The sequence below is a fragment of the Eschscholzia californica genome, unplaced genomic scaffold, assembly GCF_041429995.1.
Source record: "Eschscholzia californica isolate CP2 unplaced genomic scaffold, dmEscCali1.0.p SCAF_4, whole genome shotgun sequence".
NCBI classification, from domain to species: Eukaryota; Viridiplantae; Streptophyta; class Magnoliopsida; order Ranunculales; family Papaveraceae; genus Eschscholzia; species Eschscholzia californica.
Genome location: NW_028238461.1, coordinates 24775258 through 24836205, shown reverse-complemented (window position 1 = coordinate 24836205; position 60948 = coordinate 24775258). Strand labels below are relative to the sequence as shown.

Genomic DNA, 60948 nt, shown 5'->3' with positions numbered 1-60948 from the left:
CCCTATACATTGGAGTTGCTCTAAGGGATTCACCCTCATTTTGAATCTCTGCACAAAACTAGTTAGGAAAAATCACTCAACGATTTTTCAATTTTCTTTTTGTGTTTTTACTCCCAGAAACAATTCGATAACCTGACAAAACTAAGAGCGAAGTAGAATAATTGGAATTAAACTATCTTCTTCATCGAATCGGAGATTTGTAATTGGTGAATATTTTCTTACATTAATCTCTTAGAGCATCTCCAATCCCAGCCTGTCTTAGGCCGAAAAAACCACTTTTTCACCTAAAATTATTGGCCTCAGCTCAGCCTCTAAAATTCAGCTCCAGCCCCAGCCTCTCTTGAGGCCGAAAATTTGAATTTGAATTTCCCTCTTTTCTACCATATTAAATATTATTAACTATCCAACCACCATATTAAATATCTCATATTTCTCTATAAATACATCTCCCTTTCTCTACAAACTCATCAAACTTCATCTTCTTCTTTCTCTACCATGGATCCTATGAATATTATGAATCCATAAATCCTTTGAATCCCATGAGTTCCAATTTTACTTTATTAATGTTGATGTGTGAAGAAGATGAATGGGCTCGACAAAGAGATGACGATGATCGTAGAATGTTAGAAGAAATGGAAAATAACGCTACACGAAAACGTTCTCGTCATGTTGGTTCTGTTTTTGGTCGCCAAACTATAGATCGTAATAGACAACTCGGTCATGAAAACATCATGAGAGACTATTTCAATGAAACTCGAACTTATGATGACACATTGTTTCGCACACGCTACAGGATGAATCGTAGTTTATTTTTGCGTATTCTCAATGTTGTTGGGGGGTACAACCCCAGATTTACTGAAAGAGTTGATGCATTTGGGCAAAAGGGATGCTCACCTCATCAAAAAATAACAGCTGTAATGAGGATGCTTGCATATGGATGTGCGGCCGACTCACATGACGAATATTGTCGAATTGGTAAGTATACTGTCATTGAATCTTTAAGAGAATTTCTAATCGGAGTCATCCATGTGTTCGGCCCTAGATACTTGAGAGATTTGAATGAGTTAGATAAATCTAGACTCCTAGCACTTGGTGAATCGCAAGGATTTCCTGGAATGCTAGGGAGTATTGATTGTATGCATTGGGAATGGAGTAAATGTCCCGCCTCATGACACGGATCCTACATTGGCCATGTCAAAGCCCCAACTATCACCCTAGAAGCAGTTGCATCGTCAGACCTCCATATATGGCATGCATTTTTTGGGATTGCCTGGATCCTGCAATGATATTAATGTTCTTGAACGTTCACCTGTTTTTTATCAACTGTTTAGCAATGAGAGTCCCCCAGTTAATTATGTAGTTAATGGCACACAATATAATATGGGTTATTATCTTGCTGATGGGATATACCCTCCATGGGGTACTTTAGTTAAAACTATTGCTAATCCACATGGTCCAAAAGAAGCATATTATGCCAAAAGACAAGAGTCGGTTCGAAAAGACGTTGAACGAGCTTTTGGTGTACTGCAAGCTCGTTGGAGAATTATTCGCGGACCGTCACGTTGGTGGGACGTAAAGACCATGAGTGACATTATTAAGGCATGTATCATAATGCATAACATGATTATTGAAGACGAAGGTCCAAATGCTACAACCAATATTGAGGGATGTGAAATGGGTCCGATAGAGCGTGGAGAAGACTTATCGGACGAAGTGCTTGAACGTGTAGGTCGAATTAGAAGCCAAAATACTCATTCTCGGTTGAAGGCAGATCTTATCGAACACTTATGGAATACGAGATCAAACGATGACAATGAATAACTTTTGGTCGTTGGATTATTAGTAATGTGTTTTCTATCGTCGGATTATTAGTTTTGTGTTTTGGATCGTCGGATTATTAATGTAAAAGTCGGTATTAATTAATATAATTTCATTATTAAAAGTTTTTTTGATTTTTGTTATTTTTTTAACTTTTTTGTAATTTTATATTTAATTATTTAATGTTTTTATTTTTATTTTTTATTTTTTATTTTTTTAAAAAAGGTAGATCTGGCCGTTAGATAAACCAACGGCCAGATCTGTCCCCAATGTGATCGTTGGGGACCCCAACGGTCACATGGGGACCCCCTTCAGTCGCCCCTAATGTTAGGGGCGACTGAAGAAGGAGCCCCAGCCTCCGCTCCAAGCTGCTGGGCTTGGAGCGGCTGGCTGAGGCCATAATTTCAAAATTATGGCCTCAGCCGGGCTGGGGCTGGAGATGCTCTTAGAACTCAAAATTCCAAATGAATGAAGAGAGAAATTACTGACTTGGGTTTTTTTTTTGTTCTTTTACTTTTCTGTTTAAACAAGTCGACAAGTTACTCGCTTTTGTGGTGGGAAACCAGAATTGTGGTTAACAGATTAGGGGCCAGTGCCAAATTTCAATCACGGACTTGTAGTACGAAAAAAATCATGCCTAAATTTTATTTTTAAAACGAAATAATAAACAAAAACTTGAAAATTTATAAGTACAAAAAATATATTAGATCATTGATGAATGAATCCAAGTTTATATGATTGACTTAACATTTTTCATAGTATAAAACTTTTCTTATTATAGATTTTTTTTCTAAAAAACTTATAATTTTGGAGCTCGAGAGAAGAAAAATCTCGGATAAAATATTTTTTCGGCCACACGAAAAAATTAGATATAAAACCCGATTTTTTCATGAAAACAAAATTTTTGATGAGATAGCGAATTATCAATATTTGGTGAATTGCTAGGAAAATTAACTCCTTTATTTGCAACTACAAAAAGAACTAAAATTTTGACACACGAGAGAAAGGGAGAGAGAGAGACAGAAAGAGGAATTTTAATACACCATAATAACTAAGTTATTAGATAGTCAAAATACTAGTATTTCAATTGACTTATTAGACTAATACGCGCTTTGGGGAAAGCAAAATAGTTTTCGGGGTGTGAAGACTTGGTAAAAAATTGGTCAATTTGATTTGACCAATTTCTTTTGTGAGCTTTCATAGGGAAATAAGTTTAGGGATTAAAAAAAATACAAATTTTGGATGGACTCCAATAAACAAACAAAACCTACAAAATTTTCCTAGGGATCAAACAAAAAGGCAAGTTACGTTTTAAAACTTCTAGCCCCATTAAACCTCAATTAATGTTCTTCAAGTTCTTCATATCCATGATTTTTCTTCATCTTTTATTCATAACTACTCTTCATCTTCATCTTTGAACCATTAAACAACTTTAGTTTTCTTCAAAAATCTCAGATTAGTTACCCTCTCTAAAACCCTAAAAATGGAGAAAAACCCTAAAAAAATTGATAATGTTGATGGAAGTATAGCTAAAGATAACATCAATCAAGAAAACCAAGAATAATGGTTGGGTTTAGATGACATTGAAGAGGTAATGATTTTTTTACTTTATTTATTACGATTTTTTTTTAACCCTTAAACCCCAACTGGCTCATGAGAAACAGAAAAATATTGTTCAATGCACTTTTTTCGTCCTCTAGATTTTTTATGTACTTATTTCCGTTTCATTTTTTTTCAGTCTTTTAAACATGATTCAAATGCTTCTTCAATGTCCGGAGATGCAGCACCTATTCCAGTGTTTGTCGATGTATCACATTTATTTCCAAAAGGCATGGTATGTAATTTGTGGTACACCTTGTTATTGTGATTACCGATGTTATTGATTCATTCTTGTAAAACACATAATGTATTTTTTATATGTCGCAGTTGTTTGATTCGAGGAATGATGCAATAGTTTGGTGCACCGAAACTACTATAGAAGCTCGATTTGTTATTGTGAAAAAAGGAGTGTGGTCAGTAAACAATGAAAGAAAGGGGTCGTATACCTTGTTTCGGTGTAGTCGAAGCGGTGTTTTTGGTAGCCACAAAGGGAAAAATTGGGTTTCTAATACGAACCCAAGTAAAAGGAGGCGTACGGGTTCTTCTAAATGTGATTGCCCATTTGGTATAAAGCTAAAATATAGCGTACCTCACGACAAGTGGATCGTTGAATTACTCGATGGATACCACAACCACCCGTTGGAGAAGTGCCTCACGGGTCATGCATATGCAGCTAGATTTAAAGAAGATGAGCTAGAATTAGTTACTGCATTAACTAAAAGTGGATCACGCCCCAAAGATATATTGTTGCATACAATGAGGACTGTGTACAATGCTCAACGAAAGGTCAAGTGTGAGGAAAGTGAAGGTAGGTCAGTAATACAACAGTTTATGAAGTTGTGCATGGATTACCACTATGTAGTCGAACATAGATGCTATGAAAATTCCGAAGAGGTAAAGAACTTGTTTTTTGCACACCCTAGGAGTGTTCAGCTTGCGTTGTGTTTCCCTCAGTTTGTTGTCATTGATTGCACTTATAAAACCAACAAGGTCAAACACCCTTTGTTCCAGGTAGTCTCAGCCACTTCGACTGGGAAGACCTTCGTAGTGACAAACACATTTATAAGCAACGAAAAGACGGAACATTATACTTGGGTTATGGAATGTTTGCGAGAGTTATATAGTGTTGGTGACTCTCCTACTGTATTCATTACTGACAGAGAACTCGCATTGATGAATGCAATTGAGATCATATTTCCAGATGCGAAAAATATACTTTGTATATGGCATATAAACAAGAATGTCCAGGCCAAGGCTGAAAAATACTTAGAGATTGCAAATAAGGATAAGAAGATGGATGCAAGTGAGAAGAAACTTGAGAAAGATAAAATGGTTAATGAATTTTTCAATGAATGGCAGCTTGTCACGTAGGCAGATACCGAGGAACTATACAAAACTCGGGTTAATAAGCTTGTAGAGAAATGGAGAAAAGTCTCCCTAGAATTAGTAAGTTATTGTCAAGATATATGGTTGTCACTCTACAAAGAGAGATTTGTCAATTTTTGGACAAACCAGATACAACATTACGACACCACATCAACAAGTAGAGCTGAGGGAGAACACAGGAGGCTCAAGTGTTTCTTGAATAATTCGTTAGGAAATTTTATTTCATGTTGGGAAGCTGCTCGTAAGTGCTTAGATGTTCGGTTTATTGGCCTCACAGACAGACTCACTTGAGAATAATTTGAGAAAGGTGTTGCATGCCCATCAAATTAAGCTTTTCGACAAATTAAGGAATGTGGTTGCAGACCGTGCGATGGATATGATGTTGAAAGAGATGAGTCGAGTTGATTATGGTAGTGGGAATGTTTACCTTTGTATACTTAGGCGTACGCATAGTTTACTCTGTAAACATGAGTTGATGAAGCAACTTGCCAGTAATGTTCCTATACCACTTAATGCGATCGATAAATATTGGAGACAATTGTCATATGACGTCTTGATTGAGGTCGAGCAAACAAAATATGATGACCTACCTGAACATATGATCGTCAGAGAAAGGTAGTGGAAAGCCTCACAACCAGAGAAGGAGCAAATGAGAATTTACCTACGGTTAATCGGTGTTCCTAAAATGACAAACATGTGAGAACCTCAACAACCGATTGTGGGAAAAGGTCGGCCTGCAACAAAGCAAAGTCAGAATGATAGGTCGACTAAAAGGAATCCATCTAGCTTTGAGATTTTACAATAACAGAAAGCGTTAACAGAGAAATTAGAGAAGAAATTAGAAAAAGAAAAAGCATTAAAGGAGAGATTAGATAAAAAGACAGCAAAGGATAAAGCCAAAAAAGAAACGGCGGATATGCAAAAGGGAGAAGAAGTGAAGGATAAACCCTAAACCCTAAACAACAAAAATTAAAACAATATAGAAAATTTTGAAGCAACCTAGGAAGTGAGTGCTTTTAATCTTTTCAAGGGTTATGAGTGTCGCTTGCCGCTGAACTACTTTAAGTTTCTTTGTGTACATTTCAATTTTTGAGAATTGCCTTTATTGTATTTGATAATACATGTAAAAGCAGTGCTTGAAAATCAAAGGTCATCCAATGTCGATCAATAGATGAAAGTGAATGGATGGCACTTTTGTGGGCAGTTCGATGGACCATCGATTAAGGACAACGAAAGGTGTTTTTTGTGGAGACTCCAAGAATGTTATTAGCATGTTGAACCAAAATGATCGAGGAAAATAACGTCTATACTAGGCAACGGTTCATGTTTTGGATAATACTAAGAGTCTTATTAATATTTTTGTTAATGTAAAATTTATGTATGTAAATTGTTTCGTTAATGTAGAAGCGGGCGAACTAGCTAAGTGGTCATGAACGCATAAAACGTCTAGATCATGGTTTTTAAAGCAAGTCATTTCCAGCTGCAACAATCTCATATGTAACTTTGTTGATGTTTAATATTTTTGCAATTTATTTCAATTTTTTTAATAATCTACATTAATACGGGGCCATGGGTTGAAAGTCCAAAAGTTAGGGAAAATTCGGTCCAAGGTCCACCCATAAAGATCTATAAGTTTTTAGTCCTTTGTCTATAATGCCAAAAATACCCCCAGTCAACAGATTTGATGCATTGGGTAGTTTGTACAATGCATCTGGTAGTTTGTATATTGCATCCAGCAGTTTGTACAATACATTTTTTAAATGTGTTATCCATTTTAGTCTATTGTGTAAGACATTATATTATCATTCTTTAGACATTCTGAAAAATATACATATTGTAATTCATCAGACAATTAGAGCATACATTCTAAAAGATGTACAACTATCTGAATAATGTATCATAATTCTGAAAAATGTATGCAGAATTATTATCATTCCTTCGACATTCTGAAAAATGTAGAAATTGTAATTCATTAGACAATTTGAGTATACATTCTTAAAAATGTACAACTATCTGAATAATGTACCATAAATCTGAAAAATGTATGCAGAGTTATATATATATAGAGGGGTAAAGTTGGAAAAGGAAAAATTTTATTTCCCTAGTGATGGGATTTAGTGCATTAGGATCCGTTTTTAGACTAGATGTGAGTTTATAATTTGTTTTCGGGCTTTTTCTGGTTTTTGGGAGATGAGTGGACTATTGGTCCTATTTGGGCCTTATTTTTGGACCTATGCCCCATTTTTTCATTTATTTATCATTAACAATTCCGGGGATAGTTACCCCGACTGTTTATTTAAACCACACCAGCGTGTGCCAAATGACGCCTTAAAAAGCTACTCTCTTATTACTCTTATTTTCAAGGGTAATATACCAAAAGGCCCCTTACTTTGTGACTAGCTTCCCGCGTAACCCCCACTTTATCAAAAATATCCAGATGACCCCGTCTTCTTTTTTTCGTTACCGTTAAATGTCAGTTAACTCTTTCTCCTCCATCTTAGCACTTCTCTCTGCCACGTCATCTCTCTGGCCACCTCATCATCTTCTCCGATAAGGTCGTCGACCGGTTACATTTTTCGACTACCTTCATACTTAAAAAGAAAAAGTATATATATATATTTTTCTTTCTCTCTCTCTCCACTAAGGTTTGGGAAATCACAAATCCTAGATCTGTTGAAGCTTCACGTTGAAGCTTCAATCCCGTGAAGCTTCACTATTGAAGTTTCAACAAATCGGGTTTGGGTTTTCCCCAAACCAGATCTAGGGTTTGGGTTTTCCCAAACCCTATGGAGAGAGGAAAAAAAAAGTTTTTTTTTTAAGTATGAAGGTTGTTGGTCGGTCGCCAGAAATTTTGACTGGTCTGCGACCTCAGAAAAGATGATGAGGTGGCGAGAGAGATGACGTGGCGAGAGAGGTGATGAGATGGAGGTGAGAGACTTAACAGACTTTTAGGGGTAAACGAAAAAGGGAGTCATCTGGGTATTTTTGATAAAGTAGGGTCACAAAGTAGGGGCCCTTTTGGGAAATAACCTTTATTCGTAATACCAAAATCTGTGTTTAACTATGTAAAAACTTGCATTTGATAGCCAGAGTCTAGAAACTAAAGCAATAATCAATAATATTTCACTTTGGTTTTTCATATAATCACCCATTTTTTAATTTCTACTTTAAGAGGAAAAGTTATCTCTGGCATTTATTTAAATTGTCTATTTTAAAAACGAAAACTCAAAATTTTAAAAAGCAAAACCACCTAACACCATGATCTAAACATGTAGAATCATTTCTAGGAAGCTATCTAAAAGAGGAAAATGAGGTTATTGGGCCCAATGAGAATATGATGGAACAAGAACTATTCTTAGTGGTCCAAGAATAGCACCAAATTGAATAAAGGGTAAAAGAAGGATGATGAAAGGGATGATCATTGTGGGTAGCTGGAATTGAAGTTGAAATGTGCCTAACCCACATAAATAAGAATTAGTGGCAAGGAATTAGTGGCCTTGAAAAGGAATTTGTTCATTTTTTGAACTCCTAAAGGGGAACAATCAGCATCTTAGTTTGTGAAAGGTAGCTTTTACACAAGAGTAGTGTTGTAGTGGAGTTGAACTCCTTATTCCTTTACCCCATTTTGTATCTAGACCTCATCTTGATCCCTATATTAGAGCATTAATTATCATCATTCTATTCGAGGTACGAAGAAAGAACTATTTTTTATCCAAAATTATGTGGCTTTGGTGAAGATTACTTTTACTTACCTAAGAGAGCAGTCACATAGTTCAACAAAAAAAAGAAAGCAGTAACATGCTCTTTGCCAAGTTCCATTATCAAACTTAGGTGGAGATGAGAGGTGCAACATCTCCAATCCAAGCCTAAAAATCTTCTAATTATCATACGTTTACTTAACTAGAGCGAAGATTTGAGTTATCATCTCCTCTGCAACGCTTAAAACTTATATTTAATCAGGGGCAGAATCAGAATTTCACGGTAGACGGGACTAGTTTAAAGTATCTTTGGTATTATGTTTTTCTCACTTATCTTAGTTTTCTAACTAAATTTTGTAAAAGAATAGTAATTTGACATTGACTCCCAATTATTTAGTGATATTAGGACTTCACCCTCAAAATCAAAAGTGTTCTGGCGTTAACCCCTAATTGATTTTTTTCCGTCATTTTTTCGTTAAATGTTCGGCGTGTGAAACACACGCGTGATTCGTGACAAAAATACCCCCATCTAATCCAACGGTGAACACTCTCTCTCGTGATCATTGGTTGTGAAATAACCCTTCACCCCAAAATGAAAAGTGTTCTGTCTCAACCTTGTTGTATCCCTCCTATGAACATTCATGTGACCACCAAGAGCTTGAGCAGATCTGAATTCTCTTTTACAAAAATTACATGTATAAGGTCTTGGAGGCCATGAAAACATACTAAAATCTTTACCCTAGTAACTTTTGTTGTAATCTAATGGATCTTTGATAATCTTTGTGGTATAGTTGTTTTCCCCACCATTATCTTTCTTGTTGTTCAAATTTAACATTTTCTCCATTTATGCTTTTGATTCAAGACCTACATCGTATGGTCAAAAGGAGTGTTGAGAATCTTAAATCATCATGTAAAGTAATATGATAGCACAAAACCTTAAATAAAAAATAAAGAAAGAACAAACAAAATCTACCTAGATTAGATCATCTAAATTGAATTTAAGAAAAAAAAAAAAACCATGATTTCAAGTCAAGTTTTAACAATATTAAAACCCTAACAAAATCAGAAAGACAAAGAGAAAAGAAGAAGCAGAGGAGAACAACCCTTACTTTAAAAGCACTAATTAATCAAAAGTAGTTAACAAAAATCTAGTTGAAAATAATTTCTCTTCGTACATGCCGAGTAAAGAAAGTGACAATTTAAAGCTACATGAGTCTTCATCTCACAAATTTGACACAAGACTTCCTGTAAACGAATATAACACAAACTATTTGAGATAACACCCCACTGTAAATATATTAATTAAAGAAGGACCCCCAATCGAAAATAGAAGAGGACCAAGTTTACCTCATTTGATGAATTAGACTTAGCTCCTCCCCCCATCGTTTTGGCAAAAATGAAATCACTTCCTTGGCTCAACCCTCCCAAAACCTCAGCATCAATTGATCCAAACTCTTGCTTTTTATAGAGCTTTAGGGTTCCAACCATATGAGCTTCAAGGGTATTTGGGGGTAATATTTTCCCAGCAACTTTGGAGGGTTACTTCACAACCGTTGATCACGAGAGAGAGTGTTCACCGTTGGATTAGATGGGGGTATTTTTGTCACGAATCACGCGTGTGCTTCACACGCCAACCATTTTAACGAGAAACTGACGGAAAGTAGTCAATTGGGGTTAACGCCAGAACACTTTTGATTTTGGGGGTGAAGTCCTAATATCACTAAATAAATGGGGGTCCACGTCAAATTAACCTTTTTTTTTGCTTAAGTTTATAAAATAACCAAACACTAGGAAACTTGACTACGAGAATAGTGATTGACTTTTTTGTAAATGAGAGATGCTAAAATGCCCAGTTCGGTGCCCACTAAAATGGCCAGCTGATGTAGATTCACTAAAAGACAAGGTTTTTTTCAAAGTTTGACTACGGTGGAGACCGCTTTTATTTCTAAATGAGAAAATTTAGACATTTTAGTGGCCATTCTAGCTGGGCTTTCTATCATTTTCCTATGTAAGTTAACATAATTTATTTTTGCTCAAGTTTATATAAAATAATAACGAAACACTAGGAAACTTGACTACGAGAATATTGATCGACTTTTTGTAAATTACCATCATTTTTTGGATATTTTTTAAGATCATTCTCAAATTCTTTTTCTATAACCTTTCAATTTGAATTGCTTGGAAACGTTTAAAGTAGAAAAGTAAAGTATTGCGTGGTCAGAAGTATGACGGAACAACAAAGTAGGTAATTTTATGCAATTATTGTTATCCTTGCGGAAGTTTGAAAAACATTGAAAGAGTATAACCGGGCAAGAGAACCATTTTTGTTAGAATTAATTGTTAGATAAACCACGTAATTTGGAATAAATCGAAGTAAGAAGAACAAAATTAATAACTAGGGGATTCGATCCTTGACTATTATTGTGGGTAGAAGGATTGAGATTATATTGTAGTGCCTTTTGTGTATCTCAAACAAAATATTTGGAGTCCAACCGAGACCGTAGTCTAGGCTAGTCTCCACATAGGTCTCCCCTGGTACTTAACTTGGTACATTATTTAAGTTCTAAGTAACTATCTCACATTAATTTGGACCCGATCTCCAACGCAAAACTCTTAAATGTAGACGCAATGGAATACCTAATGTCCTAATCCATAACGCAACTGGAAAGTAACAAAAGGAGAAGGGTAAATGTGCAACCAAGGTGATTATTTTCTTGTTCAATTAATAAAAAGACAAAGTCCGCCTTGTTTAAGCTTCAACTAGCCTTGTTAGGTTAATTTACAAATCTGGCTCAAATTGTAATTTCTAATTGAAGTTTATCTTAAAAGTGCAAGATCAATAAGAATAAGGGATCCTAATTCTTCTGCTCTTGGTTGCTACTAAATATAATAATACCTAAAATAAATTAGAAGGTGCCCTTAGAATTAGATGGAGGCATGGAGCCCTATATCGGCTGCATCAGATTGCCCCACTTGGGATAACTTCGCGCCCAAGATGTGCCCTTAGAATGATGGTCAACTTAAAGAGAAGGTGCCCTTAGAATTAGATGGAGTCCAATATGCTCTGAAGACAAGTAGCCCTTGACATACTTATAGGTAGGGGTGGGAATCGGGCGGGTTCAGACGGGCTCGGATGGGCTCGGGCAACTATGAGCCGGACTCGGGCGGATCGGGCTCGGATAAGCCGAGCCCGCGATAAGTAGTCGGGCGGATCGGGCCGGACCAAACACTCAGTATAGGAGCCCGTAGCCCGTCCGAGCCCGGCAACCCGAGCCGTTTCCAACGGGCTCGGGCCGGACGGGCTCGAGTAATTTTGAGAAAAAATTTACTAACAACTAATCAACCATTTCATTTATAGTTTTTTAAATCGCTTTTTTTTTGCCATTATCCCCTCATTAGTTGCTTTTTTTAGCCATTATCCACTCATATATAAATTGTTGTCTATTTTCTAAGTACTTTATAGAACATCTTTCAACAAAAAAAAAAAATATATATATATATATACTCCCTCCGTCCCAAATTAAGAGTCCCATATTGGTAATCCAACTTATTTTCATATTTTTTCTTCTTCCAAGTTTACCCTTATTTATTTGACAACTTTTCTTGAAGTAATTCAAGGATTATAATTTTCATTCTAGAAATACATGTAACTTTGCTTAACGTAATTAACTTTTCTTGAAGTAATTGAAAGATTACAAAGAAAAACCAAACTTTTGTATTGGAAAATGTCAAATAATCTTATTTAGCTCAACTAATGCACAACATATTGAAAATATCAAAGAAAGGGTATTCATGGAAAAGTAAGAGATTTTATATGATATATTAAGAATGAGACTCTTAATTTGGGACATCCAAAAAAGGAATAGGGGACTCTTAATTTGGGACGGAGGGAGTATATAACATGGGACGTATCCACGTAGTTAACTTAGAATCCCTAACACAAATCTAAAAAGAGTTTCATTTCCGGGCCCATGTGTACAAGTCATTTTCTTCCTTCACCAAACCCTAACAACAAGATCATGGCCACTGTTGGAGTCTCCTCACTTTTTTTATACCCAACTTCACCCTAGATTAGGATTCCAACTAGTCAAAACTCCAAGGACAATTCATCACTTTATGTTGCCTTTGGGAGTGTTGAGTTCTTGCGACTTTAATGTACCAAGTCTTCCCAGCCTCAAGGTAATGAGCAAAAAGATCATTTAATGCTGCCATTAGAAACATCACACACAACAAAAAACATCCTCTGTTAGTTCTTCTCAATCATGTTGATTGTAATATTCTGCAAAAAGGCAGAGTAAAGGAGATAATGCCAAGACAAATGACAACAATGAACGGCAGATAAACATGATTGATAGAACCTTATTTACCCAAAGGCTTGAGCACAAGAGGTCAGACAAGTGACTGATACCCATGCGATCCATTGGCTATATCGAAAAGGAGTTTGTGATAACCTTACTAAACAACACCAACTAAACTAAACATACTAAACAAAATTACAACAAAATAATAACCAAACCCATCTCAAATGTTTGGTTTATCAAACAAGAACACATAATTATCTCATAAAAAAAAAAAACAAGAACACATAAAGAAAATAACAAAATTACAACATTATGATAAAACCTAGATCTATTATAAAACAGATCTGACTCGTAAGAGTCAAGATCTATCATAAAACCTTCAAAAAAACCAACTACATAATAGATATATTTTTAATTATTTTCAAAGATGAGTTGAAAGGCTCAACCGCGTCATTTGACCGTTAGATCATCTGCGTATACCCATTAACGACCTTTTCATCTTATCTTCAACCCACATGTAGAGATCATAGTTGAAGACAGTAGACTAGAATCACTAAATCATAAAAATAACACCACAAATCGAAATAAGGCTTCGTTTTCATCTTACCTTCAACCCACATATAGAGATCATGGTTTAAAGGAGATTTGTTAACACGGTTTGATCATTGATGGAGGCAGGGAAAGATATTGAGGCGCACAGAGAGAGAGGTAGATTCGTGGAGAGAGAGAGGTAGATTCGTGGAGAGAGAGAGGCGGAGGTTTAGGTTTAGGGTTTCTTTGAGGGAATGAGGGCTTTTACAAGAGTTGAAGGGGAAACTATTATAATCTAACGGCTGAGAACGAATTCGAAGGGACGCCCTATCTCGGCCGTTGGATAAAAGTGACACGCGGATCTCGTCGGGCTCTCCATCGGGCTCGGACGTCGGACCGACCAAACGGGCCGGGACTCGGAATTGAGGGCCTATCCGAGTCCCGGCCCAATAAGCCTGAGCCATCGGGCAGGGTCTGCCCGGCTCGGGTAGGACTCGGACTGCGGGTCAAAATGGTCCGGGTCGGACCCCGGGTTGCCGGACCGTTTTCTCAGCCCTACTTATAGGGAACAAGATTAAGTTGTCCTTTGGCAAAAAAAATGTAGAAGGATTTTTTACTTTAAAATAGTTAAAAGATATCTACAACATATTTTTTTTTTCTTGAAAGAAGATACATCAATTTCTTAGCACCTACAAAAATTAAGATCTTGGAGATTGTTCCACCTTTGCTTCTGCCTGTTTTTCCTACTCCATCTAGCTATTGCGTCCGCCTTTTTGTTGTTATGTCTTGTCATGTAAATGAAGATGATATTGGTGAAGTTATCTTTAAGTTGGATGATTTCTGTATTGTGCTTGCCCGCTTGCCATAGGATAGAAGTCTCGGGTTGTGGAGATGTCAGATCACATTGATATTATAACTTTCAATATAGAGATGTTCAATTCTTAACTCGATTGCCCAAATCATTGCATAGCGTATAGCTACGCATTCGCATTCTTTTGGATTTTGTTCTCGAACTGCGTCTGAAAAAGCTGCAATGAAATTTTCTTTTTCATCATGCATAATACAACCAATTCCTACCATTTACGTTATTTTAGTGAATGATGCATCAACATTAATTTTGAGAAATGGTACTTCAGGTGGAGTCCATTTGGATTGTAGATTCTTTTTGTCTACTTTAGGGGTTGCTTTTATAATCTTTGTTGGTGTTGCTTTGATTTTTGTAATGATCTTCATAGAAGTTTGGGACTGTACAGAGAAACATTTTTCACATCTCGCTTTGCAAATAAACCATAAAATTCTGGCATAAAGATTAGTTAGATCATCATCAAGGTCTTTCTAAGTGAGTATCCATTTCAGTGACATTGGTTATTTTATCTTTCACAATTTGGAAGTAAAACCAAATTGGTCTGGCATAACAATAATGTATCAGAGCATTATTAATCGTTTCGTTTTGATTGCAGTAGGGATAAGTGTAAAAGTTACCAATATATTTACCGATCTTTCCTTGAACTGGTAGGCTATTTGTTCAGCATTTCCATAAAAAAAAGTTTAATTCTCGGAGTCGTATTGACGTTCCATATGAAATTCTGGTTGACCCTTTCGTATTGGTTAGCATTACCAGTTATTCTGAGATTATGGTACATCGAGCTGATAGTGTAAATTCCTGATTTTGTAAGTGGCCATTTTGCCGAATCTTCTTTATGTTCCTGCAGGTTAATACTTAAAATAGCATTAACAATATCGATCGTAAAACACTGATTAATTAAATTTGTGTTTTATGTGTTATTGTGTTTCATGTGTTATTGTGGATAAGTTGGGCCACCTGATTTAGGCTAATGTTCTTGATGTTAAGTGTCGGTAGGGGGGGGGGGTGCTCTGGGATCCAATAGTCATGCCAGATATTGATGTTAGTCACTTTATTAACATCCCAAAAGGTTAAGCCTGAGACCTGGTTAAAGTGTTTGCTAATGGGTTTCCAAATTCAAGAGTGATTAGTTTTAGGAGGGGGGTTTAGACTCCCTCAGATATTATTTGGCTTTAAGCAATCTAACCCAGAATGCCTGAGGGTTGGTAATCATGCGCCAGGCCAGCTTGCAAAGGAAGCCCTGGTTGTCAAGATGAGGAAGGCAGAAACCTAATCCCCACAATTTACGGGGAAGGCAAACGGAGGACCAGTTAATAGTATAGATGGTTTTTGCTTTTCCCCACCGAAAAGACCTTTGGAGGGTCTAAATGCAATTTCTTTTTCCTTTGGGGAGGGCGGAGCATTGCATTTAGTATCGGGGAACGACCGTTACTATTGTGGAGATGACCACAGAGCGACCAGCTTGGGACAAAAGATTGGGTTTGCCACTTGGAAAGTTTATTTTGAATTTGAGAGAGGAGATAGGAGAAAACTTGTTTTTTGTTGGCTCCAATGAGGAGGTTGGTGCCTAGGTACTTGTCGAGAGAAACAGATTGTCTAACTTTGAAGTTACAAATGATCATCCTCTTGAATTTAGGGTAGGGTTTTTGGAGAAAAGATGGTAGATTTATTGTAGTTGATCATTTGTCCTGAAGCATCACAAAAAGGTTTGAGGATCCGTTTGAGGTTACAGATGTTTTCAAGTGTGTTTTGGCCAAATATGATGCAGCCATCTGCAAAAAGAAGCTGTTTAATGGTAATGTAGGAGTTGGGAATAGGTAGACCTATGAACTGGTTGGAATTGTTATTGTTTTTTAGAAGTTTGCTCAGACCTTCCATGGCTATGTTGAATAAGAAGGGAGAGAGTGGGTTTCCTTGACGAATACCTCTGCGGACATTGAAAGTGGGACCAGGTCGACCATTGAATAAGACCGCCATAAGGGAAGTGTTAAGGCAAGTGTGAATGAGGCGGATCCAATGGTTAGAGAAGCCCAGCCTGATCATAATACTCTGTAGGAAGTCCCATTCAATCGGATCAAAGGCTCTGGACATATCAAGTTTAAGATCAAAATAGCTTTTAGAACCATGAAATTTCTTAAAAGAATGGACCAGTTCTTCACTAATGATAATATTATCAGTGATTTGCCTTGCCGGGGATGTAAGTTGCTTGATAGGGGGAGGTGACATCAGGAAGCAGCTTTTTCAGACGGTTAGCTAGGATTTTGGTGATAATATTATAAGTGGTGTTGAGTAGGCTGATAGGTCTGAAGTCGGTAGGGGTCTGGGGGGTTTTTTGTTGTGGGCATCAGACTAATGTGAGTGTGGTTGGATTGTGGTGGGAGTTGGGTAGTTTGGAAAAAATTCTTCGTCATGTTGAGGATGTCATTTTTTATTGTATCCTAGTTGGATTGATAGAAAAAAAATGAGGGTATTGGTCAGGACCAGGGGCTGCTTCTGGTTTCAAGGAGAAGACTGCATTTTTAACTTCCTTTTTAAGGAGAAAAGCGGTGAGGTTGCTATTTTGGTTTTGGTTGATTTGATTGCTGAAAAGATTAAGGAGGTTTTCCGAGACGTTGTGTTCTTTTGTGGTAGAGATGTTGATGAGATGGGAAAAGAAGATGTTAGCAATCTCTGCCAAGTCGGTGAACCAAGTATTATCTTTTCTCTTGATGGAGTTTATCTGGTTTTTCCTAATTCTGTTGATCGCTTTGGAGTGGAAATATTTGGTATTACGATCACCTAGAGTAATGGAGGCATTTCGAGTTTTCTCTTTCCAAAGACTCTCTTGTTGGTGGAAGACCTCCTCTAATTGTGACAAGAGATTCAACTAAGTTGAATGATCACTAACACTCTGAATTTTGTTGGTTAGGAGTTTAATTTTGGTTTCGAGGTGCCTGAAGACTGATTTTTTCCATTTAGAGAGTCTGGTGGCTAAGGCATTAAGCTTGGCTTGAATAGAAGTCGTGGTGGTAAGCCATTTGGTTCTGATGTATCGGGAATACTGAGGGTGTGACATCCAAGTTCTGATGAATTTGAAGGGCTTACATCTTAGAGGAGACTTAGTGTTAGTGGTTAAGATGATAGGATTGTGGTCAGAATCAATCCTAGGAAGGTGAGTAAGAAGAGAGGCTGAGAAGTCTAATAGCCACTGATGATTAGTTAAGGCCCGGTCAAGACGCTCTTGAATGAGATTGCTACCAAATTGTCTATTAGACCATGTGTAAGGCGGCCCAATATCTAAGAGGCCCAATTCATTAATAGTTTTTTTTAACTTTGGTGGTGTGGGCTGGTTGGGAATCATTACTCCCCCACTTTGTCTGAAGGGTGAAGAATACTATTGAGATCTCCTATAAGCACCCAGGGCATGGTGTTCTCGGGAGTATGGTTTTTAAGATCTTCCCAAGGTTTCATTTTGTTGAATTTATATGGGCACCCGTAGAAGCCTGTGACCATGAAATGAAAGTTGTTCTGAGGTTGGGTGCCCCTAGCATGAATAAAGTGCCTATCAGCATACAAAATCTCTAGAGTACAAGTTTGATTCCAGAAAATTGCCAATCCTTTAGCCTTGTTTATAGGCTCAACCGTGAATTGGTTGTAGTTTTGATGGAGGTTTAGCAAATTTCTGATATTGGTAATCAGGGTTATGTTCCTTGATCATGGTCCAAAGATGCTTCCTATTGATGAAGTTGCCACACCCTCGGGCATTCCACGCAATGAGGGAGATGTCATTGGATGTGGTATTCACAGTAGACATCTCGGCAAAATAAGGAAAACTGAAAAATGCTAAACAAAATTCAACAGTAATAGAAACAGAAAAAGTGGATATAAACCGAAATAAACAGATAATATAAATAATAGAACAAACAACACCAAGACACGGAAGTAAGCCAAAACAGACACTATCATAGGTACGAAGGCCAAGCCAGAACTGAACAGATGGAGAGACTCTCTTCCAGACTGGGCCCAAAAGCAAAAAACTAATGGCACCACATAGCGCTAACAAGGCACACTGTACAGCGAAACCCCTGAGACAAAACAAACAAAAAATCCCAACAACAAAGGGAAAGCCTGAAACACTAAACCAGACCACCAAACTTACCAGAAAACTAAAGCAAACAGAATACTAAAAAAACAAACGAGACAGAAAGACCGAAAATAACTAGAAAGAAATAAATGCTAGAAAACAGGAGAAAAAGTACTAAAACATCAGAAAAAAATTTAGAGAGAGAGAAGAGAGTTAAGTCTTTTTTAATGTTTGAAGGTCGCCGGCGACCTTCATCGGTGAAGATGATGAGGTGGCGAGAAGATGAGGTGGCAGAGAGAGGCGATGATTTGGATGAGAGAGAGGTGATGACTAGTTAACGGTGTTACAACGGAATCTGAAAAAATGGGCCATCTAGGTATTTTTGTTAAAGTAGGGGGCTAGGCAGGAAGCCGACCACAAAGTTGGGGGCTATTTGAGAAACAACTCAAATCTTTTCTGAGTGGGATTCTCAAATGGGACTTTTGTCCCATCTGGGACTCCTTATGTGGTCGGCCAGATCAACCCCTTTATTGGCTTAAGCTTGGCCTGGCCTCCCACTTCACATGGCCGACCATGCCCAATTCTTTTGATCTAGGCCACCTCTCCGACTCGGTTCTTCTTATCTTTGTCCGGGTTCAGCTCTTCTTCTCCTAAATCTGGGCCCCCTTTGGTTAATTTCGTTTTAGCCCCCGATTTGTGACCAACTGGCCGTTTTGGCCCCGAATTGTGTCCGGCAGTTCGTTTTGGCCCCAAAAAATTCCTAAATGGCCCCAAATTTTTTCAACCTCCCAATTCTACCCTCATGGCATTTCTGTAATTATTTTTTTTCTTTTTCTTTGTCCACCTCATCTAACAATCACCACATCACTCTGTCCACCTCACCCTTCTTCTCCGGCGAAAAGTTGCCGGCCGGAATAAAAAATTCCGGCCGGCCACCTTTACCAAAAAAAAAAATTCTTCATCTTCTTCATTTCTCTCTTCTTCATCTCCTTCTTTCTCTCTCTTCTTCATCTCCTTCTTTCTCTCTCTTCTTCATTTCCTTCTTTCTCTCTCTTCTTCATCTCCTTCTTTCTCTCTCTTCTTCTTCTTTATCTCTTCTTCCTCTTTCTTTACCTCTCTCTCTCTCTAACCCCTCTCTCTCTCTCAATATAACTCAGCCCCTTCGCCGGAGAACCAGACTCGGTCTGGTTTCGAAACCAGACCGGGATCTGGTTGTTGCAACCAGATCTCGGTCTGGTTCTCCGGCGAAGGGGCGGAGCCCCTTCGCCGGAGTTATATTGAGAGAGAGGGGTTAGAGAGAGAGGGGTTAGAGAGAGAGGGGTTAGAGAGAGAGGGGTTAGAGAGAGAGAGGTAAAGAAAGAAGAAGAAGAGATAAAAGAAGAAGAAGAGAGAGAAAGAAGAAGAAGAGATAAAAGAAGAAGAAGAGAGAGAAAGAAGGAGATGAAGAAGAGAGAGAAATGAAGAAGAGAGAGAAAGAAGGAGATGAAGAAATTTTTTTTTTTGGTAAAGGTGGCCGGCCGGAATTTTTTATTCCGGCCGGCAACCTTTCGCCGGAGAAGAAGGGTGAGGTGGACAGAGTGATGTGGTGATTGTTAGATGAGGTGGACAAAGAAAAAGAAAAAAAGATAATTACAGAAATGCCATGGGGGTAAAATTGGGAGGTTGAAAAAATTTGGGGCCATTTAGGAATTTTTTTGGGGCCAAAACGAACTGCCGGACACAATTCGGGGCTAAAACGGCCAGTTGGTCACAAATCGGGGGCCAAAACGGAATTAACCCTTTATTTTACCTATTATTCATCATGTTAATCTTTGATTTCCGTCTCCAACTCTTCTTCCCCTAAATCTTTTTCACTTATTATCTTGAATTCCTTTATGTGTTGTATTTGTGCCATTCAATTTTCTTTAATTCAAATTTATATCGTTGTTTAAAAAGATTCATCATTATTATAAAAAATTGAGATGATAAAAAATGAAATTGATTGCTTTAATGATGAAATTATATCAATTGAAGCACTTTCTCGAAATTTCAGCTTTCACGACAAAGATTTTGAGTTAAAAAAGCAGATGTTTAGAATTGAAATTAAAAAGGTAATTATTCGAACTTACACTCAAGATTTTATGTCCGTAAGCTTCCATTTAAGACCGTAAAAACCCATTTGGCTTAAGCTTATCCTCAGTATTTACTGTCGAACACGAAATTCTTCGATTTTTTAAATGATTTCTCGTAAGATAAACTCAAACGGAAGATGGATTTTTACCATCTAAATAACCAGCAAATTGGAATTTCAGCTACGCTAGATGTTTTAAAGAAACTTGAAGTGTTTAATTATAAGTTTCCCAGAGTTCGAAATAAATATGAAGAAATTGTTTTCTTATATTTAGGGTATTATCGACACTCTTTTTTCTTTATGTAGGGGTATAATACCAAAACAATCACGTGGAGTTAGAAGAGTAAAGAAGTTGGTAGGTCATTTTTAACCAAAGAGAGATTGTGTTAAAGATATTTGACAAAATAGACAGCAAAATTGAGTCCAAACAAGAAACTGTTGCATAGTAATTCCTTCTCTAAGTAATCAAATCAAGGCAAACCTAACCGTTATAAAATATCGTACATTCTAGTTGTAATACAATCGAGCTAGTACAATCCTTGTTCTTATGGTCCAATCACTCCGGCGGTCAGATTTTATTGATATAATTGTGCCATCATTGGAGTATGCCAAAAGTTAAATATCTAATTATGAGACTTCTGAACGATGAACCTTCTTAACAAGTCGAGAGGTAAAACGTTCTTTCGCAACGAGGTAAGGGACACAGATAAACAAGTGTTTAAAGTTTGTGATTTTTCAAAGTCGTACGAAAGCCAAAAGTGAAAGCGAGCTAAGCTCTTGTCGATATCATAACTAAGTGAAATCCAATTTAAAACGATAAATCAGTTACAATATTTATTCGTCATATCACGTTTTTTTACTTCATGGTCTATCACTCTATTGGTGTATTTTAACTAATTTAAAAACATTCTATTAACCTTATCTATAATTTCAAATAATCTGTAAATACCAAACAACTAGGTCCATTAGCTTAAATGGCAAGAGCGTCATTATAAATCCTGTAAACATGGGCGGAGGTACTTGGAGACCATCCTTGGCTGCAGCCAGGGATAGTTTTTCCAAATATCTCAAAGATGATACTTAGTAAGTAACATGCAGCCAGGGATCCTTTTATAAAGTATTTCAAACATTTTAGTCATAAAGTAACAAATAGCTTAGTAGTGAAGCACCTACCTCCTCCACATGAGGTCTCGAGTTCAAATCTCACCCAAGTTTTTTTATAAGAAAAGTGTTTCTGCACTTATAAGTAATTCTTTTTACTAGTTCTATTATTTCAAGTAATATTAATGATGGTTAAAGTTGTAGTTTACTAATTGAAAGTTTGATTTTTGTCCGGAGTTTCAACCCTCACAAGATACGATTTTTCTTCTATAATGTAAAACAAATAAATACTAATTACTAGTATATATTTGCATTGTAATATTTACTACGATCAATCAAGACTAATAAAAAGTAGTAGTATATTCGACAGAGAGATGTGTGAAGATCAATTTTGTCAACTTCAGTTTTGTTCCCGATACATTAGTTCTTTCACGCTTTAATCAAAACTATATGCCGCTAATGAAATAAGATGTACTACATTTACTATGAATTCGTAAGGTTAACAAAATTACAGTAACGATAATCTCTGCAGTTTAAATCATTGTTAAAAAATCCATTATTCTTAGGGTTAATAGAAGTTTTAGCGTTCTAAATTAATTACCGACTGATTTTTGGCGAAAAATATTAGGATACATGCTCGTTAATTAACTTAGTTAGCCAATTGTAAATGCACTAAACTTACGTCTTCCAAACAAGAGATCCAGGAAAATAAAAAATTACTTTTCAACTATTATTTTATAGTAATTTTAGGCTAGTCAGGTGTGTTTTCAAATCCTGACTCCGCCTTTGCCTGTAAATATCAAACAACTAGGTCCATTAGTTTAGTTTAGATGGCAAGAGCGTGATTGTAAATGGTCCAAGGTTCAAAGGCTGGGTGGGCCGAGATTTTGTTTTTATATGTCATTATATTCTTTGCCTTGAGGATCACGTAGGAAATCTTTCTCGGGAGCTTTAAAAACCTAGGGTTTTATATTCTTTTCCTTCGGCTACCTTTTCTGTCTCATCTCATAAATCTTATTGACATAAAAATAAGAACCCTAAAATCATTGAATGTCAACTCCAGAGACATCTCGAGAACCATGTCCGGATCGAATCGTAGACGACTTTGGTGGCTCCTTCGCCATGGGAGTTGTTGGTGGCTCATTCTATCATCTCATAAAAGGTATTTACAACTCTCCTAAAGGCGAAAGATTAATCGGTGGTACTCAGGCAGTTCGTATGAACGCTCCTCGACTCGGTGGTAGTTTTGCTGCTTGGGGAGGTATTTTCTCAGTATTTGATTGCAGTATGGTTTATGTAAGGCAAAAAGAAGATCCATGGAATTCAATCTATGCTGGTGCTGCAACTGGTGGGTTTCTTCAGATGAGAGCTGGTCTTGGTTCTGCATCAAGATCAGCTTTAATGGGTGGTTGTCTTCTTGCTTTGATTGAAGGAGCTGGAATTATGATGAATAAGGTTTTACTACGTCGACAACAGATTGATGATCCAATGGTACAGAATATGCCGGCTGGATTTCCGATGGGGCTGTTGCCTAATCAGGCTCCAGCAGCTCAGATGGTTATGCCTTCTGAGGAGAAATCAACTTCGTCTTCATCGTCTTGGTTTGGGGGAATGTTTGGTGGTGGCAAGGAGGAGAAGAGTGGTGGTGGTGGAAGTAAGACTGAGGTTTTGGAGAGCTTTGATTCGCCTAGTACGCCTATTCCTTCATTCGAGTATAAGTGAAGAGAATGGGGAGCTTGAAAAAGTGCTGGTAATATTTGTTCATGATTTCTAAATAAGGATTCTTATACATTTTCAAATGAAAATTAGGGTTCTTACTAAATCATAGAATGAATTTATCTTTTTGTTATTTGTATACGCAAATGTCCGAAATTTTTAGCTCGAAAAACGAACTTCGTTTTTAAATACTTCATAGGATTTTCTAAGTAGATGTTATATAATTTTCTTTTTCGGATTTTGTCCGAAAGGAAATGGTAAATAGATTTGTTCTCTTGGATTAGGCTTAAATCATTACCTAATGTGATTTATACGTATAAAAAGTTAGAGTAGTTATCATCGGCTTTTAGGGTTAGTTTTTATGGCCTTCAGGGTCTGTTTCCATCCTTTGATGTATCTATGCTATATTATGTTAATTTGGTTTCTTATATGTCCTAGAATCTCAAATTGTATACAAATCATGCACCTTTTGCCTATAAATCCTCTTTAGTTTCAAAAAAGATATACTAACAAGTTAGGTTTTCATGTCATTCTTTAAGAAGTCAGAGACCTAGTCATTTACCTCGGTTGAGCGGTCTTTTCTTAATAGAAGCTAAGTTTCGTGACATGTCTAACCAAAAACTAGAAAACAAGTAAAACTTTGAGGGAGACTGACAGCATCTTATTTGTATCCTTTCGAGCAGCTTTTAATGAAATCTACATGTATAGTAGAAATTAAAATTGCTTGATCTGTTTCCATCATGTGCTACATTTTGACTGCGACTGTCTTGACAAGAAGAATGCTTATGCTTATTTTGGGCTGAATTGTTGGGATAATGTTGTTTGACGCTCGTTCACATATTTGTCACATTAATTTGCTCAATTGCTTTAATCTGATGTTTTCTCAAATTTCATTTTGAATCGGTAAGTTGGGTTCCTGGCCATTAATAAAACTCGTTTTGTATCATCTTTTGCAGATTGGGTCAAAGGTGAAGCGGTGGGTTCGCTCCCTCATGTATTCCAACAGTTACGTGATGACATGAAGCTCAAGAGATAGGTTATTAGTATTTCAGAGGTTAGGAAACAAGCTTCCTTATGGCAGAAGATGGCATTAGCTATAGTAAATTCGTGTTACCTTCATCTTAATTTAACAGTCACTGTTACTATACCTCTCTGAAAATTTGATTTATTCCTTTCTTACTTGGGTGCTTGATAAACGAATCTTTATCATAATGAGGTGTATATATACAAAAAAATGGGTTTATCAATAGTTTTGAGCTGTCCATCTTTGTCTTGTGAAAGAAAGAGTCCTAGGCTCCTAGCAATGGAAGTGATGGAGTTTCCCAAAACAGATAATCCTTAAAGGGCTCGGTGATGAATCTAGCAGACCAGATGATAAAATTATATGAAATAAGCTCTTTCTCAAAATTTCAGCTTTTACCACAAGATGTTGAGTTAAAAAATCAGATCTTTAGAATTGAGATTAAAAAGGTAATATTTGAACTTCTCCTCAAGGTTTGATGTTCCTAAGCTTCCATTTAAGACCGTAAAAACCCCATTTTGCTTAAGCAGATCCTCAGTAAGATAAACTCAAAAGGAAGACGATATTTTACCAACTAAAGGAAGATGATATTTTACCAACTAAAGAACTAGAAGATTGGAAGGACTAAGCCGAATTCTATAATCATCTCCCGAAAATAATAAATTTTTAGGTTTCCCCACTAACAATCCGAATCTAACCATCTCCCATCTTCTCTTTGCTGATGATTGCATCATTTTCGGAAAAAAAAATCTCTCGAGAATGTGCATAATCTAAAAACCATCCTTAGTCTTTTCTGTTCGACTTCTGGACAAACTATAAACTACAACAAATCTAATATATTCTACTCTAAGAACTCTCATCCAAAATTTAAACGCATAATCATGAGAACTTTAAAAGTAAAATATGCTTCTACTTCAGAAAAATATCTTGGAACACAGCTTTTCATCGGAGCCCAAAAAACTAAATTTTTTAATAGTATTCTAGATCAGATTAAGAATAAATTATCTAAATGGAACCACTCTTTCCTTTCTCAGGCCGGTCGTACAGTAATTGTCTCTGCTGTAGCGGCAGCCTTTACCGATATTAGATGCAATGCTTTGCCATTCCTCAAGACATAAGCAAACGCATAACGACTTTGCAAAAGTCCTTCTGGTGGGGAAAGTCCAAAGGAATTTGTATGAAAGCTTGGTCGTACATCTGTCTTCCGAAAAAACTAGGAGGGTTTGGTATTCATCATCCTCATCTAGATAACACAACCCTCCTATGCAAGCTAGCCTGGAGACTCAAGTCTAAGCCAGAGGCCATTTGGGTTAAATTTCTGAAAGCCCAATACTTTCCTCAGACTGACTCTCCGGGTCCGGCCAGATCCCATCACTCATGGAATTGGAAAGTGGTTAGAAAGCACTATGATCTTATTGATAGTCATATCACTTGGGAGGTGCACACGGGGGAAAACATTAACATTTGGAAAGACAATTAGATCCCTGGAGTTAACCAGCAAATTCAAAATATAAATAATTCGACCCTGATTAGTGTATCTCAACTTATTAGTAACAACAGGTGGGATGATAGCATTCTTAGATAAAACTTCACTGATACCATCAACAACCTCATCAAAGCTATTCCTATTCAGCCTGAAGGAACCGATAAAATGAAATGGAATCTAACTCAATCAGGAAATCATTCCGTCTGATCCATGTATCAACACCTGAGTTCGATTAACCAGTCTACTCCTCCTGAGGAAGTGAATTGGAATTTTATTTGGTCTATTCCCACCATCCCTCGCATTCAACTCTTCATTTGGAAAATTTGCACTAAAGCGCTTCCAGTTCGTCAGCGTATCGGTAAGTATATTGGTGATATGTTTAATTGTCCAAACTGTATAGAAATAGAAACTATTGAACATGCTCTTTTGTACTGCCCCATTGCGAAAAATAATTTGTTTCACTTTAATATTATCTCGACTAATATCCCCTCTCTATCTGAATGGATACTTTCGTGGCAGAATCCGGATCAACTTAGTTGTACCGCGGAAGATATACATTTTGTTACAATTTTATGACACATATGGAAAATCAGGTGTGATCACTGCTTCCAGCAAACCTTATACAATGTTATCACTATTTTAGATCTTATTAAAACGTTTCCCAGGATTAATCCTGCTCAGTTAAAGGCTCGCCCTGCGACTATAGCCAGATGGCAACCTCCTCCCCATCCTTTCATTAAAATAAACGTTGATGCATCTTTTGTGAATGTTGAACAACTCATCGGTACCAGTTTCATTGTACATGACTCTCAATCAAAATTTGTATTTGCTAGTGTGCATACTGCTAGAGCCAGAAAAAGTGAGGAAAGTGAGGCATTAGCCATTCTCAACAGTCTTATTTGGGTGAAAGAAAATAACCACATGCAGGTCATAATTGAAAGCGACAACATCAACTTGATCAAACACCTTAATAACCCCATGCATCAAGTGCAATGGCAATGTTTGGTGCATATTCGCAGTATAAGAAACATCAAGCGTGATCTCCGGCAGGTTAAATTTAGTCACACCAAAAGAAATGCTAATTCTCAGGCGGAGAAACTCGCTAAATGGGCTAGAAGGAAGGAAAGATAAAAAAATGTGGAGTTGTACTCCCTATTCTTTTACATATGTATTGTAATGTCACTCTGAATGCTTAGTTCTCAATATATTATCCTTAACAAAAAAAAAGCTACGGCAGATTTTTTATAGAAACTTATGTTCGAATATAAGTTTCCAGAAACTTTTTTTTTTATATTTAGTGTATTTTCGACACTCTTTTTTCCTTGTGGAGGGGTATATATGAAAACACTCACAGGGAGTTGAAGAGTAAAGAAATTGGTAAGTTGTTTAACCAAAGGAAGTTTGTGTTAAAGAGATTTGACAAAATAGACCGCAAAAATGAATCCAACCAGAAAATCGTTGCATAGCAATTCCTTCCCCACGTATTCAAAAAAAAAAAAGAATTCCTTCCCCGCGTAATCCAATTAAGGCGAAATCTCGTACATTCTAGTAGTAATACAATCGAGCTAGTATAGTCCTTGTTCTTAGTTGAAGTATCGGTCCAATCACCCTGGCGATCAGATTTGATTGATCTAGTTGTGCAACCAATGGAGTATGCAAAAGATTGAATATCTGATTTTGAGACTTCTGAACTGTGAACCTTCTTAATTAGTCGAGAGGTAAAATGTCTCTTTTGTAGCGAGGTGATGGAACAGAGAGACAAGTATTGAAAGTTGCTGATTTTTCAAAGTTGTAGGAAAGCCAAAACTGAAAGCGAGTTAAGCTCTTCCAGATATCATAAGTAAGTGATATTCAATTTAAAATGATTAATCGGTTATGATATTTAGATCGGCATTCGTCACATCACGTTTTTTCTTCATGGTCTATTGGTGTAGGTGAACTAGTTAAACAACATTATGTTAACCTAATCTATAGATACTTTCAAATAATCTACAAAGATAAGATAATTAGGTCCATTAGCTCAGATGGCGAGAGCGTCACTACAAATCTGGTGGAGGTTGCAGGTTCGAAACCTGCATGGGCCATAATTTATTTTATATTACCATTAGATAGTTACAAGAGATATTCTGAATATAAGAAACTAAATCTTCACATATCTTCAATATAGGGTTTCCTAGTTTCTTATTACTAAACTAGGAAATAATACAAAATCTATCTAATATTACCATTAGATAGTTACAAGAGATATTCTGAATATAAGAACTTAAATCTTCACATATCTTCAATATATCTTCAAATATCTTCAATATTCTGAATTCTTCTTGATCATCGGATCTCGTCTTCTCGATCCGTCACGTACATACACGTGTTACACACGTAAATTATTTCTGCAACTTATCTTGACCGTCGGATCTCCTATTTTCGATTTTTATATGTCATTATATTAACCTAATTTATTGATAATTCGGATAATTTGTAAAATGCACAAAGGAGTAACTCTATATTTCAAATTCACCACTAAAATTTCCCTTGACGATCACGAAGGAAAACTTCTTGGGAGTCTTAAAAACGTAGTGTTTCATATTCTTTTCCTTTAGCTACCTTTCTTTCTTATCTCATAAATCTTACTAACATAAAAATAAGAACCCTAAAACCATTGAATCTCAACTCCAGAGACATCTCGAAAACCATGTCCGGACCGAATACTAGACGAGTAGACGACCTTGGTGGCGCCTTCGCCATGGGAGCCTGTTGGTGGTTCATTCTTTCATCTCATCATAGAATGAATTTATCTTTTTGTTATTTGTATAGGAAAATGTCCGAAATTTTTAGCTGGAGAAACAAACTTCGTTTTCGAGTACTTCTTTGGATTTTTTTGTAGATGTTACATAATTTTCTTTTTCGGATTTTAGGAGCAAATTTATGTAAAGGCTTTAGTGTGGAAGATATGATATTCTTAAGAGCATTTTGTCCGAAAGGAATGGTAAATAGAACTGTTCTCTTGGACTAGGCTTAGCTTAAATCAGTACCTGATGTGATTTATAGGTATAAAAAGTAAGAGTAGTTACTATGGGCTTTTAGGGTTAAGTTCTATGTCCTTCAGAGTCTGTCTCCCTGCCACTTTAATTTAACAGTCACTGTTATTCTACCTCTATCTCCGAAATCGTATACAAATCATGCACCTTTTGCCTTGCTTGACGTTCGTTAACATATTTGTCATATTAATTTGCTCAATTGCCTTAGTATGTGCTATATTTTCTCAAATTTTCATTCTGAATCAGGAAGTTGACTTGAGTTCCTGGCCATTCATAAAACTTGACTGGTATAATTTTTTGTAGACAGGGTCAAAGGTGAAGTAGTGAGTTCGCTCGCTCATGTATGCCAACAGTTACGTGATGACATGAAGCTCAAGAAATAGGTTAATATTTCAGAACCTAGGAAACAAGCTTCCTTATGGCAGAAAATGGTGTTAGCTATAGTTAATTTGTGTTGCCTTTATCGTAATTTAACAGTCACTGTTATTGTACCTCTCTCTCCGAAAATTTATTTTATTCATTTCTTACTCGCGTGCTTATTAGATGAATGTTTATCATAATAGGAGGTGTATAAATAAGAAAAATTAGTTTATCAATAGTTTTGCTGTCCATCTTTGTCTTGGGAAAGAAAGAGCCCTAGCAATGGAAGTGGGTGAGTTCAGCCGAAAACAACAGATAATTCTTGAAGGGCTCGGTGATGAATCTACGAGACTATTCTTTGTTCTCTACAAGTATGTGTTGCAATTGTCTGTTATTACTAGTTGAATTTACCCAGAGTGAAGTATCAGTAAAGGTATATAGCTTGCATTATGTTTGTCACAGGTTCTGGATATTAACTCTGTGAGAAAGGAAGTGAGCCTCTGACTAGTTAATGTATAAATTTAGGATCGTTTTCAGTAGTTATTAGGAGAGTTAGTACAGAACCTAGGCCAGCAACCCTTTCAACTAGCTCCTCCTATATATTGTGAGCCAGTCTCGATGCTGACATACTGGTAGCTATGCTTTGACATGTGTCTAGTTGCGAGTAAGCGCCCACACTCCACATGTGGAATATATTATGCACAAAAGCTGCTAAATATGTGCTGTTATGAATGATTATGTTCGGGTCATGTGTTGGATTCTGTATATCTATACCAATATAATAATTATTTTCTGAACATATTTGTTACAATATTTATTTGTAGCTCAACATATCTAATGCAACACTGGGGTGCAGGTTGTTATGTTACAGGTCTAAATTTGAAATCTTTTAACGATTCTATACGTAATTTTACTTGTTTTGTGTGTTGTTATCTTAAGATCTTGAAACAAGTCGTTATATTCAATGCATATAGTTTTCAGCTTTCAAAACAGGTCTAAATTTGAGAATAAAGAAATTGTTTTAAAGTCTGAATTGATTAGAGTAATAAACACATATAATTACTTAAGTAGTGCAAGTGAATAACGCAATATTTATTTACGATTTAGAAAAGAAAAACACCTCAATCTTAAAAACTTTGAGTATTACGCAGGATTTTAATTTTTTTTCTTAGAGTATACCCAATAGAAAACTAAAAATCTCTATTTGTCTTATGTATCAAGCTCAATTTGGAAATCTCAGATGATGAGGCACTAGTTAAATATAGATATCTTAAAAAGACGCTCTATTTCTAGAGTGCGCTCTTAAGATATCTCGAATTGTTCAACTCGTCATTTTTAAAATTTAAGCTACTAGAAATCAAGTTTGAGAGATCTTCAAAAAAAAAAAAAATTAAATATTGATTTACAAAAATGATTATGTCACATAAGTACACAAACACAACTTTATAGATTTGTATTGAAGATAAACAAAAGTTGGAGAATCTCTATTTTGCCACAAGAAAATGAAAATTTTAATTGAAACTTGATACACAAAACTTCTATAGGGTTCTTTTTGAGTTTGGCATTGGAGATGTTGTAAGAGCCTAAATCATAGGCAAGTTCAAAGGTTTAGATCCCCCTTAAGCAATATTAGAATTTAAAAAAAAAAATTACATAATAAGGGAGGAAGTTATCTTTATTATAAAATACCATTTTTTTCAATGACTAAGATTACATTTTTCAAAATTATCTCCAGAGGTTGAGACTAAACCTCCTAAACTTATCTCTATGGTCTGAGGTTATACTTTCTGATGATGCATATAATGTCCAGACGTTGACTAACGTCTAAAGAGTCAAGATCAGACCTGAAGTCTACTGGGTCAACCCGGCTTAAGGTAACAGACCGCTGAGCCCTTGATGGTCCACCAAATATTCCCCTAACTGGGAGGTCGGCCAGAAGAAACCAGCCCTGCAAAACGCCATTGGCATGGACAGATCAACCCTGAGGACTTCAGAGAAGTAAGAGGGGTCCAAACAGATCCGGCCAATGTCTTACGCCCAGAACTGGGGAGGGAGCAGCGCTAGGCGATCAACCAACTTAATTCCGAATCTTCCAGAAAGATCTCAGTCGGCTACACATCTTGAAGTGTTTAAGCCAGCTTAAACTCCACGCAACTGAAGGAGGAAACATCTGATATGCGTGCATACCCCAATATAGGTAAATAGTTGGTTCAATGTTATTCTCTTGTCCTATTCTCCCATACCAGGCCGGAGTAGGGATTTGAGTGACACTTAGGATTGAGAAGGTTTCATAAGTACTTGTAGGGCTAGTTAGTTCTTCTCCTCTAGGATCTATCACATCGGCAAGATATTTACGAAGGGTCCTTGAACTTGGGAACTTCCACTTATCAAAGATCCGAGATAGACTCTAAGAGAAACCCTAGATACTCAAGAGAGGAGACTTTCTCTTTGGTCTGACGGCAACCGCCTCACCACCGTCACTGATCATAGTCGGCTTAACATCGCCTATAAAAGGCCCCCCACATCGTCCTTCCCAGGACACGATCTCTTTATCCTAAGAAGATCACCCAAAACTCAGAGTTCCATAACTCGCCCCTAAAAGGATCAATCAATATTCATTCTTTTACTGCAAAGAGCATCCTGACTGGCTTGAGCGTCGGAGCGATTTTCGAACCCTTTGCAGGTTTTCCCCCAGGACACGATCTTTTTATCCTAAGAAGATCACTCAAAACTCAGAGTTCCATAACTCGCCCCCAAAAAGATCAATCAATATTCATTCTTTTACTGCAAAGAGCATCCTGACTGGCTTGAGCGTCTGAGCGGTTTTCGAACCCTTTGCAGGTTTTCTCCCCTCGGGAACAGACGAACAGGAGCAAGGAGCTAGGAGCAGGAGCAGGGAGCAAGGAACAGGAGCAAGGGGCGAGGATCAGGGAGAAGGAGGCAGAACAGGAGGCAGAGCAGAAAGCAGAGCAGGATTCAAGAACTGTAAGCCGAGCAAAGCTCAACTTAACAGAATAATCAAACATAACGGAGGCTGTCATGCATCAACTCCCGATTTCATGATGATATAACGGAAAACTATTTTTTGACATCAGCATTTGGCGCTAGAAGGAGGGCATCTCCAGCAAAATCAACACTTCGGTAACCCGAACCCTATTTAAAACTTTTCAAACTAACTATTTTTCTAAGCCCCTCGAGCAAACATGTCTTCTGAGGAGCACACCCCGCGCGGGACGTCACACAACACGGACGAGCTCATGGCCGAGCTAGCTCAAGTCAAAGCCGACTACCTGCGGAGAGATAAGGAGGCGAGACAACTAGAGGAGAGGCTTCGTGAGGTAGAGACAACAAAAAACGCTACAACACCAGAAAAGAGAGAAGAAGTGATCAAGAAATACGCACAAAGACTCTATATTTTCACTCCTTAAACAGAGTATTGGCATAATCTCTATATTTTCACTCCTTAAACAGAGTTTCACTCCAAACGCAGAACACTATTCAAACCTCTATATTGACATCTTTGTTATTTTATTAGTTTTAATTCTATAACTTATAATTTTTATTAATTATAACTTCTAAAATTTGATAAATTATATATAATTAATATAGATTATATAAAAACATTATGTTAAAAAAATTAGAGATATTACAATGCGTATATTACTACAAAATACGAAAAATTAGATTTGCCATTATTAAAGAACCTGGACGTTTTTTGGATAAAAAGGTGCTCTATGATTTAATAACTACGTGTATTATGATGCATAACATGATCGTAGAGGAGGAACGTGAAAAAGATTTTGATCATATTTATGAAACACTTGACTCGGATGAAGATATCCAAGAAGATGACACTGAAAGTTTTACACAATTCCTATCTCGACACAAAAAATTAAAGATAAAGAGGATTATTACGCGTTGAGAAATGCTTTGGTTGAGCATTTATGGGCAAGACGGGGTGATACTTCGTCTTAGAAAAATGATTAAATTCTACGAGAAGATATGATCTTATTTATTATCTAATTTTGTATTTTGTTAAGAATTTTATTTTTATTAATAAAACTTTAATTATGGTATTATTAGAATACAGCAATAATAGGACACACGTATCAATTTATAAAACATATTAAGGACTCAAGTATAAATTTAGTAGAAACCAAAGACCAAAAATATATTATGTCCCATCACTTTTTTTTTTTTGTTGAAAGTTGTCCCATCACTTTTATAATCTGAATAGTGAGTCTTCAAATGTGAAGGCTCACTATTCACAAAATCTCTACATTATAGAGAAGAGATATATATATAGCACCTTTGGAGATGCTCTTAAATTCCCTCTATTTTTCTTTTTCTCTATGTCTCTCTTTCTTCTTCCCCCTTCTCTCACTCTCTCCCGTTCTTTTTTGTCTGAAGGCTCTCCCTGCTCGGTCTGAAGGCAACAAAGAGTATCAGGAGTGAAGACGACCCTGAGCAAAAAGGCAGAGCGCCATTAAGGCACCCTAACTCGAATTGCCCGTATTACATCAGCATCTTTAGCCCCACCCAATCCAGAGGCCGCATTTGGCATTTGGTAGATAATTGAAACATTAGGAAATTAGTACTGGTCCCACTACTACTTGGAATCATTTCCTTCATACACGTCGCCATCTTTTAGCAACTTATTGCGGTTCAATCCAAATTAGTACTCAGTATAATCCAAATCAGGATGCGACTTTTTACTTCCATCCGCTCTCTCACTAACCTCACTACTTCCTGGAGGAGCACCACCACCTCATCTCTCATTCTAATTGAACATCTCCGCCGCCCCATGTCTTCCACCGCCGGTACCACCACCACTGAAATCAATCCAACAACCACACGAATTGGATGGATCGGAACCGGAGTCATGGGTCGATCAATGTGTTCTCACTTAATCAAAGCCGGTTACTCCCTCACCGTCTTCACCCGAACCAAATCCAAATCTCAACCTCTACTTGACATGGGCGCCACCTTCTCTTCTTCACCTTCCGATCTCGCTTCCGTCTCCGACGTCGTCTTCTCCATCGTCGGTTACCCTTCCGACGTCCGATCCGTTCTCATCGGCTCCTCCGGTGCTCTCCAATCTCTCCGCCCCGGTGGCATCCTTGTCGATATGACTACCAGCGACCCTTCTCTCGCCGTTGAAATATCTACCGCCGCCTCTGCCAAAGGGTGTTACTCTATCGATGCGCCTGTTTCAGGCGGCGATCGTGGTGCTAAAACAGGAACCCTAGCTATATTTGCTGGTGGTGATGAATCTGTGGTTCTCCGTTTGAAACCTATTTTTGATTGTTTAGGGAAGGTGAATTATATGGGTGGACCAGGAAAAGGTCAATTTGCTAAACTTGCTAATCAAATTACAATTGCATCAACAATGGTGGGATTAGTTGAAGGTATGATTTATGCTCATAAAGCTGGATTAGATGTTGGGTTGTATTTGAATGCTATTTCAACTGGTGCTGCTGGATCAAAATCATTGGATTTGTATGGGAATAGGATTTTAGGGAGAGATTTTGAAGCTGGGTTTTTTGTGAATCATTTTGTTAAAGATTTAGGGATTTGTTTGAAGGAATGTCAAAATATTGGTCTTGCTCTTCCTGGTTTGGCTTTAGCTCATCAACTTTATATCTCTCTTCAAGCTCATGGAGAAGGAAATTTGGGTACTCAAGCTCTCATTTTAGCTCTTGAAAGGTTGAACAATACTACCTTGGCTCCATCTTCTTAAGTTGGTAATTTTACTCTCTCTCTGTCTCTCTCTCTTGTCTGCATAGTTGTGAAACCCATAAATTGTTTGATGTTGTTTATTGAAGTTAATTTTACTCAGAATATGTTTGTTGTATAGAAGCAAATTGTTCAATCAAGACTTTGTTTTGATGTTTTAGGTTAGAATGCTAATGAGTAATGGCCATTTACTTATCTCATATTTAGGTGGAGTAATATGGGGTCATGAACATTTCAGTTAGTAATACATTGCTTAAGAAGATCTTGTAAATTTGGGTTCTGTGGTATCACTGCTTAGGAATAAAAACACCGCCTTAACGTGTTCAAACAAATAGAATATACCGAGGACTCCACACATTCGATCATCTAAGCCAATGCCTCATGGTGTTAGAAGGTATAGAGCATCAACCCTCTAATTTTTCTGTTTTTTGGAAAATTTTGATGCAATGGAAGATTTTCTTCAAAAATCCTCAAATGCATTTTATGTTTGCATCTCAATAACTCGGAGGCATAGATCTTCAAGTATAGGGGGTGAGAGTGTAGCTCGGAGGCATAATAACTCGACATTCACAGACTGGTAGATGTCGAACTCTGGAAACAGGTCAGTACGTGCCCAAGTCAATAAAGTTAATGTAGCGAGCTCAGAGTTTTGAAGGCCGAAAGCCTCGAGGGTTCGAACTTAAGTTCGAAAACGAGCACGATCATACACCTTAAAACTGCCGCCCTTGTACTCTGTTAATTCTAGTTCTTCCAAGCCTTGCGCTAACGATACATGAAGATTGAAGAGGAAGAACTTCACTTTTCGAAGGTTGCAGTGGAAGGAAAACTTCATACAATTTCGAACTAAATGTTCTTTGACTATCTCCTTCCACACCAATGGAGAGGGTGTTAGATCGTCAGCTTTTCCTGTGTCTGAGTTCTTTTTTCATTCCCTTGTGACAGTCTTGGGCGGTTTTAGGACGTAGATTATTTCAGTGATTTAGCTGGCTTAGAGCATCTCCAATGCAACACTCAATCTTACAAACTCCGAGTGCCACTTAGGATTTTTAGAGTTTTTTTCTTAAAAATCCTCTCCATTGCAACACTCTATTTGGATCTCTAAGATGACGTGTCGAGGGTGGAATAGAGATATCTTAAGACTCAAGAGGACACTCTAGAAATAGTGTCCTCTTGAGATATCTCTAATTGTCCAACTCATCAATATTTGATTTTCAACCAATAGAAATCGAGACTTCTATATTTTCTAATATAACTAATTATTTATTTACAAAAAGAACTATGCCACATAAGTAAATAAGGTAAGTTTAGAGTTTTGCATTGAAGACAAGAAAAATTGAGGATCTCTATTAACGCCACCTAGGAGTGAGAATCTTAAATGGAACTTGACACATAGGATGAATAAAGATTTTTTTTTGAGTTTTGCATCGGAGATGCTCTTAATAACTAAGGGTGACTACTTTAGGGAAACAAAATATTTTCCGGCTACAGGAAGTTGGGTGGAATATTTTTTTTGTCTCCCCCAAGTCCCCACTACTACTATTTTTTCTTTTCACGGCGGTAAGGGTCAGTGAGTGACTGCCATCACCGACGACTTTTAATTTTTTTTTTTTCAAATCTTCTTCAGCATCTTCTCCTACCACTAACATCACCTCCGACCACCACCACCATTTGGACCTGGGAGAGAGAGGGAGAAAGAGAGGGAGGGTGAAAGAGATGAAGATGTTGGTGGTGGTGTAGGTGAAGAACAAGAAGAAGAGAATTTTATTTAAGGGGGCGCAGATGATGGCTGTCTAGGGCAGACGACCTGTTCCTGGTGTTCAAAGTGTCTTGAATATGGGAGTCAATATCTAACCCATTTTGCGACCTGCGAAACAACTTTAGGGGAAACTTTTGGACCCGTTTAACTGTGTTGACCTTGCAAGCAGAGTTGACCTTTAGAGCATCGCAAACCTGTGTTGATGGTCTCCGAAGCAGAACTTCTATCAAGGCGGTTATCAATGTAAAGGGTATCCATGTATATCTCTTTTGAAAGAGTGGCGGTGAGGCAGTGGTATCAAGGTTTTTCCAATAAGCTATATAGACTAAAACCCTAGAGATATCTTCGTAATCCATTTGTAACTTGTTTCTCAATCACAATGGAAATCATCTTCCCATTCTTCACCGTGAGGTAGGTTCAATCATGTAAATCTTTCATGTTAAGAGCATGTCCAATGTATAGGGGGCTGGGGCTCCCAATTTGAATTTGGGAGCCCCAGCCCCTTGCCTCCAACCCGGGAGCCCCGGGGCTGGGCTCCCGGTGGGGCTGGGAGCCCCATGCTCTCGGGCTCCCAGCCCCCAAAATATGGCCGTTGAGAGCTCCAACGGCCATATTTGGGGTGGCATTTTAATTTTTTTTAATTTTTTTTTAAACTAATTTTTTTTTTAATCTTCTTATTATTTTAAATACTACATTTTTAAGTTTTTTTCTCTAATTTTTTATTTTTTTGTTTTTTTTGTGTTTATCTTTTTGAAATTATCTTTCTTGAATAATATCACATTTTAATTCATAGTCGAAATCTAATAATTTATAGTCGAAATTTAAAATCAAAATTTCGCACACGTGCTTCGCACACGTATATTATTTTGATTTGGGAGCCCCGGTTGGGAGCCCGACGTTGGAATCGAGAAAAGCCCCGGGGCTCCCAAAGTTCAAGGGCTCCCAAAATTGGGAGCCCGAGCCCCACATTGGAGTTGCCCTAAGTGTGATTGTTTAATTTCATTAATTCTTTTCTTGGTTGCTTGTTCTTCGTCATAACGACCGGCGTGAATAAATAGCTGGTGATGGTTCCGAGGGAAGAAAAACAAATGGGATGCTCCACCTAAAAAAATCATTGTAGTCAGGAAAATCTTTTTTTGTTTCCCCACTATGGCTGCCGAACTAAGCCGCCTAAACCTCCTCACATTTCTCAAGTTAAAATATCTCTAGCAATAACATTTTCTTTTACAATTTTTGTGTCGTTATGTTACTTGTGAAGCTAGTCATCTTAAGCTGTTAAAGCGTTCTGACCAAACATAAATCACTCTTTTTCTCTTTCCTGCTTTGTCTCGCTCACACATGGTCTCGTGTTGTTTTTTTTTTTGGAAAAATTAGCGTATATTGATGCGTATGAATTTGTGTCTCGAACTCGAGACGTATAGGGTGGAAACCAACTTATTAACCACTCGAGACGAAGGTTGTTGACAAGGAAAACTCTTGTTGTGTTTCCTAAATCATTTGCTCTCTTTTTTTCCCGATCATTCTTTCCTAGATCATTTGGTGGATGGTCTTTCCTAGATCATTTGGTGGATGGACGGCCGAGCTTGATTCATAGAGCAAAAGCGAGCTCTGGCAACCACATTAAGGGGGCACAAGGGGTGTGTGTACATCAGTTTGCCTTTTATTCCAAATTATGCTTCTATTCCAAATTAGGGATCTGATACTTTCAACAGATTAGAAGAGTAATACATCTTTAGCACACTTTTACCTAGTGATCATCAGCGGTTCAACATATCTAATATGTATGTGGCCTTGGTGCAACGTCTCTAGGGGTTTTATTCTAAATTATTTGCCTTTCCCAGTATCCACAGAATGAAAAGTTTTGATGAGATTGCATGGGTTTTTAGTGAAATTTTGAAGTAGACTTTCCATATGATAATATAAAATCCATAAAAGTCGCACTGAATAGTAAACAAACATAATATGAAAAATATTAAACTATAGATGAATAGATTCGATACATTTTGACTAGACACTTTTTTTTTTTTGTTAAGGAGTGGAATATTATTAATTAATAAGAATGTCATTACAATATAACTTCAAAATAAAGAACGGTATTCTGCTCCAGGATTCCGTTTTCTGCTTCTTACGCGCCCTTTTAGCAAGCTTATCCGCCGCAGCATTGTATTTCCTGCAAGTGAAATTGAAAGAGACCCTATCTAACTGGCTTTTGATTTCATTGATCCTCTTAATGTGGGTGTATGATTGCCATTGAACAGTGTGTTTATTGTTTTTGATGTTCTGGATTATATTATTATTGTCGCTTTCGATTATGATGTGTTTATAATTATGTTCGATCGCCCACCTCAGGCCATTCAGAATTGCTATAGCCTCCCCTTCTTCACTAGTTCTGCACCTCTCAAGGGAGGTATGAGCTTCTAAAAATTTAGAGTCGGAGTCATGAATAAAAAGACTAGTACCTGTGATTTCATGGACATTCAGGAAAGATGCATCAACGTTGATTTTTAACCACCCTCGTTTAGGTGGGGTCCATTTGGTTTCCTCGGAACCATTTTTTGTGATGTTCATGTGGTTAATTTTGGGGAAATTTTGTATCATATTAATAATTTGAGTTAGGTTATTGACCTCGTGTTGGAAACAATGGTCACATCTAATCTTCCAAATAATCCAAAGGATTGTAGTTAACTGGTTCTGGATGTTCCGGTCATTAAGGGGGACAGAGTTTTCCCAAGAAAAAATCCAGTCCGTAACATTAGAGATGTTTTCTGAGATGATGTTGAAAAAGAACCATATATTTTTCGCTAAAGGACAATGTAAGAGGGCATGTTCAATAGTTTCTATTTCCGCACAGTTGGGACAGCTAAGGTTGCCATCTATAAATTTGCCTATTCTTTTCCTAACGGGAAGGGTTTTTGTGCAAATTTTCCATATAAAGGTTTGGATTCTAGGGATAGTCGGTAGCTTCCAGATGAACTTCCAATTTGGGTTGAGTAAAGGGGGGGAATGCATACTGGTGGTCAAGTGTCTATACATAGAGTTGACCGTAAATCGACCTGATTTATTAAGTGTCCATTTCCTTTCATCTTCCCCTTCTGCATCAATGGGTATGGCTTTAATTAAGTTTTGGGTCTGAGTGTCAAATAAAACTGAAAGAACCTCCTCATTCCATTTATTATTATGAAAGAACCTCCTCATCTTCTCCTTTTCTTTTTTGTTGAATTGTTTCTCCTGAAAGCTTCTTAAACAATTCAATGTCAATTAAATCTTCGTAATCAATTTTGTTTAAATCCCACTGGTAATGGTCAGTAGAGCTAAGCATTTAGTCTTTCCTATGACATTGTTGATCTCTATGATCTCAAAATTTTCAACTTTGAGAAGCTTCTTACGTCAACGCAACCATGGTTGGTACCATTAATGAAATCCTACAAGCAATACAAGGAGCCTGAAAACAGTTCATTTAAATTAAGCAATTTAGTATGCAATTAGCTTCCGTAATTTCATCTCGCAAAATATTCACTTCCAGTCTTAGCTCAATAAACAATTCATTGTGTTTCCATAAGCTCTTAATTCATCAACAAATATTCATTTAGGTCATTTGGCGCGCAGGAATAGAATGTCTGTCCTGAGAATCGCATCTCCACAACGCGATTTTTGAGAATCAGATTATTTATGTTTGTTGTTTGGTTTGACTGAGAATAGGAATTAGATTCCTGATAGATTCCTACTTGATGTTTGGTTCGTATAGGAATAAGATTGTAAATTTTTGCAAAAATTTTGTTATATCATTGTACTTAAACTATATTTTTTTTATGGAATTACTTAAACTACATAAATTACACGTCAATTTTGTTATGTATTTTAATCAGTATTGTCTATTCAAATATGTGGATATGAATTAGTAACGCGATACACCAATTTCAATAACATTCAAAAATTTATTTAAAACAAATAAAGGTCTCAGCTAAACATTTTTTTATCTTTTTAAACGTTATAAAATCGATTGGAGTGAGCAAAGAACAAGAGAGAAGGAAAAAAACTAGAGAGAATAACATTCGAGCGAGAGAGAGAGAGATGCTATGGTGGCGATTAAAATCTTAAGTTTTTAATTTTTTTTTTTGTTGTGATATTATGTGAAGGACGATTTTAATATTAATCATTTAATATTTTATTAAGGATAATTTTGTCTATAAATATTAAAATAAATTATTTCCAAGAGTGAGAATCACAAACCCACCCGTCCCTGGGTTTGCCCTGTATCTCCGCGAGTTAAACAATAAACGGGATAGTGATTCTCAAGAATCACATTCCATTCCCACGTGATTCCCGCAGGTCAAACATGACCTTAATTTTCCAGCATAAACAAAAAACTAAAGGTCTTATATTCTTGATATTGTTGAATCAGCTATCTAATGACTCAATAGTTTTATCTACTACTAAAATAAAATAATAAACTCTGCAATGTTTTTCACTTGATTGTGGAATTGATCCATCACAATCTCATTAAAATTTTTTTCGCTGAATATTGCTCTCTAGAAATATCTGATCAACTTGCATTTCAGTAGTCATCTTCCTAGCATCGATCATGAACTCTTTCGACAATTTTTGTCTATACTTTTATAATAAGCAATTGAACTTTTTAACTACTTCAAGTTCAACATTGAAATGATTGTCTTCTGATTGCAAACGTTTGCTAACCTTCTTGATCATCACCAATTTTCTGCAACAAATTATGATGCCTAATAAGAACTCAAAATTGCCAAACTCATGTGTTGCAATACAGTTTGGCTTCGCTTCTTTTTATTTCATTGTTATGTTCTGCTAATCGATATACTGTCTAATTTGTAGAGTTTGTGATATAATCGCCTTATCACTTTCAACACAACTTACTCAACGTGTAGTCGATAATGATTTTAGGGTCCGTTTGATACGTTGGAAAATGGCTTGGGAAAATCGATTTTCCACTGTTTGGTTGGTCTAAAATGTGGGAAAGTCGAATTCTCGTGGTAAAAATAAGTGGAAAAAAAGTCTAAATTATTTTCCCACCTAAAACATGAGAAAGTCAATTCCTCACGCTCTTATTTCACCATCCATCTCCTTCTGCTCTCGCTTGGGTCACTTATCCCCCCTCTCTATCTCGCACACACCATTATTTCTGAGTTGTTTGTTTCTCTCTCATCAACTCAAGGAGGAGCAAAGCCTTCAGTTCTACTCTTGGCGCCTCTCTCTTATGCACACAGATCAATGGAGATGGAAGAAATATAAATAGTGATGGAATTGGGAAATGAAGATGGAAGAAATCAAAGTATTTTTCAAGAAATTACAAACAAGTTGGATTCATTTTCGGTAAAGATTTTCATGTTGTTGATGATGCTTCTGCTATTGCTGAACTAAGAGTCTTAATGCTATTCGAACTGCTATTGCTGAACTAAGGGATAAAGTATGGATTTTTAAAGGCACACCGGCATTTTCTTACAACCCTATCAAACACTTATAAAGTCAGTTCACATATTGAAAACATGTTTTCTTTCCCATCAGAAAAAGGTAGATTTTTTTACTCAGAATTTCTAACGTATCAAACGGAATCTTAAAGTAAATCCTTTCAAATTATCTTCTAAAATCTACCAACGCTCCGTAGAATTTGTGAGCAAGGAAGAAATTCGTTGTATGACTAGAAGAGATCCTTAACTTTCCATAATAGTTCGTTATATCACAAAGAGTTAAACTTGAGTCTATGACAACTACATGGAGTGTATCTCTTGGATTTATATGTAAAAGTCTTTATTGTGTCATTTGTTTCCACCTTTTCATACTTGATTTATTATCATATCCTTGTCCACTTTGGATAGTACAAGTCCAGATGAGTCATTCATATTTAAATTTGTTATGAAATGTTTTTTTAATTTTACTAGAGTCGCACTCATATCAACACATCTTATAATCAAACGTATCTTGATGGCTAAAAGGTTCCCTAAAAGGTCACCACCCGCAAGTATACGGGTGTCAAGTAGTAATAACCCGATAAGACCGGGGTCGAGCTGCAGAGACTTAGTCAAACTCGTTCTTAACCTTATAACTATCACAGTTTCTTTTCAAAAAGTGGTTTGGGAGATGATTCAATAAAAGAAAGAATAATACTTAAATAACAAATACATTAGTAATAGAGAAAGCTTGTAAAGGGGAGAACCTGGGATCTTGGAATCCATCCATGTAATAACTTTAAAGATGATATACTTGCAGTAGTCAACTAATTCTTTATATTACTCGAGCTTTATAACATGAATGATCTAAAATCAAGAAGATATTTTCATTAAAAGCAATAAGAACTTAGCAGTATATGAGAATTCAATCTAGCAATTAATTGACTCACAGTTAATCACATCTATAAACTAATTATCATCATGGACTTCATCTAAAACCCTAGATAAGATGGTTAGTTACTCATAATGAACATGATTAAAACTAGTAAGTATGAAGAATAAGAGAGAAAAATGGAGGAAGAACTAAACTTTTCTCACTGAATATGATTCCCCCTCTGGCAGCCCTGAAGAAAATGATTTTCGAGCACAACTCCAGGATAAAATGTTTTTCCAGCAAAGCTCTAGAGCCAAACAAGGTCTTCTTCAACAGCAAAATTCCTCCCTCTCTCCCTACTCTTTCGTTATTATTTCGATCAAACAGTACCACAAATAAGAGAAGAAGATTATGTTAGATGAATAATTAGAAAACAACCCTCTATCTCTCTTTTTTAAAAATCACTCTCTGTTTCTCTCTCGATTTCTCTTTTTCTCACTTTCTCTCACAAAAAAAAGACAGAGGAAGAAGAAGAGAAGATAGATGATGAATGATAAAAGAATGGTGTTCGGTCTCCTGTTCCAGTCCAAGGTGAGATGATAATGGTCAGAGAAGGAATACTTTGTTTCCGCTCTTTAAATAATATTTTGAAGCCCAGAGAAGAAGACACAGAGTATCACACTCTTGCAATGGAGCTTCATGTTTCAATCCCACCCAAGATAATCTCTACTCAATTGATGAAGTTCTGTAGAGAGATGAATAAACTGAACCAGTCTCTCTTTCTCGCTCTCTCTCTTTAAGATATTCTCACCGAATCCTTCTTTCCTTCTGAATTTTATCTCTTCTTCCAAAATAAGACTAATCTGCTGTAATCAAATCTTCATCCATTCTCATTGCCTCCATCCTCTCTCTCGACTTTCTAAATCATATTACGATCTTCACTGATTTCTTCTTCAATGACTCTCTCTCTGATGTAGAAACGCAACGGAATTAAAGAAGATGAATAAACTTGATAAGAACGATAAAATAAAGATGAAATAACTCTAAATTACTAAACTTTATTAAAACTTCAAAGGGGTTTTTCTTCAATCTGAGAATAATGGACAAACTAGATATCCTTTTATAGGATTTTGGACTTTCCTAGATAGACTTGAATTTAGACTTTCCTAAATAATTAAAAGACTGCAACTTCCTAAATAGCTAGACTCAAATCTGGACCTTTCCAATAATTGGAAATACTAAAATAACATAATTTCCTAAACCTAGATTCTCTAAGAATCATACAAAAATTGGGACTTCCTAAAAACTACTCCTTATGGCCGGATGGCCTATGGCCCGGTTTGGCCATGGAAAAGCCTCCACCCCGGGTGCCCCTGCATCAGCATCCCCTTCTCCCAAGAGGTTCGTCCCGAACTGTTTTTGAAGAGAATGTAGTTCCTCCGATCCATCTTCAATTGGTAACAACGTCACAATCTTCTTTTTCCATGGAAACTCATAAACATTCAAACGACCGCGGTAAGTGGCATCTACATCTGATTGCCATGGCCGTCCCAATATAATGAGGCATAAGTCCATATCTGTGACATCACAAGTAACTGCAGATAAATAAGAAGAACCAATAGAAAGATTAATAGTACACATGCGATCAACCCGCATAGTAGTACCCGACTGGATTCAAGCGGTTTTATACGGATTTGACTTAGTCATTGAAGTGTCCCGTTTCATAACAACGATAACACTTTACTGGTGGAGGTTTTTTATAAGGATTTCGGCTACTGCTTTAGATCCCTCATCTGATTGTTTTGTTTGATCCAATTCATCCGGTAAAGTTCTAACTGATTGACTTCTAGTATTGTGTCATCGGAAGATGGAACGTGAATCGGATTCCGAAAGATCGAGCTACACTGATACATTCAGATACGGAATTGAAAGACCGTAAATTAACCAAATCTTTAATATCATTCCGAAGTCCGTCTTTGAATTTTTCCACTTTCATTGATTCCGAATCGGGGAGATTAAGCCTTGTAATTAGGCGTTGGAATTCCGAATCATACTCCTCAACTGAACGTCTTCCTTGACGGCAACGTAAATAATCAACACACAATTGGTTCTCATAGTCCGGAGGGAGGAATCGTGAGAACATTAATGGTTTAAGCTCTAACCAAGAAGAAATAGGTGGTAGGTGTAATAGACGTCGATTTTCGGATTCCTGTTTCCACCAAGTAAGAGCAGTTTTAGATAAGTAACCAGTAACACAACGTAGCTGTTCAGGACCTTCCACTTGCATAACATCAAAGAAGATCTCGAGTCGCGAGACGTAATCTAAGATCTCTTCTATATTGACTGAACCATCATATGATGGTACTTCCATTCGAATACGGTAAGACGAATTAAGATGGCGAGACTCGGTTTCGGTTGGGTGAGGGTGGTGTTCGAGTTCGGTTTGAGGGTTTTGGAATCCGATGGGTGTTCGTTGGGCTTGAGTGTTTGTACGGTGAAACGGTGTGTTGGGTTCTCGGGTTTGGGTAAGGACTAGGTTGGGTTCTCGGTTTCGGGTGATCGGTTGGTATGGCTCTCGGTTACGTGGAGTTGGTGTTTGTTCAGGTTGTTGATGAAAGGTAAGGGTGGTCTCGGTTTCATGGTTGCCGATCTGGTGTAGGGTTTCATGTGGACGACGGTGGTGGATGGTGTAACGGGGTCACGAACGTTGGTGTTGTATCGGGGTTCGGTTTGTTGGTGGTGATAGGTGTTATGAGGCTGGTATTGTGTTTCGTTCTCGGTTTGGTTGTTAGGATTTGGTGTGTATCGGGTGTACGGGTAATGAGGACGAGGGTCTAGGTAAGTTGGGGTGGGTCCTAAAGGGCCGATTGGTTGGTTGTGTGGCTGGTTTGCATTGTTTCGGTTGTTGGTTTGGGTGTTGGTTAGAAGTTGGTGTTCGGTTGGGATATTCGGGTTGTGGTCGGTGTAAGTCGATAGTTGACTCGGTGAAGGAGAAAGATGGTGGTGTTGATGTGTGGGCATAGGAGGGGTACGTGGGTGGTTGTAACGGCGTGTTTGGAGAGTAAGTTGTGATGAAGGGAGAAGTGATAACCGGACAGGGGTTACTAATGGTGTGGCTGAAGAGTGGTGTAGTGGTCTCGGAAGAAAAACCGAGAGGTATTAGTCGGGTGGTGTTGGTGGTAGTCGGAAGTGGTGAGGATTGATGAGTGGTGACGGTGGTGGGAGATGGAGTTTGGTTTTTACACATACCTTCGAGTTGCTTGGAGATGTTGTTGATGGAGTCGGTGAGTTGATCGAAACGTTGATCGATCCGATCGAATTTTCCTGTGTTTTCCTTTTTGTACACACTGAAACCTTCTTCTAACTTTTTAACCGCAGATAGTCGTTCTTTAATGTTGTCCCATTCGGATGAAAAAGTTGGTGTTTTCTCCCTAGCTGGTGTAGCGGTGGTAGTAATATTAACCATTGTGATAAAAGAGAGAAAAATTTATGGCTCTGAATACCACTTGATGTAGAAACGCAGCGGAATTAAAGAAGATGAATAAACTTGATAAGAACGATAAAATAAAGATGAAATAATTCTAAATTACTAAACTTTATTAAAACTTCAAGGGGTTTTTTCTTCAATATGAGAATAATGGACAAACTAGATATCCTTTTATAGGATTTTGGACTTTCCTAGATAGACTTGAATTTAAACTTTTCTAAATAATTAAAAGACTTCAAGTTCCTAAATAGCTAGACTCAAATCTGGACCTTTCCAATTATTGGAAATACTAAAATAACATAATTTCCTAAACCTAGATTCTCCAAGAATCATACTAAAATTGGACTTCCTAAAAACTACTCCTCATGGCCGGATGGCCTATGGCCCGGTTTGGCCATAGAAAAAGCCTCACGCTGGGTGCCCCTGCATCACTCTCTCTTCACGAAAATCTCCAACCGTCATCATCTTAAATTGTCAACTTTCCTTCTTTCCCTCTCCATCTTTCTCTTTCGATAAATTTCAGAATCAATCTCTCTCGATCATCTCCTTCTTTCGTTCTTTGTTATTCGAAATAACCTAAAATGGGGAAGACCCAATATTATAGGAACTAGGTTTCCGCCGCGTCCTACAGACGCGACAAATCCTTCTTAGCTAACGCCATAACATTCTGAAATTCTTCCCAGCAAATTATCAATTTCAATTATATTAGTAATCATCATACATCGAATTCCAAATTATATTAGTAATCTTCATACATCAAATTCCAAATTAATAGAGAATTAATAGAGCAAGTTGCATAGAAGATGAGAGAGAGAGAGAGAGAAATAAAATCATATTTAGTGGAGAAAAATATGTGTGCGGGTGAGGCGAAGTGATTTATGTAGTTTAGATTGTATCCGATTTTCTCCCCACTAATTTCTCTTCCTCCTACGATCTCCTCCCATAATTTGTGGGTATCTAGTAAATGACAACAATAGCCTTGCAGTTAATTTGTTAGATGATATCTGATAATATCTAATACAAATGAGGGTATAAAAGTTTAATGGTAGTTTCAAGAAGTTAGAACTTAATTATTGACACTAATATCCTTTTGTTTTGACTCGAATTACAAAAAGAGGATTTTATATCGACCGTCGGATGTGATATCCATCAAACTCCTAACAAAAATGAACGGCCAGACTTATAGATCACATAACCGACTGACCTGTTTTAATATATAGGATGGCAACGTTGCTAGGAAAAGGAGGTTATCAACAAAGAAGGTCTCTGTGGAACACGGAGCATTTTAGAACGTTGTTAGATTCGACCAGTTGCCCAACTACCCGCTGCTCCATCCACCGATATTTCTGATGCTCTTACGTAGCTAAATTTGATTACAATCAAAGATCCAGGGTTGGCAAATTGTCAGAAAAAGCCGAGTACCATGCTTTCTTCCTGCGAATAACAATGCATAAAGTAGCTTCTTCACGATCTTGTTGTGGGTCATCCATGTTCAATGTTTGTCTATTTTGACAATCAGCTAGCTCTCCACATCGCTGACCAATTAGGTATTTCATGAGCGATTCAAACACATCAAAATTGATTGTCACCTTCTATGTAGAAGGATTAAGTCAATACTCATTACTCCATCCTTCGTTAACTATGCCAGTCGGCTTGCAGACTTATTTAACAAACCACTTTGTACTGAGTGCTCTGACAAGATAATTGTCAAATTAGGCGTGATGGTCATTTCCGATCCAACTTGAGAGGGAGTGTTATTGGTAGACAAAACCCATTGGAAAATTAGGCGTGATTGCATTTCCAATCCAACTGACATGTTTGTTATTGGTACACAAGACCCATGAAATAACAGATTGTAATATATAGTTTTGTATTTTTCATGTTTATCTCTTACTTGTATTAATTTGAGTTAATTCCTATATGGCCCCCTACTTTGTGACCAGCTTCCTTTATGGCCCCCTTTTTTTCGTAAATTCAAATATAGCCCCCTATTTTCAGACAAATGTCATCACTACCCCTCTGATTAATGTATTTTCGATGATGTGGAGAGATATGTGTGGGGGAGTAGGAAGTGAGGTGGAATTCAAATTTTTTTTTTTTTATGTTGAAAAAATATTAATAAGAAGGGTAATCAGGATATTTACCTAAAAAAGGGGGCCATATTTGAATTTACGAAAAAAAGGGGGGCATAAAAGAAGCTGGTCACAAAGTAGAGGGCCATATAGGAATTAACTCTATTAATTTTAGCCTATAAATCTTTGGACATACCATTAATCAAATATATCACATCCAGTTGCGGCTCTAGAAATTAATTGCAACGGAGGCTAAGATTAAAGAGAACTTTCCACATAATTTTGATCCGTATAAAGCGATTTTTTCAAAAAATAATTTAAACTAAAATCATATATAAATGGTAAACTATTATATTATTTCGCACAAAAGAGTTCCAGTTTCAAAAATTTATAGGTGAAGTCTGTTAAAAAATTCATGTAAATAAATTACTCTTAATTTATTTAATTTGTTTGAAATTGTAAGGAATCAAACTAAATAAATTACTTAAAATTGTATCTTCATTAGAATAATAATGTACAATTGTACTGACTTAAATTTTCACCTTAAATAAGAAGAAGCGCGAAATACGGCGACAATTAAAACAACAAGCTTTTATTTTGGAAAAAAGCAAATAAAGATAGTTACCAGACAAACTTGTTTTCGTTAAGCAAGCTTAGTTTGAAGTAATAAAATAAAAAGAAGGTAAAAAGAAATTAATGCAATAAACGATTTTTAATTATATTATGATTAATCCATGTTCAAAAGTTTTTTTTTAAAGTGTCATAAATCAATACATAAAAGAGTTATTACAATATTTATGACTAATTACAGAGGGGATAATAGTCTAAGTAGAATTAATAATATGAATCCTTCCCTATTTAACCAGAGTATTTGCTAACCAATTTCCTTTGCGAGGTAAATGAGAGAAAATGATGCCTTGAAATTGCGAAAGAAGTTTCTTGATCGATGTAGCATGGACCTTAAATTGCTAGTTTATCGATTTCCTCGGGTGGTTGAGATGATTGATGATCGCAATATTATCACTTTCCACATGGAGGAATTTGGTCTTTAGGTTAGCAGTCCACCTGATTCTCAAGAGTAGGGGTGTACACGAGCCGAGCTTTTAACGAGCTGCTCGAGCTTGGCTCGACTATTGCTCGTGTTCGACTCAGAGATTAACAAGTACGTGCTTAACACTAGCCCAAATCATACTCGATTATGTAAATGAGCCGAGCTTGATCATTCTTTAGTGTATCCCGAGCTACTCGTGAACAGCTTGTTTAACATACTATTATAATAGTGCGTATTAGTATTGAAGCTTGTACATGAAATATCAACCATTAAAAGATTATTAGAATATGAATTATAAATCATTATTATTGTATGTGAAAAATGATCATTGAAGTATGTTGATAATTTAGGAAGTTGTTTTAATTTGAAGTACTTTGATAAACGAGCTTAAAACAATGAGAGCTCGAGCTCTTTCAAACTTATACGAGTTGAGCTTGAACAAGTGGACAATTACTCGAACGAGCTCGAGCTTGAGCTCAAGCAAACAATGAAATACACGAATCGAGCTTGAACATCCTACTACTCAGCTCGGCTCGACTCGAGTACACCCCTACTCAAGAGAATAGATATAATTTCACTTTCTTCAACATTCCTGACAGTGACAGTAGAAGTCTTTGCATTTATAAATTGACCTCTATGATTATGAATGATATAGTTAATTCATGCAAGTTCATTGATTATATATATATATATATATACATATATAAATGAAGCATCACTATTAATTTTTACATACGGATTAGTAGGCGGAGACCACCTGATATCTTTCAAGGTAGCTCGTCTAGGTATACTAATGTCATTAAAGTGAGGGAAAACTGTGATTTGATTAGTCACTTGACAGTGTTAATATTTGTTGTTTAAAACACTAGTCATATCTAGTTTTCCAAATAAACCAAAGGTTGGTAGCATAATGCGGGTCAAAATTATAGTTGTCATAATTCTGAGTATCATTCCATGAGATTATCCAATCCTTAACAGATACAAATTTTGAAGACTGAATGTGAAAGTAGAACCATATATTTCTAAGTTGCAATAAAGTAAAACATCATCTGAGTTTGAGGTTCATGACAGTAAGGGCAAGAAATAATATTACCAATACGCTGTCTAACTGGCGGACTTTCTATTCGGCACTTCCAAAAGAAAAGAGATACGTGTGGAATAGTCTTAATTTTCCATATAAAGATCCAATTAATATGTTCAAAAATGTTATTTTTTGTTGAATTACTAGAAAGAACACACAAGAAACAATCTACACGAAAAGAGATATGTGTGGAATAGTCTTAATCGCATTACTAATATTAGTGGGGAATGAGGCATTGATAAGGTCTGTGTTCCAATCGTTATTATGTATGAGTTGAGCAACCCAGTGAAGGTTAACGTTCATAATATTTAGTAGAGGCGGTGGGTGTTCAAGGATCCAGTAATCGTTCCATATGTTTATTTGGGTCCCTTTCTGGACTTCCCATAAGGGTAAGTTTTGAATTTTTTTTGTCGATATGTTTATAAATCGATTTCCACAGCCAGGAGTGGGCATGCTTAGGCGGGCTCGCCTTTACGGAGTTAGGGAAGTATTTAGCTCTAAGCAATTGAGCTAAGGGAGCCTGTGGATTTTTGTTCATTCTCCAAGCTAGTTTGCAGAGAAAGGCTTGGTTATCAAGATGCGGCAGTCGAAAGCCCAGACCTCCTAGTTTTCTTGGGAGGCAGATGGAAGACCATTTGATGGTGTGAAGGGTTTCGGTTTTTCCCCACCAAAATGATCGTTGAAGGGTCTCAACGCTCTTACTTATGACTTTAGGAATGGCAAAGCATTCCATCTGGTAGCGGAGAACGGTCGCTGCAATCGTGGAGATAACCACAAAGCGGCCAACTTGGGATAAGAGGGTGGACTTCCATTTGGCGAGTTTGGTCTGGATTTGGTTAAGAACATTAGAAAAAGCTTGCTTTTTCCAGGGGCCAATGAAAAGGTTTGTGCCAAGATACTTATCAAGCATCGAAGATTGACGGACTTTGAGATTGCGAATTATCACACGTTTGAACTTGGGATGCGAATTTTTGGAGAAGAAGATGGTTGATTTGGCATAGTTGATCATTTGGCCGGATGCAGAACAAAAAGTGTTGAGGATTTGTTTAAGGTTGTAGGTGTTCTCTAGAGTGTTTTGGCCAAAATAATGCAGTCGTCTACAAATAAGAGATGATTTATGACCATATTGGATTTCGGGATAGGGAATTCAACGTAGGCATTTTGCCCCGTGTTGTTATTCAAAAGCCTGCTAAGACCTTCCATGGCACTGGTGAACAAAATTGGGGATAGCGGGTCTCCTTGACGGATACCACGACCGACCTCAAAGGTGGGGCCCGGTCGGCCATTAATAGGAACAACCACCGTGGAGGTGGCCAAACAAGCTTTGATGAGTTGGATCTAGTGAGCCGAGACTCTAGCCTATCCATAATTTTTCTAAGAAGGCCCATTCGATACGATCGAACGCTTTAGACATGTCTAATTTAAGCCCGAAAAAACTTTTTGCCCCACAGTGATTTTTACACGAGTGAATAAGCTCCTGACTAATAATAATATTATCAGTAATGTACCTGCCTGGAACGTAGGCAGATTGGAATAGAGAGATTTGTTCTAACAGTTGCAGTTTAAGGCGATTTGCAAGGATTTTAGTGATGATCTTATATGTGGTGTTGAGCAGGCTGATGGGTCTGAAGTCGGTCGGGGTCTGGGGAGTTTTAGTTTTAGGAATGAGATAGATGTGCGTATGATTAGCTAAAATGGGGAGCTGGGTATTGTTGAAAAAGTTGGCAACCATGTGCTGGATATCATGTTAGACAGTGTACTAGCTAGATTGATAGAAATGCTGGGGATATCCATCTGGGCCAGGGGTGGCATCGGTTTTAAGGCTAACGACTGCGTCTTTAATTTCATTAACTAAGGGGTTCCTGATGAGAGTGGTTTTGGGCTTCCAAGATCAGGGGTTGAAAAAGATTCATAAGATCTTCCGCGATATTGGATCCCTCGAAAGTCGAAATCTTGGTCAGATGAGAGGAGAAAATGTTGGCTATTTCAGTTTCCTCGGAAGTTCAGGTGTTATCCTCTTACTTAATGGAGCAGATTTGGTTTTTTTATTGTGGGTGATCGCAAAAGAATGAAAATATTTGGTATTTCGGTCGCCCAAATTGATGGTGGCATTACGAGATTTCTCCTTCCATAGGCTCTCTTGCTGTTTGTAGAGTTCCTCGAGGTTGGAGTAGAGATTAAGGTACCTTTGGTTATCCTTAACATATTGTAGAGACTGGATAATCTGCTTGATTTTAGTATCTAGGTATCCGAAGACAGATTTGTTCCATTTAGAAAGTTTGATGGCAAGCGAGTTAAGTTTAGTGTGAACTTAGGTTGGGGTTTTGATCCAACTATGGTTAATGAAGTCGGCGCACTCCGGATGGGACATCCACGTGCGGATAAATTTGAACGATTTCGACCCACAGGTGGAGTTGGTTTTGGTGGTGATGAGTATAAGATTGTGGCCAGAACCCACCCCTGGAAGGTGGGTGAGGAGGGAGTGAGGGAACTCCAACCGCCACTGGTGGTTGGTAAGGGTTCTATCCAGTCTTTCCTGGATAAGGTTGCCACTATACTGTTTGTTGAACAAGTAAACAGAGGGTCGGTATAATCAATGTCCGGGAGGCCCATCTCGTGGATGATGTGTTTAATTTCGTAGAGATTGCTGGCAGGGCCTCTCTGCCCCCGGCCTTCTCAGAAGGGTGGAAGATACAGTTTAGGTCTCCGATGACAGCCCACGGGTTGTTGTGGTCCGGACTCTGATTCTTAAGTTCAGTCCAAGGGGTCAACTTATTGGGCTTATATGGACTTCCATAAAAGCCCGTGAGAAAGAATTGGTGGTGGGTCTGGGTGCCTCTAGTGTGGATCATGTTTTGGTTCACATAGAGTATATCTAGCTGAAGGGATTGAGTCCAAAAAATGGCCAGCCTACCGGCATTATTGGTGGGCTCGACCGTGTGTTGTTGGTGTTGATGGTGAAGGTTATGCAATTTTCGCATTTTAGTGTTCATACACTTAGTTTTAGACATGAAGATGATGTCTGGTTGCTTCTCTTGAATCAGATTCCACAGATGTTTCCGGTTCAAGAAATTTCCACAACCTCTGACATTCCAAGAGAGGACCGAGATGTCAAGGGGTATGGAATTCATGTTCAAAAGAGTTGATCCTATAAAACTACGAAGTTCCAAAAATATAATAAGAAGGGTACAGAGTGAGAGGGGCTCGAACCCACACAACTAAAACTTCCACCCTAAAATCCAAATATCCAACAATTGGGTCAGGGCATCTTTGCCGATTATTCTTTATTGTAATTAGTACGTATTATTACCTAAAACTAGTTTAACTTTTTATTTACTATCCATTTAGGGTTGCATAGGGGTGAGGTGAGGGGAGGCTATAGCCTCCCCCGCTAGCCCCTATGTGAATCCGCCATTGGTTACTTTATTCTCTCTTTATCTCTTTACCGCAATCTCTCTATTTGCACTTGGCTACAATCTATTATAATAAAACATCTCAGTTTCTTATCTAAGGATGTCTAACCGTCCATTTTTTATTAGGAGTTTGATAAAGATTACATCTAACGACTTATATGAAATGTTAGATGTAAAATCGACACAAAACAAAAGGATATCATTGTCAATAATAAGTTACGATCTACTAAAATAAGTACTCCCTTCTTCAGTCACACAACCGACCATTTTTGCCCTTATTTCTCCCCCCCCCCCCCCCTTTGAATTTTCACATACAAATACAGCAACCTATTTAGTTTTTCTCTTGTATTTTTTCTTCTTCCCAATAAAAAAATTAATCATCATCGTCTTCATCTTCTTTCTTTGGTCTAATTTAGAATAAAATTGATCTAGCCACATTAGTTAAGAGGGATATGTCGCGTCCTTCAAACCAGTAGCGTATCCAGAATTTACTTTCAGTGCGGTCTAAAAAAATTACTACATCCCTTCCAAAAATTATAATACTAAATATTTTATTGATCAAATGAGTAGTCAAAAGAGATTTAAAAACCTAATATTTTAGAAAGATTTCATACTTTCATAATAGAAAATCCTAAAATTTTTTAGGAAGGGATTAAACCCATGACCTCCTAGTCTATCCCTGAAACTTACTTGGAACTCAACCAATCAACCAATAATCAAGTTGCCAAACTGTAAACAGGTGGACTTGAACACACGACACGAGAGCCAGCTTTTTAACCGTTGAGCAGACAAAAACTAGTATTCAAATTGTCTCCACACACTTATACAGTTAATATCTATTATATAAAACGCAATGTTTTTTGCTGACTCGGACAAACCAAAAGATAAATCTAAATGTCTGTTGTGTTTTTTCTCAGATATTAGCCATTAGATCTCTTACCTATCTAAAAAAAATACAATTCGTTCACCCACTCACTAAATCTATTATACAAACCCATGATAAATTTTAACCGTTCAATTCCCACAGTTAAATCTCAACCCTTAATTCTTATCTCAAATTATAACCACCATCATAAAATTAATGACAGATTAATTTTATACTAATGACCATTTTCACAATTTATTATCTCCATAACTTTTTCAATATTAATTGTATTTTAGGTTATGAAAACATAACCCTTAGATCTTAATCCTAAAATCTCCTTAAATCTTAACCCTTGATTTCTCCCTCATAACCTCTCTATCCCCATAATTTTTTAAAAAATAATTGTCTTTCAGTTATAAAAGAAGAAGATTAATGAATTTTATCTCCCAATCCTTTCTCTATATATACTTTCCTCCTATTGTCTTTCTTTCTTACACTTTTATCTCCCTCTTTCTTACCAAATTTCTCATTTGTTAGTAGAAGAAATTTTTGTCGATGGTTCAACATTAGTTTTTCTTAGTTGATTTAGTATTAGATTTTCTTAATTTTGTTAATATGTAATTAGTAATGTATGATTAATATATAAAATTCAGTATATATAGATCTTTAATTAATATTGTGTATTCTCCATAAGTTTACTGAAATATTTAATTGTAAATACAATTGTTGTATGGTAAATCTCATTCTCTCTACATGTATCTCTTTCTCTATCGATCTACTTTATTTTCGATTTCTATGTTAATCTTTCTAAAGTGAAGAATTTTTTTTTATTAAAGTTTTGATTTTCAATCTCTTTGTATCGTTTCTACTAGATTTGAACAGGGGCGGCCCTGACTTTTCGGTGGCCCGAAGCGAGGTCTGAAAATGTGGCCCTTTCTACCAAATTGTAAAACGTATAAATGTATTTACATAAAAACGATAAGTACCGCAAAATATTTTCATCATATTTATATAACAAAATAATTTTTTTGATAATTACAATCACTGAAATTTTGTTCTTCTTAAATTTTTCAATGCAAAGTCACTAATAATCGTCGAATAATCAAGACTGTCAGCTATATCCTTCTCAATAGATATTATAGCTAACCCGTTTAACCTTTCTTCTGACATAGTAGATCGAATATAAGACTTAATGAACTTCAACTTAGAAAAACTTCTTTTTGCAGAGGCAACAATAACTGGTATCGTTTACATAATTCTATAAGAAACTCATGTGTTCGGTTAACAACCTTTCATATCTTTCAAAAAATCTAGTACTTCAGTTGGTCTTTTGATTTCATTTGGTAAAAGACGCTTCACCATTTTCAGTTCAGAAAATAAGTCTAGTCCGTCTATGTCATATGACTCATTTTGTTTGAAAAAGGTTTCAAGACGAACACATGAATATCTCAAATCACCATCATCTTGGGAGTTTAACTTTTTTAACTCAAACAGAAAACTAAATATTTTTTTGTATTTCTAGTTTGCTCGAATATGCTCTTAAATGAAGAAAGAGTCTGATCTAATATGTATATCTAATAATTAACTCTAAATGCTTCTTCAAGTGACATTAATGGATCTTCATACGCATTCTCGTCAAACTGTTTCTTTCTTTGAATAATATGTTTTTCCCAAAATGTTGTTTCAACTCCCATTTTAATGGCAATCTCTTTAGCTTCAACCATGCCTTCTTCAAATCTCACTTCTTTATAATCTTCAAGATAACGAATGAGTCCATTCAATTTCTCTAATGCAACATCAATATCCATATCTTCAGCTTGAAGTGTTTTGCTAACAGAGTTTACCGCAAACAATATATTATGCCAAATAACCATGCTCAAAAGGAATTCAAAATTTTCAAAGTCTTGTTTTAATGTATTTTTGGCATCATAAACTGTTTTTGAATCATCACTTGTCTCCACCAATTCTTCTAAAGTTTCTCGTAATTGTTGAGCTTGAAACCTAATGTCTTGGTGGCAATTTTTTACTTAACATTTTTTAAATGGGTTAAGCTTCTCGTAATCATAACTTGTCTCCACCAGTTTTTGAATCAACACTTTCTACTCTACTTTCACATAAATCAAACAAACTGTTGAGCCCACCATCTATTTAAAGATCATCAAATTTGCTGGTCCTTTTTACTTAACATTTTTTAAATGGGGCCCTTATAATTTTATTAGAAAGTTGGACTTCTTGTATATTTCTTATAGAAATTAATGTGTCGGTGGATTTAACAAAAACTAACACTGAACCACCTAATATGATTTCTATTTAACCCTCTCATGAATAAAATCTACCCAAATAAAATCACATATAATGTAAACCCGAACATTCTTAACTCTATATGATCAATGGATTTAACCATAAAAGAATGCATTTAACTTGAACCACAAAAAATTGGGTTTGTTCACCTTGAGTTTCTCTCCAGACGGTTAGCGTTTACACATATCTGCTTCTTCAATGTATTGAACTCGTAACCATTGATGGTTATCGGTATTCTCGTTGCCATACAATGTGTTGTGAAAGCCTCGATTTCGGTTTATGTTGTGCAAATATCCTGAAATTGGAAAGAAAAAGGTGTTACTTGGGATGTCCTTGATATCAATGCTTAGTTACTTTGAGTACAATGCTTAGTTATTTTGAGTACAATGCTTATTGGAAACTTCTCAAAAAGAAACATAATAAGAGAAAGGGAGAGAGCAAGAGAATACAACGCTTACTCAAAAAATGTCTCACACGTACATGATAGGATGGATTCACCTTGGGAAAAAATAAGCTATGTTTGCTCCAAGAAGCTATTTCAAATCAGCTTGGGAAAAAATGAAGGCAAAGAAGCTCCAACAATCTTGTCTACAACCTTGTTACAAATTGTGGCACCAAAATATTCCTTAACTCTATGAGTAAGTAGTTTGTCCATGTTGAATTGAGCTAAAGATGGATTCACCCTCTTACATATAAACCAAAAAAGATTACATAAAACATGAACATAAACTTTTACCATTACAAAATCAGTTATGCTTAGGTAATTAATTTTCATCTCCCTCCCAATCCCGATATTACATAAAGGATCAAACAAACAATCAATGGTTAAGAACATTCATTCACAAATCTTGTTAACATTCGGTGAACTTACCTAAAAGTAGAGATGAGGCAAATTGATGAGAAAACTTATTGGACAATTCGTCAAACACTTGAAGTGCAGAACTAAAACTGCATTTCAACGGTGACAAAAAATCCCGTAAGAAGGATGACAGAAAATCATCTCAAAATTGTACCGTCCAACAGAAATCATAGCTTACCTCATAACCCAACAGATGGTTCAAACCCAAAAAAGAAAACATTCAAAATACAAATTCAATCAGATTAAAGAGAAAAAATTACTAACCTAAGAGACTTTATATGGCTTTAGTTGAACTTTTTCTTGATAAAACCATAACAACTACTAACTTGATAGTAGAAGAAAAATCCCTCAAGTCCTAACAATAAGATAGAAGATAGTAGAAAGACAGAGACAGAGAGACTACCCTTGGGGTTGTGTGAATCCACTGAAATCTAATAAAAATGAACAGGTAGAGAGATGAAACCCTAGATAAATTCTTGGTAAGGACATACACTGATCGACAGAGAGAAAGAAGTAGTACCTCCCGGTGGTGCTGATGGAAAAGGGTGTGAGATGAAATGGAAAAGGGCGTGAGATGAAAGGGAAAGGCAGAGAGAGTTGTCTGAGACCGTGGGTTAAAATGGAAAAGGAGCGGGAAGGGTATTCAAAATAGGGCATCTCTGGAAAGATTCTGTTTTGACTTTCTTTGTAATCTCAACCCTTGAATGATTTTCACTATAAATCTGAACCCTCCATACCCTAAAGTCTCAACCTCAACCACTTGATATAATTTGTGAGGATAAATCTGGGTCATTGGGAGGAGGGGGAAAGATACCCTCCTCCCTTATTATATATATATATATATATCTTTGTCAGTAATTTTTTAACAGGATTTTCTTCGTTATAAATTTTCTCTTGATTTCTTCTTTAAATTTCAATAAAAATGAATTGTTTATCAATTCTTTTGAACAATTCGAATTACCTCTTATAAAAGTCAAATGAATTTTTACCTTCATTATACGACCTCAAAACTTCTGTTAATTTTTATGCTGTTTCCAAAACTAATTATCGATTTCAGACTTTTTTGAATTAAACACTATTAACTTATTTTTAATTTTTAATTTATGATCTTATGTTCGCCAATGTTTTTTGTGTTTTGTTGTTTGTAAATGTGATGTACTTCGTATCATAGGTCGAAAATCATTGACTTTCTATGATTTGCAAGACACAATCGTCCGTGCCTTAAGGGCACGGGTTATAACTAGTGTATATATATAAATAGATACTTTTGTATTAAATATCCTACATTTAATGGTAGAGGTTGAGTGGGGTCTATAGACCCCCAAAACCCCCCTCTCCCCGCATAGATCTGCCATTGTGAGGACGAGGTGGAAATGTAATCTAATTCATATAAATTCTAGTCATGGGCAGCCATCATTTTTGTTGCACTAAGAAAAATGGGAGGGCAGTAAAGAAAGTAAGCTAGTTAAGCCAAACAAAAAGAAAAAGAAAGCTAGTTAGAAATGGAACTTAACCAAACAAAGCAATTAAGTGAGCTACTCTACATGTATGCTACCCTAGCCATTACTAGAAAGTAATGATAACCAGTTTGACTAACCTTGAATTACTGAAAAGAAGATACCTAACCGGGTCGACCCACCAGTGTAATTGTTTTTCATAATGGTTTTGAGTATTCAGAATCGGCCCCCACGGGTATGGATCCATTAGCTGCGGCAGGCCCGGTACATCACCTCGTTATCCATTAATAGGGTAGCACTTTTCAAACGCCAACACTTCAGGGAAAGCTAAATAGTTTCCGGGGTGTGAAATTTTAAAGGGAATATGCAAGATTTTGAAAATTTTCCGGGGAAATATATTTTATGGAGAATATGGTTCAAAATAAAAAATCCTCCACCTCACCTCACTCTCCCTCCACCTCACCTCTCTCTCTCCCCACCACTCTCTGTCTTCTCCGACTAGGTCGCTGGCCGGAAAATTTTCTTGCCGGCGACCTAGAAAGATAAAAAAAAAAATTCACTCTTTTTCTCTCTCTCTAGAAACTCCGGCGAAAGGGTTTCCCTTCGCCAGAGTTTCGTTCTGTTGAAGAACAGATCTGGTCTGTTCTTCAACAGACCGGGGAATTTTTTATTTATCTTTCTAGGTCGCCGGTCGGAAAATTTTCCGGCCGACGACCTAGTCGGAGAAGACAGAGAGAATGGTGGGGGAGAGAGAGAGGTGAGGTGGAGAGAGAGTGAGGTGAGGTGGAGGGTTTTTTTATTTCCCTATAACATCTTACAAAATAAATTTGTCAAACTAAATTGACCAAATTTTGACAAAGTCTTCACACCCCGGAAACTATTTAGCGTTCCCCAAAGCGCTGGCCTTTTCAAATTACTTTGACCATTGTCCACTCGAGCCTTAGACTATGCAAAAAGAATGTTCATGTGTTTGAGCAACTCCATTTGTGAGCAACTTACTACATTTTATTTCTTTCCTTTTAATAAAGTCTCTTAATTTCTTTCTAACTTTAAAGAGGTAATGTGAGATTAAAAGCTTCAAGATATTTGTGTAGTTACTAGTTATTTTTTAGAAACATTTGGGAGGTCCCAAACCAAAGAATGCTTAAGTTCCAACATAGTGTGTGCTAGAAAAATAAAATAAAATTCCAAATCATTTTCAAGGAAGGATTTAAATCTTTGACCTCTTTTATAAGATCTAAACACTTAACCACAAAACTACAACTTAAAACATACCATGAATTTTCCTAGACTATAATTATTATTTCGAAAATGACATGTGTTCTGTTGGAAAAATAGGATTAGATTAATGGAATATTCGTTGTGTCGTGGTATGGAGGCCACTGCTTTGAAAGTGATTTCGGAGTAACCTCGGTGCAAATTACTTAACTCTAATCACTTCCCAAGGATTTATCACAACTTACTTTCTTCGACTGCACTAAAGAAGATA

General features: G+C 36.8%; 2 protein-coding genes and 2 pseudogenes across 3 annotated transcripts; all 4 read left to right on the top strand.

The window, feature by feature from the left end:
- Positions 1 to 569: 569 nt before the first annotated feature.
- Positions 570 to 1886, top strand: LOC147543828 (uncharacterized; annotated as a pseudogene).
- Positions 1887 to 3329: 1443 nt separating this feature from the next.
- Positions 3330 to 4788, top strand: LOC147543827 (protein FAR-RED IMPAIRED RESPONSE 1-like). Its single transcript, XM_086635521.1, has 3 exons — positions 3330 to 3341; positions 3557 to 3652; positions 3745 to 4788. Exons 1-3 carry the CDS (start codon positions 3330 to 3332, stop codon positions 4786 to 4788), a joined length of 1152 nt encoding a protein of 383 aa, XP_086491647.1.
- Positions 4789 to 22391: 17603 nt separating this feature from the next.
- Positions 22392 to 24435, top strand: LOC147543826 (mitochondrial import inner membrane translocase subunit TIM17-2 pseudogene; annotated as a pseudogene). Its single transcript, XR_015223405.1, has 2 exons — positions 22392 to 23222; positions 24145 to 24435. The product of XR_015223405.1 is annotated as a mitochondrial import inner membrane translocase subunit TIM17-2 pseudogene (transcript).
- Positions 24436 to 33415: 8980 nt separating this feature from the next.
- Positions 33416 to 35021, top strand: LOC147543825 (6-phosphogluconate dehydrogenase family protein). Its single transcript, XM_086636569.1, has one exon. The coding sequence runs from the start codon at positions 33793 to 33795 to the stop codon at positions 34828 to 34830; it is 1038 nt and encodes a 345-aa protein (XP_086492695.1). The 5' UTR covers positions 33416 to 33792; the 3' UTR covers positions 34831 to 35021.
- Positions 35022 to 60948: the final 25927 nt, after the last annotated feature.

Excerpts from the sequence above, each read along its gene's own strand:
- LOC147543827 (XM_086635521.1), top strand. Across the intron at positions 3,653-3,744 it reads ATTTATTTCCAAAAGGCATG|TTGTTTGATTCGAGGAATGA; the intron begins GTATGTAATTTG and ends TATATGTCGCAG.
- LOC147543825 (XM_086636569.1), top strand. The coding sequence starts at position 33,793 with ATGCGACTTTTTACTTCCATCCGCTCTCTCACTAACCTCACTACTTCC.